Raw genomic sequence first — 54195 nt, 5'->3', positions numbered from 1 at the left:
GAAATAGGAAAATAATAGTAATAATAACGTAACAAAATAAGGTAACAATCTAATTAACAATAAAAAATTAACGCGTAAAAGTAAACAATTAATTATAGGGATAATGGAAGCACGCTGAGATGCCCAAGTGAGTAATCGCAATTCTTGAGGGTGGGCAGTACTAACCGAATTTTACTTTTCTAATTACATTTAGAATAATTACGTCACTCTAGTGATGAAAACCTTCCGAAAGTTTGTCTTACACATTTTTTCGGAAGCTATAAAAATTTCTGTAGTAACAATTGATTAATAAATTAAAAGAAAAGTAAAATTCAAAAATTTGTTTAGTACGGCCCAGCCTTAAGGCTTATGAGTATTGAATGCCATTCATTTTAATCGATTTGTGTCCAATTAGTTTTAATCAATCGTGTGACAAATAGATTCAGCAATTTGCAAATTAATTAACAAAAACGTGAAGAAAATATTTTCAATAATTTTATTTTTTGGATAACTTGAAAACTGCTCGCCCATTTTCGTTCTCGCACTCAAAAAATTAAAGGCACTATAGAATAGATGAGTACTGTTTTTGGCCACTTTAGGACCAGTTTTGAACACTTGAAAAATTTTAATTCAAATAATTTCTATAAGAAACCAGTACTTGTGGTCGAGTGCATAACACTAGTGTACATAGACTATTATTATCATTAATATATTAAGGAAAACAAAAAAAGAAACTAGAAAGTTAAAATGGTTTTTTAAGGGGATCGTCTTTTCCACTTATTTATTAAAAAAAAAATAAACAATGTGTATTTTACTACAACAATTAAAATTAATAAACTCAAAGAAGAACATAATTATAAACCTAACAAGAAATCAGTATTGGCCCAAAGCTGCTCCAATCAAGGAGACCAAATGGCCAAAACATATTATTAATTCTTTTTAATAAAAACATGTATGGCTAGTTTTTAACTAAATTTTGTTGCCTGTAATATATTAAAATATTGTCTATTCTATATTATTGAGAGAATAAGGAAAATTTTGTTCCGCCACATCGATATGATGGAATTAGTTAATGTTATTGGAATTGGTATCATTAGATAGGTCTTGACTTGAAACTGACTCAATTTCATAGATTTCTCGTAAATAGATTGCGAAGGGTTTTTTGCGTAAATACTCATACAAATATTCTTGAGTATACATAATAAAAATTTTTTCAATTCATGTTAAAAAATTCAATAATTTAGCATATAAACCTTAATCAATACTACAGAAACTATAACTTAATGAATCTCATAAATTTTTTCGTTACTATATGGAAAATTAATGTACTCACATTGATTAATCAGATTCAAATCTTAAGATTACAATTGTACGATTACTTCAGAAATCGTCTCATACAATCTTATTCATTTCCAAAATCTACTCAATTGTAAACTTTACATTTTTCGAAAACTTATAAATACTTATAATCACAATATTACAGCTTCTGTTTCTTATAGATTCTGATAATTTATATGAAAATTTTAAGAAAAAAATTTTTTTGATGCACCATCCATGAGAAAATAATTGTATCAGAATTTTTGAGATTTTTCGTGGACAAATACTGATCGTTTTCTCATAGCCAATTTTTTTTATGAGATTTTATAAGACCTTTTCCACAGGGCAGGGACGAGCTTAGAGATTTCTAAATGTTATATATTCAAACTACCTATTTAACGAGTACGTGCGAGAAGCATGTACAATAGTGACATCTACTTTTCTTTTGACTTAAATATAAAAGAGCGTCAAATTTAAAATTTTTAACTGACATGAAAACTATTTTGTTAATTAAACGTTTACAAAAAAAAAAAAAAAAAAAAAAATTACTTTCAATAAAAAAATAAAAAGTGTACAATCCTGCCCACTAAAAACTCCCCCTGATTGCAAAAAATATGGAAACATAAATAGGAACAGATGGCTAATAATGAGATATGGAATAGGAAAAGGAAAAAGATAGCCGGGAAACATAGTCCGAAAAAGTTTAGAGTAGTTTGTTAGAAATATGTAGAAAATATATTTATTAAGGACTTTAAATTGCTTGCAACGTAACCTAAAGACGGCAGGTATACGACCTAGCCATAAGCGACCGTACCAAAAATAAAACCCTATCCAATTGAAGTCAGCCGCATCATACCTACCTAGAAAATTCCCGTTCCACTAAAATATTCTACCATCTCAAAACCTCTACCAATGAAAAAATCTACCATGATATAATCACTACCAAAAAAAAACTACCAAGTTGCATTTATGAATAAACTTTACCGTTTAAAATCCCTACCATCAACTTTAGAATGTATATTTTACAGACATTAAATTTATTTTTAATTAATTGGGAATCTTTTAGGAAGATTTAGGAATATAATTTTATAATTCAGCACTAAGTAATTAAAGGGTAATTATTCAATATTGTTTGAGCGTTTAGTGCACATGTTAGAAAATATAATTAACACGACTTTTTCGTTAGTTAATAGGAAACTATTTGGGAAGAAAGTTATGAATTGTTTTGGTTTTAAAATCCCAAATGCTTATTATTCATTAATTAATTAATTAGTCCTAAATAATAGTCATATTTCTAAATCTTCCCAAATGATTCCCAATTAATTAAAAATAAATTTAATGTCTGTAAAATATACATTCTAAAGTTGATGGTAGGGATTTTAAACGGTAAAGTTTATTCGTAAATGCAACTTGGTAGTGTTTTTTTTCTAGCAGTGATTATATCATGATGGTAGATTTTTTCATTGGTGGAGATTTTGGGATAGTAGAATATTTCATTGGAGCGGGAATTTTCTAGGTAGGTATGATGGGACTGACTTCAATTGGATAGGGTTTTATTTTTGGTAGGGTCGCTTTTGGCTAGGTCGTATACCTGCCCCTAAAGACTATGTAATGTAAAATATGTAAAGGATAAAAACTGTAGAAAACGGAAGTTATACAGTTAAGATTGCAACAGTTAAAATTTTATTGGCTATAGGAAGAATAACTTGACGATACGGCTCCATAACTTTACGGCATCGTGTACATTCGGGTGCCAAAATTTGTGCCTAACGGAAGTTGCACAAAACGCACACTTGCATCAAAAGTAATAGCACTCACAGTTCTTCTTGTTACTGCCATCTTATCGTTGATACCTAGTAAAACTAAATATCTAGCTTTTCTACCACGTGTTTTTTTAAAAAAAATAATTAAGAAAAAGTTGTGTTGGTTTGAGTTGTGTCGAGTTTAAAAATGCCACTAAAAAAGATAGAACAAAACGTTCATAAAGAATATCACACATGGGAACTTAAAAATATAAGTGAAATATTCTCAAAAGTAGATCCGGACGAGTTCAAATTTCCAAATTTTCCTGTTCAGAAGACTTACAACTTTTCTACAGAAGTTCAAGGTCATGCCGTTGACTGGTACGTCACATTGAAATTTTTCAATAATGAATTGAGAGGTGGATTCTTGATATTGTTCGACGCTGTTAAAGAATTGGAACCTAAGAATCATGTAACCTGTAACTTCTACCTGGTCGACGCCGACAAAAATAAGTTTTTTCTTGGACGAAAAAACCGGAAATTTGACTCTACAGATTTATATGGACCTGAAATGAATTCAAGCAATTTCTATGGCTCCGATTTACCAAACACAATCGATAAATTATTGCCAAACGATATCATGACACTGGGCATCGAACTCATAACTTACTTGGATGATGATCCTATATTTCCTTTCGAGTGTATAGATTGTACCTATAAACTAGATCCCAATTTATCAGATGATTTCTTGGAGCTATATAAATTTCAAGATGATGGTGATGTTATGATTTGTGTGCAGGATATTAAATTTCCAGTATATAAAAAAGTACTAAAAGCACGGTGTTCTAAATTATATGAAATGGTTGATCATCATCAACAAATGTCTGATGGCAATGATAACCAAGTAGCTCTTACGGACATCAAGCCAGAGATATTTAAAAGAGTTTTAGAATATATCTACACTGGGAAAGTTGAGGACTTGGATGATCATGCAGAAAATTTGCTAGAAGCTGCTTCGAACTATAAATTAACAGGACTGAAAAATTTGTGTGAAGATTCCATCATCAACTACTATTATACCGAGGAAAATTCTGAACAAGTTAAATCATTGGCTGTTAATTGTGGTGCCATTAATTTAATGCGAAACGTTCTTGGCATAAAAGCAACCACTGGTGGCATAGCGGTGTATGAAAATTTTTATAGAAGTGGTATGATTTTTTTTTATTTAATTATACTGAAATTTATATTTTTTTAAATATTCGAAATTTTTAATTTCAATAATTAAATCACTTTTTGTTTTTTTTTTTTTAGGTATCCTAGAAAGAATGGAGATGCTAGCAAACTAGATGCCGTATGCAGACGATTTTAAAACTTTTAAATATGGCGGGCCCGTATTCATACAGCGCCGTAAATATATGGAGACGTATACATACGACGCCGTAAAATTACAGACGCATAGTATTAAAATAAAATAATCTTCCCTTTGGAGGGAATTTTACTCCACGGAAATTAATTAAATACACGGACATCCGCTCCGCATTCACTCCAGATTCAATTCGCGTTCACACCGAAATTTTTATACAGTGTACACTTTTTCATTAATTAAAATAAAGATTTTTTTGAACTAAGATAAAAAAAATTCAGTACCCAATCAGGGAACTAGTACCTGATGACAGGTATACGACCTAGCCATAAACGACCGTACCAAAAATAAAACCCTACCCAATTGAAGTCAGCCACATCATACCTACCTAGAAAATTCCCGCTCCAATAAAATATTCTACTATCCCAAAATCTCCACCAATGAAAAAATCTACCATGATATAATCACTACCAGAAAAAAACTCTACCAAGTTGCATTTATGAATAAACTTTACCGTTTAAAATCCCTACCATCAACTTTAGAATGTATATTTTACAGACATTAAATTTATTTTTAATTAATTGGGAATCATTTGGGAAGATTTAGGAACATGACTTTATTATTTAGGACTAATTAATCAATGAATAATTAGCATTTCGGATTTTAAAACCAAAACAATTCATAACTTTCTTCCCAAAGAGTTTCCTATTAACTAACGAAAAAGTCGTGTTAATTATATTTTCTAACATGTGCACTAAACGCTCAAACAATATTGAATAATTACCCTTTAATTAATTAGTGCTGAATTATAAAATTATATTCCTAAATCTTCCTAAATGATTCCCAATTAATTAAAAATAAATTTATTGTCTGTAAATATACGTTTTAAAGTTGATGGTAGTGATTTTCAAACGGTAGAGTTTATTCATAAATGCAACTTGGTAGAGTTTTTTTCTGGTAGTGATTATATCATGGTAGATTTTTTTATTGGTAGAGATTTTGAGATGGTAGAATATTTTATTGGAGCGGGAATTTTCTAGGTAGGTATGATGTGGCTGACTTCAATTGGGTAGGGTTTTATTTTTGGTACGGTCGTTTATGGCTAGGTCGTATACCTGCCGTACCCGATTACTGGTCGTCCCGCTCACCCAAATTTTGAAAAGTCTATCATATAAGGACATTATCATAAGGTTTTTTTATATATTTTACAAGAAGAAAAGATCTTATAATTGATATGTATATAATCTACAGACATTTCTTAATCCATTTTAATTTTTATAAAAGTATAATTTTCAATCCTTTTTTTTTATTTCAATTCATTTTCTCAAAAATTAGTTGGGGTCGTACCGATCAAAGTTATGGGGTCACAACGGTCAATTCATTAACTTGTTTTTTCGTCTGACAATTCGTGTGTTTGTTTAATAAAAATATTTACCAATAACTTATTTAATAAGCAATTAATCAATTAAAGTAAGCTTTTTTAAAATTTGAGCTAAAAATTTTTTTGTTCATCACGGGCATTTTCTTCTACAACATCGTAACATTTATGTTACAATATTGGTGAACAAATAAATAAATTATAGATGCCTCGTAAGCGAGTTCGGAAAACGGAAAAAAAAGTTAAATGTTGTTAATTATTAATTTTACATTTTTTTCTTTACTTCTTAAGTTTCAGTTGACTAAATAAAATTTTAATTTGATGAAATTCCAGCAATACGACTTTAGATTCTTAATTTTTGATTTGAAATTAACAGTGACCCGGATGTCAAACTTACAATTTTTTTAATTCATCAAATATTTCTATTTACTTTTATACTAGCATTTTTAATTATGTGTCTTTGGTTCTCTATATTACATAGAATAAGATAACGTCCGTTTTATGATCTAATAGGGATAATTCGAAAAATTCTGAAGGTTTATTTCTTAGGTGACCGGGGCAACCCCACGCTTCCCTATATTTACTAAATATATCAATACAAATACATGGAGTGATCGGGCTCTAGTTCCCTGATCGGGTACTAGATCTTTAAACTTGATGGTAATATAAAAAATTGAAGCCGGTTTTATACACGATTTTCTACAAGATATTTTAAGTTTTTTTTCACAAATATTTTTTATTATGATAAATTCATTATTTTTTTCAATAATTAACATCTTATATGTTTGACAGTAAATTAAATTATAAATATATTTAATCAGTTTAATTTGATGTGAGATTATTTAACTGAAACTAAAGAAAAAATATACTAATATAACAATTTAACATAAAAATGTAAACTTTTAATTTAAAATGATAAATCATTTATTTCATTTCAATACACATAATAAAAAAAAATTTTGCTGTGGTAAGTGCGGAAGTTAACTTTTAATATTTAATTAATACGTATTTATCAGATAATCGACTAAGTGCAATATATCGACCATAGTTTACCTATAAATATACATAGATAGAACATTTACATACATATTTATATTCTATAAAAAGATTATTTATATCTGATAAGAAGAAATAAATAATTAGCATAACCAGGTCGTTTGAGAATTTTTAATATTAGTGAAAAAAAAATCAATCTCTGCCTGGAAGAGTTGCATTTTTTATATATATATATATGTATATGTATATATATATGTTTATTTATTATCCTTTTTTGACTCCGTTATTGGGTGTCAACTTGAGGAATTCTTCATAAGCAGCGGCTATAATATCATCTTCATCTTCTTCTGCTGGATCAGCTTCATGACCTCCTCCTCGTTGCCTGAAAATTTAAACAAAAAAATATTTATTTTTCAAACAATTAGATTGAGTAATGCACATTAAACTTGGTGACCACAGATTTTTGAAACTGAAATTCCCTGACTTTTCCAGGTATTCCAGTCAAATAATTAAAAAATTCCTGACCATATGTAGGAATATTAAGTCATTAGAAATATTTATTTAATTCAAAATAAAATGGTATAAGTCAGTTCAATAAATAATCAATCATTGTCGTTAAATGAAACTTTATATTATTATTTGTCAATGTTCATAGATTTTTTTTATGTATTAAATGAATAATTTTATATTTTTTATTTTAAATCTATGATTTTATATAACTTACTCTACAATAAAATATAAATAAATTTTTCATTTTCGCTAGAATAAATTTCATAAATAAGAACGTTTTATATAATATTAATAAAATATTAATCAAGTACGCGAATAATAAATATAGTGAAACTTATTAGTTCAATACTTGTGTATACTTTAAATGTTTTTGGTTTTTTAACTTGTCAATATGCATGTTAATAACTTGAAGATCCTGACGATTGGTTTCTACTGAGACTTTTTTTTCTATCAGCTTTTTTAATTCTAACTGCTTCATTTTTTCGCTATTGGAATCAATTTCTACTAATTTTTTTTTTAAATGGTAATAAAATCGCATTCGCGCCGCGCCACTTTTTGAACAGTTTTGACAGAATAAAAAATTTATCGAATTTTTTCAGTCAAAAAAAAAAGAAAGTAAAAATTTTTCAGCTTTGTGACGAAATTCCCTGATTTTTCCCTGATCATTCCAGTATATTTATAATTCCCTGACACTACCAAGTTTTCCAGAATATGGCCACCATGTTAAAATAACAGGTAAGCTGTTTAAAAATAAATTATAAAAAAAACTTACCAAGGTTCTTCAATTCCATCATCCATATTTGCAAGGTCCTGACAAAATCGACGTTCTTCTGCTGACAAAACATTACCATCTGGACCATAAAGTACAGGTTCGTTGAGTTGTTGATATTGGAGCTGTTCTTGTAATTGCTGTTGTGTTGTTTGATTTATTTCAGAGGGTACAGGACCATGGGAAGATACCGTACGTCCCCAATTACCACTTCGTAATTCTTTTACACTATTTACCATACGTCCTATGTGTACGTCTACTCGTCCGTCAAGTACAAGTTCAGAAAGTTCTTTCATAACACGTTCAATCTCTTGTCGATTTGCAGTACTGTCTCTTTCCAAATATTGACCGGCTAACTGTAAATTAAATTGTTTATTCGTAAAAAGAGTCAGTTTTTACTATACATTTTCATTTTCTATGAAATAATAATTTACCTTCAACGACTGACAGATGAATTTTGCTGAATTAGGCCCAGGATTTTTTAAAGCAGTTGAAATAACTTCAATCAAGAGTTTGCCCAAAATAGAAGCAGGGTGAGGATCCATTTGAGCAACCAATTCCGCCAAGCTAAGCATAAGTCCGTGGCATTTTTTCTCATCTTCAGGTGAGTGCGCAGTCAACGCAGGCCATGATTCAGATAAAGTGTCTGCTTCTTCACGACAGCTGTAATTATTTATTATTTTTTTAAATTTGAATTTTGAGATTAAAAAGTGAGAATAAATCTAGTTTTTTAAATCTGGTAACGTACCGTTCAAATAATGCAGATCGGAAAATTGACGGGGAATCATCTGCGGGAGTATCCACGGCATCGAGATGAGAGCAGAGTCTAGCTCCACTGTACCGGAAGTTGGAATCACTAATACACTGTATAAATAATTAATTAAATACTTCGATAAAAAGAATACGTATATTAGACTGTACCAAATAAAATCAATATTTTCTTCTCCAACTCAATTAAAAAACACGCTCACTTAAATAAAATTTCCGATTTAAATAACATGGGAAATTTTTTTTTAAATTTGAAATTTTATAACTCAGCGGATCAAGGAATTGAAACAACCATTAGATTTTTTTGTAGAAAATTGAATACTATACAAAAGATCTCTTATAATTTTTTCAAAAATTACTTTTTTTTATAAAAATTTCGGTTTTCTTCCCAAATGATTAATTTGTAAAACTTGTAACTTTTAAATGTGGGATTTAAAAATCATTAAAAAACTTATTTTGGTAACAAACAAAAAAACTATAGTTTGGCTTAAAAAGTAAAAACAAAAAGAGAAAATTATCATAAATTTAAATGAAAGCTTAAATAACTTCTGTTAGATTTATCAAAAAATCATAATAGACTTTTTTTTCAGAGCAATTCTCTGCAAAAAAAAATCTAATGTTCGTTTCAATTCATTGATCGGTTAACGAGTTACAAAATTTTGAATTAAAAAAAAAATGTTTCCCATGTTATTTAAATTGAGTTGATAGACCCAACTTGGTACCTAATTTTTTTATGTTACATACAGCGTAATTTTTGTGTGGGACCGAAAAAAAAATATCGATTTTATTTAGCACAGTCTAATATTATAAATAAATATTGTAAATAATTACTTTTAAAATAATAGCTGACACAATCGCTTGGGTGTTAACTTGAGTTTTAAGATGAGGAGTGATGCTAGAAACAAGTGGAACGACTAGATTCTCAAATTGATCTGGATTTCTGGTTAATGTTTGCATTGCAGTATTGAGCTGACTCAAGACATTTGGTAAACTATTCTCAGCTCGGTTATTACCCATATTATGATTATCCTGTAACAGCATTAAAATATTAACGATTTATAATTGATTAATTAATATTGGCATGATAATTTCTGGGTAAAAAAAAAATTATATATAATATGCGATTCATATCTAATTATATATAAGTATATATAATAGTTTTTCATATATAATTATATATAATTGTATGTAATTGCATACAATTATCTTGGTGACATATATACAATTATAATACATTCTAAAAGACAAGGAGTCTATTGACTGGTGGGGTTGTGCGGGGGCGTAAGAAATAAAAATTTCTTCTAAATGAAAATTACCTCGGATACCGGAAAATAAAAGGTGTAAATTTTTTTTTTAAATTAACACGTGAGGATGTGAAGGTGCGTAAGTAATTAAAATCTTGACGTCTTTAATCAAAAGGCCTAGTCTTGAAATTTGAATTGAATGTTAGTTAAGATACAAAAAAATTAATGATACAATTAAAAATTTTTCATTGAAAATTTACTTCCGAATCAGTAGTGGTCTTTTTTTATAATTCGGCTGTTCTAGGGCTAGCCAGAGTATTTAAAATTATCTGTACCCTGTGGTTTCACCAGTCACAACTTTTTTTTACATAGAAAAGTGCAAGAGAATGAGTATATTTACGAATGCTTGAACGGTGAATGTTAAGATATCAATATCAATAATAAAAAAAAATAAGAAGTCATCCAACATTACGAAATGCCCGGCGAAGCGGCGGGTAACAGCTAATGTAATTATATGATTTATCACAAGAAGTGCATTAAATTTAAAAGCCTGAATTTAAAAATTTGCTATAAAATCCATGCGTTTTAAAAGACAAAGTGTCTCTTTAATCCTGAAAACTGTGTAAAATGTAAATACACGCAGACTTTTTGAGTAAAAATTACCCATCAAATTTGGTACTGTAAGTACATCAAGTCAGTAGCTAAATTTTTATGTTGATAGTAGAAATTGCACTTAATTTATATGCTATCGAGTAGTATATTTTATGTATATGGGAAAGATTTAGATATTTACCACATGTCCTCACAGTATCAAACTTTTTGGGTAATAACAATGAATGCTCAGGTTATTTAAGATCAGTGATTTATTTGATGTTTAAATTATATCAAAATCCGCAACGTTTCGTTGACAATCTCAACTTCATCAGGCGTCCATAAATTAATAACAAACCATCATTTACATGTCACATATACAGATATAAATATATATTCAAATCTATAAATTCTCAGATACATCAAAATTCTAATAAAATTAATTAACAACAATTAGATCAATTAATACCTTTTAACGAATTTATGTAAACATCAGTTCAAATAAAATTGCGCTTAATTAATTTTATTAGAATTTTGATGTATCTAAGAATTTGTAGATTTGTATTATATATTTATATCTATATATGTGACATATAAATGATAGTTCGTTATTCATTTATAGACGCCTGATGAAGTTGAGATTGTCAACGAAACGTTGCGGATTTTGATATAATTTAAACATCAAATAAATCAATGATCTTAAGCAACCTAAACATTCATTGTTATTTATTTGCTGAGATCTGAATATCATTATCTTTTTGGGTAATTTTTACTAAAAATTTCTCTGCCTATATAAGTAATTATATGTAATTCTAATTACATATAATTTTTTTTTACCGGGAAAATAAATTTTTTAAATTGACAAAAATCGTGAAAATATTTACATGATTTCTGTCATAGTTGTTGAAGCCACCATCATACTGCGAATATCCTTGCGAATGAGAATCAGCGTATTGTTGGTACTGCATTTGTTGAGTATGGTACGGATACTGTTGCTGATTACCATACTGATGATTCTGTGATTCGTGATGTCCATGTGGGTTTCTCGCTGCAGTCAAACGGTCTTGGACTGATGGTCGATGCCATGGTTGGTTTTGCTGCTAAAAAATTTATTATAAAATGTAACATTTAAAAAATTATTCAAATTTTTTCACTACAGTGACCTCGTTATAAGACTTAGTTTCTCTCTCAAACTATCGTGATACCTAGTTTATAAAAAAGACGAATGAGTCTTATAACGAAATCCGACTACTATTTTTGTATACATCTCCATACCATCCACAGATAATTTATAAAAATGATTATTTTAATGTTACTAATAAATATACTTGAGAAAATACTTAAGATTATATTAATATCTATAAAACCATCTTGTATATATACTTTTTGGAGCAGATAAACTAATACAGTAAGTTTAAATTCACATTATATAAATATACTGTCCATAATTAAAGGTTATAAGATTTGTATTCAATATTTTTATTTAAATGACTTTGACTCAGAAGTTATTTATTTTTTTTACTTAATTATTTTAAATGTTTATAATGACAATTAACTTTTTAAATAACAAAATATTTAAAAAAAGAGTTTTGATTTTTTTTTCCACGTGTTCAACATACGATCTTTGTTGGAATTACCACGACAACAATAAATTGAGTATTTAAATTTAAATAAGATAATAAAATTACTCACATTTCCCTGTGAAGTCATTAAACTTCTGGGTACGAATTCAGCGGCATCAGCAGATAAGTCCGAATTTTTGACGACGTCATTCATCGACACGTTGTTGAACATCTCGTTAATTTGTTGTACAGACGCTTTAATAAAACAAAATGCGAAAGTTTACAACAGCTGACACGAACAATAAAAATAAAAAAAAAGAAAAGAAATGAAAAAAAAAGGTTTTATAAAAAAATGAGTTATGTACATACTTGTTTGTTGAGCGACAATACCGTGTGGTCGGCGGAGGGGCTGGGGCGGAGGATGAGGTCCCCAAATACCGCGTCCTCTTCCACGGCCTGCACTTCGATGATCACCACCACTACCACCGCCACTACTACCGCCACCACTATTACCATCCCCACCGACACGATCCATTTTTATATTTTTTATATGGTTTTAAATAAATATGTGTGTGTTTTATTCAGTTTAATTTTTTTTTTCTTGTACTTTGTCTTCTATATGATGATAATTTATGTGTAATCAAAATTACTTAATGTCTAAGCACAAATGCCGACAAAAATACATTCCCGGTTCTCTGTCCGTAATCCGTTATGTCGGTTCAGTATCGTGTCGTTGATAACAAACCCCTGGATTTTAATTTTCTGAAATAAAATTTTTAATTTGATTTACTGAATATTTTTGAAAGGAAAAAAAAAATGTAATTTTGCATACGATCACCTAGAGCAGAAAATTTTAATTTTGTTTTTAATTCAAAAATATTTAATTTTAAACTGTTTTTAGGTATATCCAGAACGTTCTGAATAATTCTCCCCTCTTCCTTAAATACTTTTATAATCATGACAAATTACGTAGATAACTATAGTGACACCGGTTGGAAAATAAAATTGATGGTAAAATCGAATAAATTTAATGTGTTTTGAAGTTTTATTAGAGTAGTGATGTTATTTTAAGTATCTGGAGTATTTTTTAGTGATATATAAAATAAATTTCGTTACTAGTTAAAAAAAAAAAATGTTGGAAAATCTAAAAGTGCATACCTCAATCGCTAATTTTATTTTTAATCATTATTTTTATTTTATAATATTAATTTATTGTTTTTTTAATTATAAATTTTTATTCAACTTTTAAATTATTAATTTGAATTTTTTAGTTTTATTTTCATTGTTTTTAAAATATCCCGCCTTTTTGTCATAGATGTCGCTCTCTTTTCCTACTGTCTCCTGAGATTCTTCGTGTGTCGCCGACCTTTGAATTCGATCTGGTTTTGATGAATTTGATTTGGTTTGAAAATTGAAAAATTAAATTTATACTTGAATTTGACTAAAAAAAAAATTAAACAAGTGTGAATGTAGCAGACACCAGACAAATTTAAAATTATAAATAAATAGAGTAAATAATTTAAAAAATAAGATTTATAAAAAATGTACTTATCATTTTTTGCACATTTTTTTTTTAATTAAATTAAATTAATTATTTACTCTATATATTAATAATTTTAAATTTGTCTGATGTCTGTTACATTCAAACTCATAGAAAATTAAAATCAAAATTGAATAATAAAAATAATGATAAAAAAATGGAAGCTAAATTTTTTCATGATGTGCCAACTTCAAATTTTTATTAATTATAAATAAACCAAAAGGATTAGGATGATAATTTTCAAAAGGGTTCTTTAATTTTTAAATTCTGGAGAAATAAAGAATAAAATAGATCAATCGGTTGTCAATTTTTTAAGTTATTCTGTTCACCAACATCCGTACAAACTGACGAATGTTTTTTTTCAATCATTATTTTACAAAAAAGTGATTAAAAATTGTGTTCATTTTATTCATTAATAAATAAAGTAAATAATTAAGTTGCAGAAAAATGCGCGTTCAAAAAATTTTGAAATTAATAAGTGCTTTTTTTATAAATATTATTTCTTTAATTATTTCGTCTATTTATTTACAATTTTAAATTTGTCTGATGTCTGCTACATTCACATTAGTAGTAAGCGTTAGCTTCGCAATTGAGTTGTGCAATAAATTCGATGAACAATTAAATTTAAAAAACATTGAATAAATTTATTAATGTATTTTATATATTTTATAAATTCAATTATCAAATTTAACATTTTTAAAATTATAACTTCAATCTGATTGGTTAATATAAAAGCGCGCGCTTTTTAAATATGCAAAGAAGTATTTTTTTTATAAATTATTTAAATATAAATAAATAGATATACGTAAAAAATATATATATAATTAAATACATCTGTACAAAAAAAAAATAACATGTACATTAATATTTTTATACAAAATTATTATTAAAAAAATTAAAGTACAGGATGACGGGCCCAGTAAATGAACTATTTAAATTTCATATCCGAATATGTATGAAAAAACATTTAATTATAAGTTTTCAGAGACAATACTCGACAATTATTTGATTGACACTTTTTAAAACTGTAATTGTAATTTCTAGAATTTTTTCAGTACGATTAGATAAAAAATGTGAGTGTTTTTTTATTGACCAAGCGTTCATTCGCTAGCTTCGTCAATTCATGTTTGTACATGCGCAGGACTTTTAAGATTTGTAATATATATAAAGAGTGACATAAAAAATAGACAGTGACTTTCCGTATAAAATAAAGAGACGCACATTAATAACGTTTAGTTTAAAAACCAGCTCGCGGCAAAACGATATAATACAATTATTAGTACATACAATAATTTTCCGTATTAACTTTTTTAAAACTACAACGCAATGAGTCTCGTAAGACAAAATTTCCATGCAGAGTGCGAAGAGGCTCTTAACAAACAAATCAATATGGAATTATATGCAAGTTATGCATACTTATCAATGGTAAATATTTTAAATATTTATTTCTATACGTCTGACATTGTTTTAAATCTCTAGAAAAAAAAAATTATGTTTCTAATTATTTACCGAGTATTGATTAATTTTAAAGGCATTCTATTTTGATAAAAATGATGTGGCTTTGCAAGGGTTGCATCACTACTTCAAACAAGCATCTGACGAAGAACGTGAGCATGCCATGAAATTTATGACATATCAAAATAAAAGAGGAGGATCCATCGTTTTAACAGACATTAAGTCACCGGAAAAAATGAATTGGGGCAGCGCCAAAGATGCAATGACTGCAGCATTGGAGCTCGAAAAACAAGTCAATATGGTGCGCAATTAATTTCATTATTTATAATTTTGAATTCCATTTATTTTAACAGTTGGAAATTGTTTATAAAATTTATTTAGTTTATTTATTTTGATTAATTAAATTTCCCTCCTTTTTACTATATGCGTTGTTTGAATAAATGTAAATATTGTCATACGTCATCGACGTACGTTCGACGTTATCGAAGTTTCAAGGATAAGAAAATTAGTGTCGAGTTACTTTGGTGTTAATAAAAACAAAAAACATATGTAAAATTTAAATATGGAGTAAACAAAATTTATCGACGATTTTAAAGTAACATTCATCGTTTTTAAGAATTGATAATGAATATAGGTATATTACGAAACTCAATTAATGATCGATGATAAAAATTTAATTAATGATATTTTTAAATCAGATGACGATACGATAATATTAACGTGACTTAGAGCCTAGAAATATTATATTTATTAAATTAATTTTTTATATTTTTTTTTTTTTACTTAAATAATTTGTGACACAACTCGGGTCGTAGTCCAATTAAATTTTTTTTTTTTCTATTTGAAAAGAGTGAAGAGTATCCCTGATTAAAAACTCCGATTGAAACCAATGAATTCCTATTGAAAGTCTATCGGATTTCAATCGGAATTCAGCGGTTTCAATCGGTTTTTTATGAAGGATTAATTCGAGTCTTCGATTAATGAACCCGTCAATTTCAGGTCGATGTTTCATAAACGTAATCCGTATTTAAAGGGGCGGTAACTCTAATATGAAGCTAAGGTGATTAGTGCACTAATGTGTTGTAAGCTTTAATTTTTTTTTTTTTTTTAAATACTGAATCAGTATTTTTTTATTTGGATGGTAATTTATGTTATCTATACACATACGAATAATCATGATTTGCATTGAGGGCGTAGCTCAGTGGTAGAGCGCTCGCTTCACTAGCAGAAAGAGAAACAACACAATGTCATAATCTCAAAAATATATAATTAACGCTTATATGTATGATAGCTGAGGCGTCTACAAATTATCTTGACCTGTTATTTAATGATAAAGGCAGTAAAGAATGTTTTTAATTGAAAAACAAGAAAAAAACCTTAAAATTGCCTGACCCTGCGGGTCAGCCCTGAACTTTCCGCTATTTTCGAACTCTTGATATCTTTTGATGATCTGTTGAAAACTCGGTTTTCGAAAATCGGACCGAAACCAACAACTTGCCTTTTTTTTTTAATTTTAAATTTTACAGTCGAAATCCATTAACTCGGATTCCATTATCTCGGAACTTCCTCTCAACCTTTACTCCTACTACGAGCTACACTGTTTCCCACCCATTTTTATGTGTCTGTATATGTTTATATTTGCATCATACATGTGATGTAAGAGCGCATGCGCCATAGTTAACTATTTAAGGGAGAAAGGGCATCCGTTAACTAGGAAATTCTAAGAAATTTCCGTTCCTCCGTAAACTAACTGTCCGAATTAATGGAGTTCGACTGAATTCGTGGGAATTTAAAAAGCACTCGCTTCGCAAGTGAGAAGTCGCAGGTTCAAACACCGGCACCTCCATCTTTGTTAATAGAAATTTTATTTTATAAAAGTTGTGATCTAATCAAGTCAATATTACATGATTTAATTGTTGTAAGGTTACAGATTTACGTAAATTCTGAATTCCTGTCATTTTTAGATGGCGAAGAAGTAGGACTTTTATATTCGGAGAGAAAAAAAATTAAATAAACATGCGCGTATTCCATTCTTCTTTGAAAAAATAGAAATTTTTTTTAATTTCGTTGAATTTTTCTATTGAATACTTGAGCAAAACAACCGATATGGCCCTTCGTCATCTAAACAAATTCAATTAATAATAAAATAAGTTTTACATTGATCCATTAAATCAAAGTTCACTCCAAATTTTTCAAAATTGTATTTTCTAAACAATGATATTTGTTTTTTTATTTCATTTTAGAGCCTTCTTGAACTTCACAGTCTGGCGTCGACTCACAACGATCCAAATTTTGTGGACTTTTTGGAAAACGAATTTTTGCAAGAACAAGTTGATGCAATAAAAGAAATTGCCGATCATGTAACAAATCTTGAAAGAGTTGGCGAAGGTCTGGGAGTTTTTATGTTTGATAAATCATTAAAAGAATAACTTTTAGAAAATTATTAACATTTATAATTTAAAATTTTATTCTGTTGTTAGACATATTTTTTATTTTTAGGCGTTGCAAAATTTTTTAATACCATCAGCATTTGTCAAAATTACATATCTACATATTTTATGTAGCGAAAATTATTTTTAACAAGACAAATATTCTTGATACAAGAATTTACTTCATTGATGATCAATAAAATAAACTTTTGTTTCAAAAATTTGTTATCGTTATTCAAAAAAGTTATTCTATTTATGTAAAAATTAGTAATTTGTTTACTAATTGATTAAAATTATCACTCATGATAATTTTTTATTGAAGAGATTATAATAGTCCTTTTTCTGCTCAGTGGAGCTGATTAAGTAGCGAGATCTAACGATTAAAATCATTGAAAAAAAAAAAAATTGGTGCTTAAATCATATTATTCTTAAGCCTATACAATGTATACTACATAGAAAAAAGGATTTCTGGGCACAAAAAATTTTTAATCTATAGAGTAGAAAAAGATTCGTCAAAATCAACACATATCGTGTGTAAAACGAACGTTTTAAACTTATTTATATGTTATTTTAACATGTTGTGAGTGTTAAAAAAAAGTTACACACATCCCTTATTAAAAATACTCATTGAAAATTATTTAAATTCTTTTCAATCCGTACGGAGATTTTGAAAAATATTAAATGGAATTGAAATTTCGATCATTTGAATACTTTCTAATTCTTATAATGGAATTTAAAAGTATTGAAAAGAATTCAATCTTTCATAATTTTAGAAAAAGATTCAGAAAGATTCGAAATTGTGAATTCATTTAAATTTATTTCAATTCAATTCATAACTCGAAATATCGAACTATTTTAGTATTGAGAAAGTTTCAGAAAAATTACAAATTCTCAATTTCTTTCAATTCTTTTCAATCCTACACTCGATCCAAAATATCGAACTATTTTGGTATTGAGAAGGATTCAGAAAGATTGGAAAATGTGAATTCATTTTAATTGATGTCAATTCAATTCATAATTGGAAATATGGAACTATTTAAGTATTGAGGGAAATTCAAAAAGATTGAAAATATCAATTTATTCGAATCTTTTTCAATTCTTTGGAAGTTTAGAAATTCTTATATTATTTTTAGATTCGATATAGGGTAGAGGTACCATTTGTGGCCACTGCTCCATTTTTGGACATTCGATACTTTATTTTAATTAATGAAAAAGTATAAAATAAAATTGCCATTTTAATAATGGGTTAAAAGTATCTTTGAACACATTTTAAAAATTAATTTTGTCGTTGTGTCTTTTACAAATTATTTTATTAAAATTTTTCAAGTGTCCAAAACTGGCCCTAAAGTGGCCAAAAACGGTACCTCTACCCTAATTGAAAAGTATTAATTTTATGTCCAGATGAAAACCTTGTGGAATAGGATTTATCCAAAGGAATTCAATTCTCATCTTTTTCAATACTTTTCAATGAGTATTTTTAATCAAGGATATATGTTAAAAGTAAAAATTTTCTAAGAATTATTTTGTGATGGTTAACATTATTTTTAACATATTTTGTGTGTTGATTTGACAGTAACATATAAAAAGTCTTACTTTCGAATAAAATAACATTTTTGTGTGTTAAAAAACCATTCGATTGCGGCAGTTCAAACAATAAATACTGTGTTAAATTGACACACAAAAGTGTTAAAAATTCAACACTCAGAATTTTAACACCTGCTTTTTTTTACACTTTGACGATTCATTTTTTACTGTGTATACCCAAGAAAATTTTTAAATGAATTGGAAACTACATTTTTTTTTAAATGAAAAAAAAATTTTTCGCGCCAATCAATTTTTTTAAATCTTGACAAAATTTTTGTTTTTATTTCGTAATAAAAAATTTTTCTTCGGCCAAGAAATCCTTTTTTCCTGTGTATAAAATATGAAGCGATAAATTATATAACTTCACGCTTCGCAATAATATTATATATTAAAAATAATCGTCAATATATGAGATATAAGACTTAAAAGTCAATAATTAATTGTAATAAAAAAAAAGTCTGGAAAATGTTTGATTCTGTAGGTCGCCCTAAAATTTCCCACTGAAAATTCAATTATTTATGCGTCTTCAAGCTCGAAAAACGTTTTTATTTTGTTTATCAACAGAAACGAAAATACCAGTCACATTCTTTTGTCAATCCAACTAAAATAATATAGACTCCGATACAAATTTAAAAAAATAAATAAATAAAATTGTCTCGGTAAGGATTTAAAATTTTGCTCCCACTGCAATGTTTCCATTTCCATCATAATATTATGATTTGCGCATGAGTAGAATCTTTTAAAAAATATTATAAAATGGTGGGAGAAAAATTATAAGTTCAAATTTAAATGATCAATTGTCTTAGTGGACTACTTCATTTATTAGAAAAATTTTTAACCTCGTTGTCAATTTAAAATTTTAATGTGTTAATGTGATTAAAAAAAAAAAAAAGTCTTAACTAATAATGTCAATAATACAAAGAGTACTTTTTTCAAAATTAATAACAAATATTCCAAAACGTACTTATATTAAAAATAAAAATGAATTTAATGGAGAAATTTATTCATCAAAAAGTGCAAATGATTGTGATGGAGAAATTAAAAAATGGCCTACAGAAAAGAGGATTAAATTTAATTTTCATCCTGAAACAGAGACAGCATTTAATCAACAAATCAATACCGAATTCAAAGCATTTTACAATTATTTATCTATGGTATAAAATAAAAATAATAAATATCAAGATAATTAAATAGTTTTTATCTTTTATATACATGTAATATTTATTTTTCTGATATAAGGCGACATATTTTGGCCGAGCAGATGTAGCATTGCCAGGTTGTCAGTCTTATTTTACTCAAATGTATGTCGAGGAATATGAACATGCAATACAATTTTTAAATTATGTTAACATGCGTGGAGGGTCAGTTAATCTTTGCGGTATTACACCTCCATCTAATCAAAACTGGAACTGTCCGCTCTATGCGTTCAAAGTACTGACAAAAATTTGAATAATTAATCGCAGTACATTTATTAATTTAGTTATTTCTCACAATTAAATTAATTTATTTATTATTATTTATAACTTCAGGAAGCTTTGCAGTTAGAAGTCGATGTATCAAATAAACTAGCAGCTGCAAATGAAATTGCGGAAAAACATAAAGACCTCAATGCCAGTGATTTTATAATCAGTGGTTTTATGGAAAGTCAAATGAAAAGTATTAATGAGTTTGAAAAATTTACAACCATTCTTTCTGGTATTGGAGATAAAACTCTTTCAAGATTTATATTTGATAAAGATTTATTAGATAATTATGTACAACCACAATTTAATGTATTGAAAAATAATAATAAAGAAAAATAAATTTACGTATATAATTAAGTTATGATTTTATTAAAATAACATAATACTAATTTACGAGTATCACTTGCAGTAATAAATTTAAATTAACTCACTTTGTATTTGCTAATTACAAATTCAAAAAAATATTCGGTAGATGTTTACATATTTTCGATCGAGAATTTAATTAAAATTTTATCAATGTTAATTTGATAAATGTCTGTTCTTTCGTCAAAAGTTAATTTTTTTATTAAATATTAATTTTAGCCATTGAAATTTTTGTTTTTTGGTTCAACTGACTGCACTCTGATTAAAAACACTCCAATTGAAACTGATTGAAACTCAATCTAATTTAATCAGTCAATCGCAATTTGGGAGCGCTCTGATTAACTGATTGATTTTTAATCAGATTTAATCGGATAATAATCATTTGGTTTTTCGATTATTTTACGATTGAATGCGATTGAAATATTTTAATCGGATTCAAACGGAAAATAACAATTTTATTATCAATTATTTTTCCGATTGAAAATCAATCGGAAATTCTTGATTGAATTCGATTGAAAGTCATTTTTTAAATTTTATACCTCAGTAATGGGAGACTGTAAAAATAAGCCCAGGATACATTTTTGTAGGAAATTTAACGCTCTACGAAAAAAGTTCCATATTATTTTTTGATAAATTTGTCTGTTCAAAAGTTATTGAAGCTTGAAGTCAAATTTATAGTAAATTTCGAGATCTTTCCACTTTTCCAGCGAAACTATCAGACTTATTATAAAATGTCATAGAACATTTTTTGTAGACTATTTCATTTCTTACAAATTATCTCTGATAAAGTTTTTTGAAATTCTGCATTGTTTTCTAGTTATTTTCATTTGAATGTCAAGATCTTGAAATTGATCAGAGCACTACTATTTTAAGAGCTTAACATTAAAATGAAAATAACTAGAAAACAACGCGGAATTTTAAAAACCTTTATCAAAAATAATTTGTAGAAAATAAAATTGCCTACAAAAAAAATTCTATGACATTTTGTGATAAATCTGATAGTTTCGCCGGAAAAGTCAAAAGATCTCGAAATTTACTACAAATTTGACTTCAAGCTCCAATAACTTTTGAACAGATGAATTTATGAAAAAATGATAAGAGACTTTTTTTGTAGAGCATTTAATTTCCTACGACAACATATCCTGAACTTATATGTGCAATGAGCCATCGTCGGGGTATAAAATTCCAAACTTACAATTTTTTTTCCTTGTTATTTAAATGAGAAATAGAAAATCGCAATGTGCCACCTGTTAATATTAATATTAAGGGCTCTAATTTAAACAGTCATCTTATTTTACCTTCCTGCAAATATAGAAGCTAGTTGTGCGCTGAAAAAAAAAAGTTTCTCTAAAATGACACACCCTAATCTACATCAATATCCGTAGATCTCAAAAATGGAACAAATTAGATCTACGCAGATCTAATCGATTTTTTCACGGTTATTTATGACTATATTTGTTCATGTGTAATTATGTCTGCTTATGTGTAATCAGATAAGATCATTTTTATTTTTTATCTATTCTAAGTATTCCTACATGATTCTGGTCGATCATATGCGATCATATCTAATTATTTTTACTCGGGCTGACAAAAATTTAATTTAATTGATACTAATGAAATTAAAAAAGTACAAATTTGTTGTAAACTCACTTCAAAAAGTTTAAGGGAAGATTTTTAAATTTTCAAACCGGGTTTTTTTTTATCCGGGTTTAAATTAATATTACTAGTATATACATTAATATTATAAAGATTTACCAGCAATAACAATTTAAACCCAGATTAAAAATAAACCCGGTTTCAAAAATTGGCGCCAAAAAAAATTTGATTTATAGTTTTTCAAAATCGCATACTTGTAAATAAGCTTTAAGAATGTACAGTTTGTTGATGTTTATCAGAATTCCCGCCAAATCTTTAACCATAAAAATTTGTTTACGAGTTGAAATTATTTGTTTATTTATCAAATAATTATAAAATTAAAATAAATCACAATGGATAATTTTATGGATCTTCTAAAAGTGTATTATTCAAGATTATTTCCACTTGATGAATATTACAAATGGCTTAGCTACGGAGACGGTAATGTATATTATTATTTTAAATTTTTTGAATTTACATTTCAAAGGTTAAACCCATACTACTTAACAGTATTAATTAATTAACTAATTGAGTAATAAATTATTTTAGCGGATTTATTCAAACACAGAGAATTTTCATTTACCCTCGATGGAGATGTATACATAAGATACCAGGCGTTCCATGATCAAAATCATTTAGGAAAAGAATTGTTAAAAATGATTCCAGTTAAAATTGATATCGGCGCAGTCTTCAATATTTTGTAATTTTAAATATAAATTAAAATATATTAATATTATTTAATTAAACAAATTTATTAATAAATATATTGTTATTTTATTTATAGCCCAGGTAAAGCGAGAGGAACAAAAAAACTAGAAGCCATGGAAAGAGAACTTGTCTTCGATATAGATTTGACAGATTACGATGAAGTAAGAACCTGTTGCTCCGAAGCTAATATTTGTAATAAATGTTGGAAATATATGGCAGTTGCCTGTAAAATACTTGACGTTGCTCTGCGAGGTAATTATAATAATTATCTTTATCAATATTTTCAATTATAATTTATCAGCCTACCTAGATGTATCGGTTTCGGCCACTTGCAAATTTTAAATCCCAAGTAGCACACTTGGGTTAGTGTCATCTATAAGATAGAAGTTTTGAATGATAATGAAGTTATCAGACATCTGACAGTTTTTGGATTTTTTTTTAAATGATAAATAATTAAAAAAACAATATTTTGCAAAATTGCACCTCTAGTTTATTAAATTTTCTACATGTGTATATTTTTAGTTTTTTTTTTGTGTAATTTATTTGTTGAAAAAAAAAAATCCGAAAATTTGCAACTGTCTGCTAACTTTAGGATCGTAAGTTTTGAAGCTGTTTTTTTGACTGATCAATAAGGCAACAAAATGATGACAAAAAAATAAGAAATTTCTGTCACCGAAAAAAAAATCTGCTTAAACCCCAGTAGCACAGAGACAACTTTAAGATGTCAATTAAAAGGACAAGACAATATTTTTTTGTCTTAAAGCCAAGTTTTTTTATGCAAATAAAACATACGGATGCTCCCTGATTGAACAAAACGATTTGTGACCATTAAAAAACGATCAAAAATTGAATCATCATTAATCGTCATAATCGTCATGGTTTTTCTCATTTAATCGTCTCTAACCGTCAAAAGACGATTTATTATTTTACGATTGGAAACGATTAATGACAATTAAAATTTCAAATTGTCATAAATTGTTTGTAATCTTCATGCAGAAACAGAAATTGCAATATTACTTTACAATTAAAGACGATTTATGACGATTAAAAATTTGAAATTCTAAATATTAATTGGTCTTTATTTCTATTTTTTTGTATTAAATTTAGATGACTTTGGTTTCGAACATATCTTGTGGGTATTTTCTGGTCGACGAGGTATTCACGCCTGGATATGTGACTCAGTAGCACGTTCATTAGATTCAACGCAGAGAGGAGCTATCGCTGAATATTTCCAATTGATAGTAGGAAATGCTTTTGCTAAGAGAAAAGTTAATTTATATAAAATCCATCCATCAATTAGACGAGCACTGGAAATTATTGCTCCAATTTTTGTACCCATGTGCGTTGAAGAACAAAATATGTTGGGGCCTGAAAAAAATGTCAACAAGTTTTTGGATACTCTACCAGATGAAGAGACTAAGAAAGAAGTTAAAAACTTGTTTGATAGATATACAACTAGTTTGGACCGATGGAATGCTTTTTTGCAATACTTTGAACAAGTTAAAGGAGTAAGTTCAATTATTTGTTTACGTCATTAACGTGAATTTTATATAATTTAGTATGTTAATGACGTGGTAAGATATTTTTTTATTTTTGATGAGAAAGATGACTAAGAATCCCCAAAGAAATTTATAGAAGTACAGTAATCATTAACTAAATTCGCTATCCTGTTCCTCAGCCCATAGTACCCATAGCTTTTTGATGATAATTGTACTCAACGGTGTGCCGTCAACTGATCCCAACAATTTTATATCACAAGAGATCCCTACAAATTGATCCTGCCGACATTTGATTGAAAATGATGAAGATGAAGATTTCTGAGATGATGGTAATGAAAGTTATGAAAATCTTGATGAAACTGATGAATTAGAAGACCAGTTTTCAGTTGGATCTAGTCTGTGGGATCAATTCTCGGGGATTAGTTGTCACGGAACCGTACTCAACAATCTGTATGATCTTAAATCCGGTTTATTACAGTCAAGACCAAATTATTCCAGCATTTCTGGAAAGTCAATCTGGCCATTTATAGTTTTGTAGAAAGATATAAGATCAGCAACTTGTCTTCTGTAGGAGAATTTACTGATCTTAAATAGATCATACACTTCTTCGACTTCCATATTTAATCCCTTAGAGCACATATAGAGTTTAATATACTTGCAGAGATCTGTGTTTTTTCCACCTTGTCGACAAAAAATTGGTGTAAGATGACCAAATTACAGAGCAGTACTCTAGTATCGGACGGACCAGAGTTAAAAAAGTCGAATAAGCGTATGAGAGTCCCTGAATTCTCTTCCCGACCTCAGTACAAATCCGAGTACTTTGTATGCCTGTAGAGTTATTTTTCCCAAGTGACTAGAAAAACTCAACATCTTATCAATAAAATTTTTATTTCACTAAGTACTTTATTATTACGAGAAACCTGCAGTCACTATGTGACTGCTCAAATATCACTATTCAATTTATAAAATACGCAGAAAAAAAGAGTTTCTTGCCCCAAAAAAATTTTAATTTCTACCAAAAAATTTTATGCATTATCAATTAAATACAAAAATTGTCTTGGGGCGAGAAAAGATTTTTTTGGTCAAGAAATAATTCCTTGCATCAAGTAATTTTTTCTAGTTGTAAATAAATTTTTGTTTTCAAATTCATAATGCAAAAAATTTCTTGGGGTAAGTAAAAATTTTCTTTAGGCGAGTAAAGATTTTTTGTGTCAATGAATCCTTTTTTTTTCTGTGCATATTTTTTTGGCTTTGAAAAGCTTCCTAAAACCAAAAGGGAGTATAAAAATCTGTCATTTTGGAATAAGTAACGCGATATAAATAATATAGCTATATATTCAGTGACATTCAGTCATATTTAGTGACAGAATAATTAAAGTATTAATTTATTTAAAGAAAATAAATACGATTGTCTTTTTTCTTGCGTAATTTAAATGTAATTCGAATGATATAGATAAATCTATTTATCTCAATACTTGGCAATTAAAAAGAGTTTAAACTATGAAAAGGCACAAATTCAAGTCAATACCTTTCTAATGACACCAATTCCAATAACATTAACTAATTCTATCATATAGATATGGCGGGAAAAAAATTTTTCTTATTTTCTTAATAATATAGATAATAATATTAATAAAAAATTTTTTTTTACAGAAAAGTTCCAAGTGGAGACAATATAAAAATTTTATTGATGAAATAATGATTGAATATTGCTATCCCCGACTTGATATTAATGTAACTAAAGGTTTAAACCATTTATTAAAATCACCGTTTTGTGTTCATCCTAAAACTGGTAAAATATCTGTTCCATTTAATCCAAAAGCTGTTGATAAATTTGATCCAATGACAGTTCCAAATATAAATAAAGTTATTGAAGAAATTAATGCTTATGATGATTTGGACAAAACTGTTGAAGGTGATGCGGGTAATGTTAAAAGAATAAAAGACTACAAAAAAACTAGTTTAAATAAGTCATTGCATATATTTAATGAATTTTTACGAAAATTAGAGCACTCGAGAAATAGTAAAGATGATAATTTGTTTGAGGCGATGGAAATTTAAATTAACTACTAACTTATAGTTTATTATTTTTTTTTCTTTTATAATCTTTATTTAGTCATTTATTTTTTTTTCTTCGCGTACCCAAGTGGCACAAAAAAAATTGTTAACTGTTTGTTAAATTTAACAGAAAGTTAACTATTTTTTTTTTGTGCCACTTGGATATGATCGGAAAAATTTGAGAAATTTTTTTTTGAATGAGAGTTAATTTTTTTAATGTAAAATGTAATTTTTCATAAAATAATTTTATACTATTATTAAAAAGTTAATTTATATAAGTGTTAAATACAATTAAACTAGACTACAATTTGACGTCAATTTGATTTCAGTATAAAATAAAAATTTAAATACTAATTGCTAATTAATAATTTTAGTTTCTCATTGAAAATTTAAATTTATTGAATAGCGTATAATACTCGAAAGAGTTATTTTAATATTTTGTTTAAATCTACATACAAATATATAAAAATGATTGATAAAATTACTTTTGTTATGGAAAATAAACTATCAGACATTTCCACCTATAAATCATTCAATTTTTTCTATGGTGTAGTAACTACATTATTAAAAAAAATTGTATTGAAATTGATGACTAATTAAGTTAATTAAGATATCGACGTTCTAATTAACAAATTGTCTTACTCCATATTCTTTAGTAGGTGATTTTGTGCAGTTTTTAGATACTAATAGTCAGAAAAAATACTATTTGAATAACCTGGACAAAAATATTATACACATACTAAATATAGAATCGATTTTTAGATGAAAAAAATTTTTTTAATTACTTTTTTTTCGCATAAATGGAAGATTTTCTGAAATGGAGTTAGACAATTTGCTAATTATAACGTCGATATTAATTACTAGTTTTAAATTATAATTTTTATAACTAATTTGTAAAAAAATAAAAGTGATAAATACTTTTAAAAACGTCTGTGTGACAATTTTTAATTTTTTTAAAAGTGAAGAAAATTATTTGGGTGGATGTTTATTACACAGATCCCGATGACGCAGATGTATTGATGATCCAGATTCCCGATGAGACAGATTGACTTTTTTACTTACGACGAATTTTATATTTCCTACAAAAAGTCTATAGAAAATCGGGACTTGTCACAGTTTAAGAAAATTCATAGAAATTTTATAGAAAATTTGGAATTATCACCGTCTCAATTCATAGGAAAACTATAGAAAATAAGAACGTGTCATTGTCCAATAAAATCCATAGAAAATTGAGAATTCAAAATTTTCTTTTTGATTTAAGATCTATCAGAAATCTGGAGATCCGGGATCTGGTTCCATGACAACTGATCCCAGACAACTGATCCCCGACAAGTAATCATACGATAATTGATCCCACAGACAACTGATCCCACTGACAAATTCATAAAATAATTAATTACTATGACATGAGTAATTAAAATTCACTGTTGTAAATATGAAAAGTTGAATTATGTAAATTAGTTGTTGATCACTTGTCGTGGTATAAAATTGTTGGGATCAGTTGACGGCACACCCAAAATTACGTCTCGATGAGTTCTGAATGAGTTCCTATTTATGATTTGGACGTCTCATCAACATCTTAAAGAAATCTTTAAGAAGTTCTCAAGATGTCGAATGAGCCTCCTAGCGAACTCAGAAAGACGTCTTTAAAAAGAGTTCTCAAAGAGTTATTTTTTCTGACTTCACAAGTAAGACTTCAGTATGAATTTACCATGACGTCGTAAGGAGATCCTAATTTTGACTTCATAAAGAAGTCACAAAAAAGAATACATTTAGAAGTCACAAAACTGACGTCTTATTTATGGAGTCTTCAAGAACTTTTAATAAAGAGTTCTTAAAAATGACACCTTTAAGAAGTCATTATAAGACTTCTTGAGGACCCCTTCAAAAAGACATCGTAAAGCAGTCATTCCAACTTGAATGCTGTCTGGGTTGAGCTTTTAAATTTTAATATTTTCGCGCCATTACTATATTTAGCTAGATAACATTCCTATCGTATTTAAAAAACAGTTTTTTTCCATGTTCAATTCATGAATTTTTAATTCAAACATAATTCAAATTTTACTTGCATTTATTTTTTTACGACATGAAATATCCGATCAAAATTTAAACCAGGAAAATACGTTCCTATTGTAAATACCAACTTGGAATGAATTTAACGACAAAAACTATACTGCTATTAACTACATTATACACAAAAATAATGTAAATAATAACAAATAACACAGCAAAGACATGCCGGTTGTTAAAAATAATTGTAAATTGTATAAATTAAAGTATTAAAATGAACAACAAAACTACAGTATTATATTTAGTACTTAATATATTTTTTTCAATAATAATTGTACTGTTAAATAAATGGCTGTATTACAATATTGGTTTTCCAAACATAACTCTATCAATGATACATTTTATAGTAACGTTTATTGGATTGATAATATGTGAAAAATTAGATGTATTTTGTATAAAAGATGTCGCGATTAAAGAAATGTTATTTATTGCAATGACATTTTGTGGTTTTGTTGTATTGACAAATTTAAGTTTAGCGCACAATACAGTTGGAACTTATCAGATAGCTAAAATGTTGACAACACCATGTGTTATTATCATACAAATGTCATTTTATAATAAACACTTCAGTATTCCTGTTAAATTAACACTGATTCCAATTGTATTCGGAGTTATTATTAATTTTTATTATGACATAAAATTCAATATTTTAGGAACTATTTATGCGGCTCTTGGAGTACTTGTTACATCTCTATATCAAGTGGTAAATGTTATTACTTATTCAAATTTTTATTATTACATGGAAAAAAATTTTCCATAAGCACGAGATAAGATGAATCTGGTATCAAATTCTGCCGCAATATATCCCGTAAAAAAATTCGTTCGAAAAAGATTCAAAAAAAAATTTAATTTATTTAATTATCTTACAGTGGATTAATCAAAAACAAAAAGAATTACAAATGGATCCTATGCAACTTTTATATTATCAAGCACCTCTATCAGCTATAATGCTTTTATTTATTGTACCAATTGTTGAGCCTATTGGAAATACTTTAAGTCACAGTTGGTCTTTTTTTGATATCGTGAGTTTTATATTAAAAAAATAATTATTTTTTTCTTGATTCTGAAGTAAGAAGACAATTAAAAATTTTCGATTTTTTCGTTGCAACAAATCAATTGCTGAAAAAAAAAACTAAAAAAAAAATGTTTCGATCGTAAAGCACACTTTGATGCTTCGCATCATGAGTCGTGTAATATGCACATGTAGAAAGTTAAAAAAAAATAGAAATTCAATTTTTTCAAATATTTTGTTCTTATAATTTATCATTTTATTTATCATTTCAAAAAAATCCAAAAATTATTAGACATCGGCTAACTTCAGTATCATAATTTGTTGTTTTAATTCTTTTTCTTCCCTGATTAAAAATACTCATCGAAAAGAATTGAAAATTATTTAAATTCTTTTCAATCCATACGGAGATTTTGAAAAGTATTGAATGGAATTGAAATTTCGATAATTTGAATACTTTTTAATTCTTAAAATGGAATTCAAAAGTATTGAAAAGAATTCAATCTTACATCATTTCAATATCTTCCAATATGGAACTATTTTGGTATTGAGAAGGATTCAAAAAGATTCAAAAATGTCAATTCATTTTAATTCTTTTCAATCCTACACTCGATCCGAAATATCGATCCCATATGTGATCTTAAAATTCGAAACTTTTTTGGTATTGAAAAGTATTCAGAAAGATTAAAAATATGAATTCATTTGAATCTTTTTCAATTCCTTGGAAGTTTAGAAATTCTTATATTATTTTTGGATTCAATAGAATTGAAAAGTATTAATTTTATGTCCAGATGAAAACCTTGTGGTATAGAAAGTATTCAAAAGTATTCAATTCTCATCTTTTTTAATACTTTTCAATGAGTATTTTTAATCAGGGTTTATTTGAATAGTTATTAAATTAAAACAATTGACTTTTGTTTTAGATGATGGTATTTTTTTCTAGTATAGTTGCATTTTTTGTTAATCTTACGTCTTATTGGATTATTGGGAAGACATCACCATTAACGTATCCTTTTTTATATCATTAATTACACGAGTAATTAAGAAGAGATAATTAATATAAATAATATTTTTTCTTTAATTCATTGATATGAAATAATTTAGATACAACATGGTTGGTCATTGTAAATTTTGTTTATTATTGTTGGGTGGTTCTATTTTATTTAAAGAGTCTTTGGCGCTAAATCAAGCTATCGGAATAACATTGACGTTAGGAGGAATTATTTCTTATACTCATGTGAAGGCAAGTTTAAAAAAATTTATATAAAATTTTCGCGTAAAAAAAAAGTCGTTGACAAAAGGGTGAAAAAACGTTTACTGAAGTATTACTTCTACGTTTACTAAACGTTCATTAATTGCTCAAGTATTATTTAATGTTTAATATCTGATTAGTGAACGTAAGTATTCTGATGTTGATATTTTGATATATTTATATAGGAATATAATTTTATTTATAATGATAATAATTATAGTGAAATATCAGACGACTGACAATATTTTATTTTTATAAATAAATTACATATTTATTTGCACAGAATGGTCTTAAAATATTTTTCTTTGAGTTAATATTAAAATTGATTTTTTTTAAAAACAAAAATTGGCGGTTGTCTGCTGATCTCACTATCAATTAATTAATTTTAATTTACAGATGAAAGACAATCAATCAATAGCAGAGTCACAAATTGAAGAAGGGAAACCTTTTGTACATAAAATATAATCAAAATTAATTTAGTATTCAGGTGGTATTCTCATTCAATTGTCAGGACAGTCAATGAATTTTACGATTTTGGTTTTTTTAATTATCATGAATTTAACAGACAGTTAACAATTTTCAGTTTTTTTCAACATATCAATGACAAAAATTATAAAATATAAAATATAAAAATATGCACATGTAGAAAATTAAAAAAACCATAGGTGCAATTTTTTCAAATATTTTTTTTTTTATAATTTATCGTTTTAAAAAAAAATCCAAAAACTATTAGACGTCGGCTAACTTCAGTATCATTAACATATGATCCTGAAATTAACAGACAATTAACAATTTTTGGATTTTTTTTTTTAACAAATCAATGACGAAAAAATAAACTGAAAATATGCACATGTAGAAAATTCAAAAAACCACAAGTGCAATTTTTTCAAATATTTTTTTTTTATAATTTATCGTTTTAAAAAAAAATCCAAAAACTATTAGACGTCCGCTAACTTCAGTATCATTTTTTTTTTAATTAAAAGAACGATAGTAAAAATTCTCATTCTTTAAACCCATATATTTATTATACTTTTTTTTTTAAATATTTTTCGCGCCGTTTCATAAAAACACTGCCTTGAAAATCGTAAATGAAAATTCAAAGACACGCGATAAAATCTTGACTGATTTTTAAAAATATCATCGATTATTACAAGTCTATATCAAAATATAAATATATATATATAATACTTATATGTTATTTGTTTAATCGTTAGTCAATATTTCTCATTCCAGCCGGATAAGATCTTATTGTAACAACTGTAAATATCCAACATTTTGTTTGCACAAAAATGTAATAAATTTTTTTTTAATTGTACAAAACTTTTAAAAATATACATATATATTTAATAAAAAAAAAAATAAATTAATTGTATTATTTTTCTCTTATAATCCTCGTAAAATTTTTTTACTTTTATGATTCTATTTATAAATCGCGCCAGTAGAATTCCATTTAAATTTATATTTAAAGCGAACCATTGAAATAATTCATACAAATATATAATTAATATATTTATTTTAATTAATAGAACAAAAAACTCTTAATTAAATTTAAGATAATACATTGAGCGATAATTATTAACATTTTTTTTTTAATTATCGTTAATTAAATAGATTTAATTATTATCATTATAATTATTTAGTACAATAATTAATTCTGTAAAATATTAAAAAGGTCATGAAATTTTTAATTATATAATAATAATAATAATAATAATAATAATAATAATAATAACAAATTTTTGCAACAAAAAAAATAGGTCACTGTAAAACCCAATTTAAATAAAGAGTTTGTAAAACTACACTCGTTTTAAAACTCCAATTCCATTCTATCCTTCAGTACAGACTATAATCACTCTACATACACACATCAGCTTCAGTTACAAGTTTCATATATTATATATTTATACATACATATGTATATATCTACATAGACATATCATATATTCTGTTTTATCTTTCTCTCTATTATTTATTTTTATTTCAGTGCGCAATTCAACACGTATTTTATCGTTGACACAAAAGTTATTTTCAATTATTATTATCAGGATAAAAGTTAATGTATAAATTATCAAGCCTATTAAATAAAATATAGCATGACTTGTTATGCTGTTGTGACCGTTTTATATTTTAATTTAGTTTTTAAACCTGCGGTTAATGTGAGTGTGTTTACGATACAGATGTAATTCAAGAGGACGAAAAATATTTAATCAACAAGTAAAGCGAAAGTTTTAAAAGTATGGTTTTATTTACTAATTAATTTTGTTTTATATATATGTATATATATATTTTTTATACTATTCAGTGAAACCTTTTTAATTTAAATAAGTTAATTACTTTATAAATAAATTAATTTTAATGATCGTGAAATTGACAGTCAAAAATTTTCGAATTTTTTTTTCAACGAACTGCAAAAAAAAACTAAAAATATGCACATGTAGAAAATTTTAAAAACTAAAGGTGCAATTTTTAAAAATTATTTTTTTTTAAATTTATTGTTTAAAAAAAAAACAAATAATTATTAGATGGCTAACTTTAGTATCATCAATTTTACTGATACTTTTTTTTAAAAACGAAATGTTTGGTTTTGTTGAAATATTTTTACAGTAATTATTTTTATTTTAAATATTTAATTATTTGTTTGAAGTGTAATTAACAGTTATAAAGTTATTTAATATTCATTTAATGTAATTTAAAATATTTTATTTATAACTGTCACTCCAAAATCAAACAACATAACCTTTGCCAAACAATGCAACAGGTGTTAATTTATTTTGTTTGTTTATTTTTAAATAATATTTCATTAGTAATTATTTTTATTAATAATTTAATAATTATTTACTTGTAATTAGTTTACGATTTATGAGTATTAATGTAGATGACAGTTCGCGATTTTTTGAATTTTGGAGTAATTAAATAAAATGTAAGTATACAGAATAAAAGTAAAAAAATTCATATTTTCAAAATTAAAAAATTAGTACGCGCATTTTTTTAAATTTCATTATTTTAATAAATTTAATTACTTATTCAAAATTCATAAATATATGATACAGGAATTAGCTGACGTTTACTAATTTTTGAATTTTTTTTGAAACGATAAATTATAATAAAAAAATGTTTCAAAAAATTACACTTACAATTTTTTTAATTTTCTACATGTGCATGTTTTTAGTTTTTTTTTTTTTAATTAAGTGGGAAAAAAAATTTTCGAAAATTGTTGATTGTCTGCTTTCAGGAATGAGTGTAAATGTTGCAGACATCAGACAAATTTAAAATTATACATAAATAGAGTAAATAATAATAACGAGCAACCTGCAGTCACTATGTGACTGTTCCAATTATCACTACTAAATTTATAAAATACTCAGAAATAAGAATTTCTTGCCGCAAAAAATTTTAATTTGCACCAAGAAATTTTATACATTATGAATTAAATACAAAAATTGTCTTGGGGCGAGAAAAGATTTTTTTGGTCAAGAAATAATTTCTTGCACCAAGTAATTTTTTCTAGTTGTAAATAAATTTTTGTTTTCAATTCACAATGCAAAAAATTTCTTGGGGTAAGTAAAAATTTTCTTTAGGCGAGTAAAGATTTTTTGTGTCAATGAATCCTTTTTTTTTCTATGCACACTTTTTTGGCTTTGAGAAGCTTCCTAAAACCAAAAGGGAGTAGAAAAATCTGTCATTTTGGAATAAGTAACGCGATATAAATAAAATAGCTATATATTCAGTGACATTCAGTCATATTTAGTAACAGAATAATTAAAGTATTAATTTATTTAAAGAAAATAAATACGATCGTATTTTTTCTCGCGTAATTTAAATGTAATTCGAATGATATAGATAAATCTATTTATCTCAATACTCGCCCGTACAAAAATGGATTGATCACTGACTGATCAATCATCGATCACGGATTGATCAACAACTCATCGTTAATTGATCAATAATTGATCAGTCAGTAATCAACCACAGATCAATAAGAGATCACTTAAAGATCAATAACTGATCACTCTGAGGAGAATAATCTGATAGTGATCAATCAGAGATCAGTTAAAGATCACCCAGTGATCAATCAGCGACAATCTATAGATCACTTGGAGATATCATAAAAATTGTGATTTTCATTTAAACACTGGACGATTTTTATGCGATTTTCGAATGATCTATAGGTTGTCGCTGATTGATCACTGGATGAGCTCTAACTGATCTCTGATTGATCACTATCAGATTATTCTCCTCAGAGTGCTCAGTTATTGATCTTTAAGTGATCTCTCATTGATCTATGGTTGATTACTGACTGATCAATTATTGATCAATTAACGATGAGTTGTTGATCAATCCGTGATCGATGATTGATCAGTTAGTGGTCAGTCAGTGATCAATACATTTTTGTACGGGCGGCAATTAAAATAGTTTAAACTATGAAAAGGCACAAATTCAAGTCAAGGCCTATCTAATGATACCAATTTCAATAACATTGACTAATTCTATCATATAGATATCGCGGGAACAAAATTTTCCTTATTTTCTTAATAATATAGAATAGATAATCTTTATTTGCATGTATACTGTACAACTTCCGTTTACAGTTTTTTTCCTCGTTCTTAATTTGTTAACTTATTTACATTGGTTGGTATCATTCATACTTAATTTAGCACTCTTACAGTCATTCATACTTTATCACTGTAATTTGTTCCCTAGTTTTCGCAGGTGTATGTTACTATACTTATAATTACAATAGAGTAAATAATTAAAAAAATAATATTTATAAAAAATGGACTAAATAATTTTAAAATTTTTTAAATGCGCATTTTTTAAAAATTTTATTTTATCAATTATTTACTCTATTTATTAATAATTTTAAATTTATCTGATGTCTGCTATTCACACTCATACTTCAGGATCATATAAATATTTATAAAAAATTACAAATTTTTTTTGACAAATTTTAATGAATTTTTTTTTTTATTCCAGGTGTTTTAACTTCAAGTGTAGCCTAATTATTTATTCAATTAAATTTGTAAATAATCGATGATTAATAAAGTGTAAAGTAAGTTTAAAATATTTAAAAATGTCGCATTTGACGTCCGATAATGGCACGATGGTCAATATGATAAAACAAAAGTTCGAACAAAATTTGTGTAGTAAAAATACAAATAAAAATACAATTGAAAACAATAAGAAAAATATTAATAATGAGGATTGTGATAACGGTGATGATGATAATGATAACGACGATGATGATCAGAAAGAACAATTACGCAGGTCACTAAGTTCTTCGCCAGTTAAACTAAAAAAAAATTTAAAGTTAAATGTCACAAGACAATTATCAAATCCTGGTAAAAATATAAAAAGAACTCCAGCTTTTCGAGGTGATAAACTCACTAAGATAAGAAATTTAAATTCACCATCAAAAGAAAAAGTATTTTCTATCGTTAATAAAAATGTTAAAATATTTGAAGAAAAACCAGAGTACGGTAAACTGGGTAATGTTAAAAAAAAACCAATTCAAGTTGATGATGAAGACGGAATAAATGTAGATGTTGTTGATTGTGGTAATGATAAAAATAAATATGAATATAAAAGCATTGATAAAATATATCGTCCACCATTGACCAAAGAAAATAAAATAACTCGTGAAAATTCAGTTAAAACAACAGTGATATCGCGACAAAAAAATATATCACCTATTTATAGTTTAGATGATGATTTTGGTGAAACGTCAAAAGATTTAAATAAAAATAATGATTTTGTTTCATTTAAAAATTTAAAAATAAATCAATCAAATAAATTTGATAAATTTATAATGAATGGTGCTGAGTATACTAAAATAACAAAATCAAAGACTGCTAATGATAACAAAATAAAATCTAATGACGAATTAAACAAAGACAATGACAGCAGTACAATGATTGATATTCGCGAAGAATTATCTCGACGAAAATCAACAAAAGTTGAGAAAGATGAGTACAATAATAATTCATGTGAATCAACAGTTGCAGCAGGAGTTGTAGCATCGTCCAGAAAGTCTGACGATGAATCAAATGATGAATTAACTGATAGATTAAAAGCCGCATTAAAAGCTCCGCTGCCTTCCGGTCCACCGCCAAAAAAACCTCCAAGAACTTTCGCTCACTGCCCGAATATAAATCGAAGGTATGATTTAACTACTGGAGAAAGTGCTAAGTCTTCATGGACACGCAGTGATAGAGAATCTTCTGTTAAAAGTCTGGGTGCTGACGTAACCGGATCATCTAAAAGTTTTAGAAATTACGAAATAATTCGTGGCGATGATAATGATGAGGAATTTGATAATAATGATAATGATGATGTCGTTTCTGGGTCTTCACAAGACCGTACTAAAAAAGTAGAGAAAGAAACAGGATTTAAGTCTTTACACAATGTAGAAAATGTAAATAGTTCATTATCTTTATCCGTTAAAAATTGCTTAGCATTAGATGACATTAAAGAGCATTCTCCCACGGCATCAACTAGTTCCGTTAAATGTCGTACCGTTCGTGACTCTAAAAAGATGTTAGAAAAACTTGAAACTGTATTAATTCAACATCAAAAAGCCCTCGGTCCAAAAGTTATTGTGCCGAGAAAAGATAAATTTGATTTGGAAATAAAATTAAATAATAAAAATAAAAAAAAAAGTCAGAGTGATTCTGATAACGATATTGAAAATACGGATAAAAATAAATTTTTGAATAGATTGTCTCGTACATTAGATGATTCGAAAAAAATGAACAGTGATAAAAAAAATAGTGAATCTAAAACACGTAAGCACTCGACATTTGATTGCTTGCCGTATTTAAATTGTGCGAGTCCAATAATGTATGAGCAGCCAAATTTTACGACATATTTTACAGAATCATCATCGTCATTGAATGGATTTAAATCAAAATCTGATGATGTTTTAAATAACTCAATATCAAATAATATTTTATCAAGCAATAATGATTTTTATGATCAGCAATTTAGTCCAGCTGCTAAAAGACTTTCGACAGAATTGACGACATTCATTGATGGTAAGCGGCGACAAAATTTATCATCAAAAAATGAAGAACGTATTTATGCTGAGCCGTTTTCATTTGATAAAAAAAGTGGAACAGATATTATGGAATTGAGTAAATTATCACCACAAGAACGAAATTATTTGTCTCACAATTGGCACCATGGCGACAATGGATTCATAAGTAATCAAATGCTGCCGAATAATTCTGAAGAATCTTTATCCATTTTGTGTCGAGAGAAAAAAAAAGAACCCGAGTTACATTACATGGTACATACTCTACTTAATTATTAATTGCTTTTTATTTAGATGGAATTGTCAAAGAATTTTGCTACCGTTTGTGTTGTTTATTTAGTAGAGTCAAAAAGTTTTTATATTAAACTGATTCAAAAAAATCGGGTATTTTTTTTTCTCGGGACCTATTAAATAATTGCAGGGCGGCGAAATAAGATGCCTGTTAAAAGATGAGCTCTTAATATTAATATTTAGAAGTCGATCATGAGAATTTTCTATTTCCCATTTAATTAACATGGGAAAATAAATTTTAGTTCGGAGTTTTATAGGCAATGGTTCATTGTACAGATCTCAGAATGTGATTTCATATGGAATCAAACGTTGTAAAAAAAAGTCTCATCATTTTTTGATAAATTCATTTGTTCAAAAGTTATTGGAGCTGGAAGTAGAATTTATAGAAAATTTTGAGTTTTCTTTTATTTTTTCGGTGAAACTATCAGACTTATCAAAAAATGTCATAGAATCTTATTTGTAGAGAATTTTATTTTCTACAAATTACCTCTGATAAAGTTTTTCAAAATTCCGCATTGTTTTCTAGTTATTTCTATTTTAATGTCAAGATCTTGAAATCGATCAGAATACTTTTTTTTAAGAGCTTGACATTAAAATGGAAATAACTAGAAAACAATGCGGAATTTTAAAAAACTTTATCAGAGATGATTTGTAGGAAGTAAAATTGTCTACATAAAAGTTTCTATGAAATTTTGTGATAAGTCTGATAGTTTCGCCGAAAATAGAAAGATCTCGGAATTTACAACAAAATTGACTTCAAACTCCAATAACTTTTGAACAGATGAATTTATCAAAAAATTATAAGAGACTTTTTTTGTAGAGCGTCTCATTCCCGACAATAAATCCTGAGCTTATCTGTGCAATGAGCCATTGCCGAGGTATAAATTTCTAAACAGAATTATAATCGAAATAATATTGGGAATTTCATAACTAAACTGCTAGATTTTTTTTCAATTTTGTTTAATTGAATTTGTCAATTAATTTAAAAATTAATTTTTGTATTTAAAAAAGAAAAAATTTCTATTCCGGGTAAGGCCGGATATTTTTTTTATTTGACTATTTTTCAGCGAATAAATAAAACACAAGTTCACACGATCCCGTTAATTGCAAAGCAACCATGTAATCAAATTTTCCCACACTCGGTCAATAAATATATAAATACCAGATGATTGTAATAAATAATAACATTAAATATTATTTTTTTTATATATTATAAATTTAAATTATTATTAATACCAAGGCTATTAATTATCTGGTCTTATTTTAAAATTATTAATTAATAGATAAAATTTTTGAATAAAATGATAATATAGTTTTTAAAATACAATAATGAGAAAATTATATATCACATTGTTTAATATATATCTTAATGATATAAACTCCTCAGCAATTATCTTCGAATGTATTCTATTTTTAAATTATCACAATAATTATAATTGTTTTAGTTGACCCAAAAAAAATTCTTGAGATCTAAAGATAAATTGTAGCCATTGTATTGATCATAAATTTTTCCCATAGTATGCATCAATTTATTAAGTACTGTCCTAATTAAAATATATATATATATATAATTAATAATTATTTCTTATTGTTTCAGTGTACGCCAATAGAGCCATTACTATTGGAAAATAATAATAATAACACATCAAAGACTGATGAGTTTGAAAAATTAACACGAGATATTAATTTTCATACATTTATTAACAAATCAAATTCTTTGTCTCGATCATTTTTGGATGGACCTAGTCAAATTAAGGTATTACTTATTTTTTTGTTATTTTATATTAATAGAAAAATATATTTATTGATTAAGGAAATTCTCAGACAGTGTTCCCACTTTTTAAAAATATTCTTCATATTTTATTAATTAATTTTAAAAAAATTAAAGCATAAATTGAAAAAATGATACTGAAATTAACTACGATCCTGAAGCTAGCAGACAATTAAAAATTTTTGGATTTTTTTTTGAACAATTAAATTTGAAGAAAAAAAAGAACTAAAAATATGCACATGTAGAAAATTAAAAAAACCATAAGTGCAATTTTTCAAAATATTTTTTTATTCAAATTTATCATTTTTAGACAAAATCGAAAAATTATTAGACGTCGACTAAATTCAGTATCATAATTAACTGATGTCTAATAATTTTTGAATTTTTTTAAAAATGATAAATTTAAAACAAAAATATTTTAAAAAATTGCACCTATAGTTTTTTTAATTTTCTACATGTGCATTTTTTTTTTTTTTTAATTAAATTGAAAATTGTTAATTATCTGCTAACTTCAAGATTATGTCGAAAAAAGGACAACACAGTTACAATTTTGCCGAGATATAGATTTTTAAAAAAATTACAGTTATCAATTAGGAGTTAAACGAAATTTGTTAAATAAATTTTAGCTTACAAAATTTGAAAATTCGAATTATAAAATTGACATGAAGATTTTAGTGAAATTTATTTTCCAAATTTCGTTTAACTCCTAATTGATATCAACTGTAAAAAATATTTTTAGAAATCTATGTCTCGAGGAAATTGTAACTGCGTGGCCCTTTTTTTCAATTAATGCTTTAACTTTTTTTTTAATCATCAAAATTTTAATACATTATTGCAATTGAAAGTCATTGAATATTTTAAAAATGTGGGGGGAGACACTGTCTGAGAACGGCCTTAAGGAGAGAAAGGGGTCTGAGATACAAAAAAAAGAGGATATTTTTGTAATTTTTTTTTTTTTCAGAGTACCTTCTTTATTAAAATTTTCAAAATTTGTGACATTATTCAGCACCATTTCAAGAATGTTCTGCTAAATTTTCATTAAAAAATATTGAAAAATACGCGTGGTAGTGGGGAGAGCCAAGTCACCTCAAAAAAAAGTCTCCATGCGGTAGGCAGGATAACTCATGACTGCTTTATCTGAAATAAAAAAACCAAAAAGTTTTTTTTAGTACATAAGTTTATTTTAGATTTGGACGAAAGAATAAACAAAATATTAATTTTTGAATTTTTGGTAAAAGTGCAATCAAAAAACTCTGATTTTTGACAAAAATTATTCCTTTTGTTTAATTAAAAAATAAGTAGTTATTGAAAAAAAAAAATCCTTCGTTCAAATCTAAGATAAACTTATGTACTAAAGATTTCTTTTTGGTTTTTTGATTTCAAATGAGGCAGTCATGAGTTATCCTGCCTACGGCATAGAAACTTATTTTTTTGAGGTGACTCGGTTCTTTCCACTACCACTGGCTTATTTTTCAATATTTTTTTATCAAAATTTAGCAGAATATTCTTGAAATGATATTTAATAATGTCATAAATTTTAAGAATTTTAATAAAGAAGATACTCTAAAAAACAAAAATCACAAAAATATCCTTTTTTTTTGTATCTCAGACCCCATTCTCCCCTTAATTAATTAATCCAAAATAAATAAATTTTTTTTACTTAAAAATATATATATTTTTTTACAATAAAATATATCTAAGAATTCACTTCAATTAATTCCGTCGTTAGTAAATATAAAGAAGCTGCAAAAAATACCCAATGAGTCATATTTTATAAGAGTAATCTTAGATTTTAGTTGACGTTTAAATAAACTGCGCTATAGACTCTGATTTATATGAACTCATATATTTTTTTATTGATATTAAATATTTTAACACAAAAGTAAGACAATATATTTTCATATAACAAATTAAATGAATAGTATATATTTATATTTATTGGCGCGTACTTACTACCTTGTAGTCCTTATTGATACAATATATATATGTATACATATATCATAACAACGTATAAAACTTATTTGATGATGACGTACAGAAAATGTATAATGTATCAATTTATGATGATTCAACGTAACATCACTTAAAAAATCCAAAGATTTATAAGTATACTTGTGTTTAATAAAAAAAATAAATAAGTTGTGATCTAATATATATAATTTTTTAAATTTATATAAAAAAACAGGTGGAGCAATTATTGAATCAAGCATTCGGACAAAATACAATGGCTGGAACAGAGTTATCCACGGACTCAAACACTTCTTCAGACACAGATTCGATAGCCTCAACACCATCATCAGTAAATGATGAATTGTCGAGTTTCAATGATAAATTACGACTATTTAAATATCGTGAAAATAGTACTTGTAAGACAAGTAAAGAAGAATTACATCGTAGTCTTACTGAAAAAAGAAAACATTATGTTAGACATGTTTCTATAAAATATTCAGAAAAACACGAGACTAGCCTTCGAGATAGACGTGATAAATTGTTCGATGTCTGTTTACTTGTGGAACTTAATTTATGTACTAGAGAACCATACATTAAAGATAAATACCCAATTTATGTAAGTAATTATACTGGTAAAAATTTTTCTAAAAATTTAAAGCAAATTCTTTTAAATTATTAACAAATTTAAATCAGTTATAAATATAAATATAATTAATTAACTTATTTATATACTTTATTTTTACATAACTTTTGATTTCCAAGTCATAAATGTCACGAAATATTAAAATCACAATGAATTTTATTTTATTGCATTTAAATAATTTTTTTTTTATTGCTTATAAGTCAATTGATTTTAAATGAAATTAATGTTGAAGCTGACAGTTATTTAAAACACCTGAATTTTAATTAAAATTTTTTTTTTCATGGATAGTTTTTAAATATGATAAATTTCATAGCAAGACTTTAATAAACTCACAATTATTAAAAACTAGATAAGATTTGAAAAGAAATTCAGTGCTGTTTAAAAATTTTTTAAATTTAAATCCAACTCAATATTTTAATTCATTACATAGAACATATATTTTTCAAGTAGTCTTGTATTTTTTGTTAAAAATTGTGCTTTCATTTTTTTTAGTTGTGTGATCAAATTGATAGTCCTTTAAAATTAATGAATTTTATTAAATTTCTATGACAAAATCGAATAAAATTTTTAGCAGTCTAAATATAGAAGACGGGGAGGGGGAGGGGGCAAAATGGGATACCTTCAAAATTTTATAAATAAAGTTTGTTTTATAAACATTTCAAAATTATGTTTGTTAATATAATTGAGCATTATTTTGAATTTTTTTTTCGTTAAACTTTTTCAAAAATCGAGTGTCGAAAAATTTCAATGACTTGTTTTATGATATAAATTATTAAAAAAATTTTTTTCTTCCTTTGCATCCAATAATTATGTGAAAACTTATTTTTCTTTATATAAAATTACTTATAAGAAAATTTAATGAGTGTAAATGTAGCAGATATAAGACAATTTTTGAATTACATTTAAAAAAATTAAATAATTAAATTGATATGATAAAAAAAATGCATGCACTGATTTCAGAATTTTCTACAAGGCCATTTTTTAATTTTTTTATTTAAAAATTGTCTGATGTCCGCTAACTTTACTGTCATGAAAATTTAATTTAATCAAATTTATTTAATTTTCATAATTTTTTTTTTCACTTTTTTCGGGGGAATCCCATTTTACCCGCAAATAACGAATTTTTTTTTTTTTAACGGCAGCTGAAATTTTTTTCCTGAAAGTAAAAGACCCAGTACCCGATCAGAGAACTAGTACTCGATCACTTCATATATTTTTATATCTATATTTACTAAATTTTACTAAATATATCTGTACAAATACTTGTAATAATCGGGTACTAGTTCCATGATCAGGTACTGGGTCTCTCTTACCTCATATTTATTTTATTAATAATAAATATATTCAACAGGCAAAAGCACCAGCTTGGATTGAAAGTTTTTGTTTTCCCGATGCTCAAGATTGGCCTTCACCAGATTCCAATCAAAACCAATTTTACTCACTATTTTTGATGGATGAAAAAGGAAATTGTAGATACGGTTATTGCTGTAGAGTTAAACCAGAAGGTGGTCCAATTTTACCACTAGCTTATTGTATGATAACTAAATTTCGAGCTAGTGGATTTTATCACAAAGTACTTCTGGAACTCGAATCACGACATGGACTACCAGACAAAAAACGTAGAAAATTTATTGAAGATCTGTACAATAATCCGATGCCAAAACCTGGCAGTTGTCTCAAATTAACAACAGATAAAATTGAAATATTAACAATTAGTAACCACAATAATAATATAATTAATAATGACAATGAAATTCGTTCAACGACAAGTGAAGTAAATGATGAATTATCAAATGATGATGAGCAGATATCAGTTAAAGTAGAACCTAATTCACCGGAAAAAAAAATTTTACGTTCAGACGATCCTAGATTGGAAGAAAAAGATATGAGTCAATTATTTGACGCAGTAAGCAATAAAGTACTTATATTTTTATTCGGTACTTTACTATTGGAACGTCGTGTTGTACTTTTATGTGAAAAGTTAAGTAAATTGTCATCGTGTGTTGAGGCACTTCAGAGTTTACTTTATCCTTTTAGTTGGCCTCATACATTTATTCCTGTTTTACCGGATATACCAGAGCTGTCGGAAATTTTACAGGCACCATTGCCATTTGTCATTGGTATTTTAAAGTCGAAAAATTTACCCAATACTCAAGTTGACTCTGTACAAGATGGTATTGTTATTGATCTTGACACGTCGAAAGTTATTTGTGCGGTCGGTGATGAGTCGACTATTTTACCATCACGATTACAAAAAGGAATTAAATGCGCATTACAATTGGTATCGAGTAATGTCGGACCAGCTGATGGAATTAGAAATTATCTTGTCTCCGAAGCATTTCTTCGGGTATTTGTTGAGACATGCGCACATTTTGAAAATCATTTAGTCACACAGCAAGACGGGAAAATTATTTTCCAGGTAATTGTATACTTTATTTTTAATCACTATAAATTTATATAATTTAAGGGGTACCACTAGTGTAAAATTTTGAAAAAATTCATTGTTTTTATGATACTGAAGTTAGCCGACGTCTAATAATTTTTTGATTTTTTTTTAAACAATTAATTATAAAAAAAAAAATATTTAAAAAAATTGCACTTGTAGTTTTTAAAATTTTCTATATGTGCATATTTTTAGTTTTTTGTAATTGATTTGATGGGAAAAAAAATCAAAAAGTAACTAAGTGTCTGCTAACTTCAGGATCATTTGTTTTTTGCATACTTCGATAGAAAATTTTCGATATTTCACTTAGGTCGTATGTTATTTGCAATTAACTGAAAATTTTCTTAAATAATCTAAATTTTGTTGCTTAAAATTAATTATATTAAATTTTCAGTTAATTGCGAATAACTTACGACTTATGAGAAATATCGAAAATTTTCTCTGAGATAAGTTGTAGGAAATAAAATGCTCTACAAAAAATGTCCTCTAACATTTTCGGATAGAGTCGATGGTTGCGTCAAAAAATTTAAAAAATGTGAAAATTTATTGTCAATCTAACTTTAACTTCGAATTACTTTTGAAGAAATAAAAATATCGAAAAATTATAAGAGACCTTTTTTGTAGAGCATCAAATTTCCTATAAGATTATATCTTGAACATTCAAAAGTATTGGTCCCACCGAGAGCTACAAAATTCCAAAGCTTAAAAAATAAATTTTCCCATGTTATTTAAATGGGAAATAGAAAATTACGATGCGGCAGTTGTTAATATTAATATTAAGAGCTCAAACTTTCACAGTATTTTCTTGTTCGTCATTTCCAACAATATTTTCGATATAATGAAGAAAAAAAAAATTAGTCGATTTTTTTGAATCAGTCTAGTATTTATAGTTTCTGCTTAATTATAAATTTCAAATGACAATTTACGCTTACGCTAATAGTTGGCTTTAAATTAAATTGTTTCTGACTGGCTGCTGACACTGAAACTTTAAGTTTCAATGCAGGTAATCATGAAAAATGTGTGTAACTCAGGATGAAACACGATTTCAAACTGCGGGTGATGTTAGCCAACTTCACTCTAGTTCGAAATCGTCTTGTTTCATCTCTTGTCACACAATATACTATATTTTAATTTTTGAAGTGTCCAAAACTGGGCCTAAAAAGTCCAAAAACGGTACCTCTATCCTACTCACAGTTAACTTATTAATAATTGAATAAATAAATTGTTTATTTTAAAAGTCAACAGAATTAAAACTGTTTTTTTTTATGCTCTTACAGAAAGAATCATTTGTCAAAGCATCTCCCAGTAAGACTTACAGATATTTTCTCGAGTGGTTTATTGAAACCACGATGTTCAATGCATTTGTAACAGATTATATTGCACATGTTGAGGGTACAACAGTTAATGATCATTACAATATTAAATTATTTATCCAAAGAGTTGCGGAGTATCGAAAATCGAATGAATCAAATTCGCATTCGAAGAAATTTTCATCCAAGAAAAAAACTTTCGGTAAATAATTAATTACAAATTCATATTGACTTTGATATTATAATTAAAAAATCTTTTTTTTTGCAGGTGATCGTTTAAAAGATTTGACAAATTTTTATACATAGAAACAGAAGTGAGTCTTTTAAATTAAATTAGAATACGCAGTAGTTAAAAAAAACAAACAATTAAAATTAATATATATTTATATTTTTGAATCTCAATAATGGCTAAAAGTTGCTTTAATTAGTATAGATGTTGACAATAATATTGTAATTTCAGAGTAATGAGCTATGCCAGTTTTAAATAAGAACTACTGTATGTATAGTTACAGCTACTATTTTTTTTTTTTTTGTTATTGATATTTTAGTTATATCGCGTCAATAATTCCAAAAAGACATATTTTTATACACAGAAAGAAATGATTTCTTGTCCCAGAAAACTTTTGCACTATAAATTTAAAAATGATCCTGAAGTTGGCAGACAATTGGTAATTTTTTGATTTTTTTTCAACAGATCAATTACAAAAAAACAAAAACTAAAAATATGCACATGTAGAAAATTTAAAAAGCTATAGGTGCAATTTTTTTTTTTATTATTTATTGTTTTAAAAAAAATCTAAAAATTATGAGACGTCGGCTAACTTCAGTATCATATTGAAAACGAAAATTTTCTTGGGACGAGAAAAAGTTTTCTTGAGCCATGAAAAAATTTTTGGGAGAAAAAATTTATTCCACCACGAAATGTTTTCTATTCTTAAGAAAATTTTTGTTTTCATTCCATAATGCAAATTTTTTCTTGGCCCAAGAAATCCTTTTTTTCTGCATGCAGAGAATTTTACGGTATTTTTTGCATAAAAAATTTATAGAAAAATTACTATATAGTAAACTACTTTATAGTAAAATTTATTAGGATAAATCAACATATTTAGTATGCAGTTGGTATAAATTTTATCTGTTGCTTTGTCAAAATTACAATGCACCTTGTAAATTCTGTTCGATGTATTTTTAAAATTTCTACAGTATCGGTAATTTGTACAATAATTCCATACTGTCCTCATGTTACTATGACTAAATTATTTTTTCTATAAATTTTTTATGCAAAAAATACCATAAAATTTTCTGCGTGTATGATCCTGAAGTAAGACAACAAATCGATTACAAAAAAAAAAGAACTAAAAAAATGCACATGTAGAAAATTTAAAAAGCTACAGGTGCAATTTTTTCAAATATTTTTTTTTTTATAATTTATCGTTTTAAAAAAATTCAAAAATTATTAGACGTCGGAGAATATCAGGATCTTTTTTTTGTGCACGCGCTTTTGGGTTTAAAGTTTCCTAAGGCCAAAAAAGCATATAAAATTATGTCCCTTTGGAATTAGTGACGCGATATTTAACTAAGACCTGAATTGAATTTGTCAATTATTAGGGTATGAATCTCATATTTTATTTTATTTAAACAATAATTATTGAGCTATGAAAAGTATTACTACTTAATCTATAATTAATACAAATTTATCTCATATAAAATTTTTTATATTTATTCAAAAATTAATCATTACACTTTTAAAAAAACTAAAAAAAATTCTTATAAATTATATCCGTGTAAAAAAAATTACATTGATTATTTAATTATTTAAAGTCATTTTATACTTTAATATAATATTTTTTTACTTTATTAAAAAATTAATATATTTTTTAAAATTGAATTTAAAAAAAAGATGAAATTTAATTTCATAGAATCAGAATTCGTATTGAAGAATTAAATAAATATTTTAAAATATTTTTTTATCAAGAAATAAAAATAATAAATTTTAATTCTTTGGTAAAAATACGATAAATTTTTATGATGATCGCACAAATATTTATAAAAAATTTTATTAATTAATAATGATAATTATTATTATAAGCCATTAAAAATATGTAAGTTTTTATCGTTAGTACGAGTACGGAATAATAATTTCGAATTAGTTTGTTTGATTTTAATTCATTACCGTACTAATTAAGTGCCTGAATAAGTGCCTTGTAAGTAACCGGTGATTATTAACGCACACATCTTATTTGTATACAGCTTTTGTTGTTTTCGTTATAGAAAAAAAAACTTGTTAAATTTTGAACCAAATTTTTGTCCATGCGCAACGTACTTATAATAACATGTGGATATTATTACTGTTGCCATGATTTATACTGTGATTATTTATTGCATTAATTATAATTATGAAAATAATTTAAATTTATTAGACTGTTTACGTAATTAAGATATTATGTATTTTAATTATAATGATATTTCATTTCTTACATACAATAAACATTATTTTTAATATAACAATATATTTTTATTTAAATCCTAAAATAAGCTTGCATAAGTTTTTCAAAAACAAAAATGACTTAATAATTTACGAACAATTTACTAAAAATTTAAATGTTTTATTTTTCTTTAATAATTTATTTATGAGTGTGAATGTCGCAGACAAATGGATTGAAATAATGAAATTTAAAAAAATGCGCGTACTGATTTTTAGTAGATTTCATAAAAATCTAACTATTGTATTTGTCCTCATGATGGAATTTTCGAAAAATTTTGCTACCTCTAAACTCAGCTCGATGAGCTGAGTCAGGAAATACATTCAGTTCAAAAGTTTATATATGTATTTATATATATATATATATATATATATATATATATATATATATATATATATATATATATATATATATATATATATATATATATATATATAATATAACGTGCCGTTCTCTAACGATAGCGTCCGCAATTCTACACCGATCTTGATGAAACTCAGTATACTTATTCTATGGACGATTACCTTGGATGAGTTCGAAGATGAGCCAATTCGGCCAATAAGTTTAGAAGTTATGTTTAATTGAAATTTTGTAAAATTTTCAAAAAAAATTTATTTGCCGCTTTAACTGGATGTAACTTCTAAACGGAAAGAGATAGCTTATTTTCGTTTGTTCTATGTGAAAGCTCGTCCGATTGCCTACAATTTTGACTATACAGCTCATTGATTGGACCATTTTTTCTAGTAGATAAATGGTTTTGAACATTTACAAAATATTATAAAAACTAATTTTATGCAGGTTTTTACTTTGATTATAGCTACAATTTAGAACCGATCGTCTTGAAACTTAGTACACGTATTTTGTGGGTGACTAGCTTGTTCGAGTTTGAAAATTAGTTCAATCGGTCGATTAGTTTAGAAGTTATAGCATTTCAAAATTTTCAAAATGTCTAAAATTCATATTTTTACCTATTCTTCCTTCAATATCTTTTGAATGTGATAACTTATCGACTTTATATAAAATTCATCTGAAAGCTCTTCGAATAAGCTTTAATTTTCATGCCTATATATATGCCTAGACCACTGAAATTTCTTATTTTACCATTCATTTAATGAAATTTTGCTATTGCATTAGTTCTCCTACTTCTTAGTTCATTCATGGAGCTACTTAAATTCATATTATCGCAGTGTGACACTTATAAAATCCAAACATCTCAATTCAGTAGGTATATACCATTTCGTTTTATCGACAGGGTATAAATGATATGATATATCAATAACAAGATTAACATTAGTTATGATGATAATATTCTCTATATCTACTCGTCGTTTGATATTCTAATAGGCTTTTTATTTCAAATATTAGTACTAATTTCAAGTATGACACTTTGATGTATCACAATCAATTTTTAATCTTAGAATATTTTATTAGTAGATTCTATTGAAAGCAAATTATCGCCTTTGTCTTTATGGTAAAATTCTCGAGCATTAAAACCATAATCTATCATAATTTTTCGAATAAGGTCCGGAATACCATTGGTCCGATAGTTTGAATATATGCATACGTATCTTTAAATAACGTCAAATCAAAACATATAGTGCATTATCATCAAAAATTCTTCTGAAGCTCATTTAGATAGCTTCAATTTTTGGCATTATACTTATAATTATTTGATTTTTTTTGTTTTATCATCTCGAGAATTTTTACGAAAATGTAAAAAAAAATTTTATTTCATTATTAACTTTTATTTGAACCGTGAAAAAATTCAACAATGAGAAATCTACTTCCATTTCGGCTGCCGAATGGCCTTTTTAATTTATTGACATAAAGGGTGCATTCCGAAAAACGTTGAGAGCAGGGGTAGCTTAGCGCATTTCGGAATGCACTCTCATTAATTATTCTTATTACTTGCGCGGTGAATTTGAATATTTGAAAAATAAATTATTAGAAATTAGAGAAAACTAAAAATCGTACGTCAAAATAAAATGGCGGGAAAATATGATAGAAACATTTAAATTATTAGAAAAAAAAAAAAAAACCATCAAGTGTTTCGCTACAGCTGCTCGCCGCGCATTTACTTAAATTTTAATTATTTATTCAACAATTCAAAAAATTACCTATCATCATAAGCTACATTGACACTAATTGAAATTTATATTATTTTTAAATAAACATCAAATAATTTTTAAAAACTCATTCCAAAAACTTAAGAATTTTTCAATTAATGACATGTAATTTATTTAAAAATTAAACAAATTTTCAGACATCTGTTATTTCCAGTACTATATATATATATATATATATATATATATAGTACTATCAATATATATTATCATAATGATTTATTAACATTCAAATTTTCCAAAATAATGTTTCCTATTCGCTGTCAAGAATACTGCAGAAAAATGATACTGAAGTTAGTCGACGTTAAATAATTTTTGAATTTATTTTCGAAACAAACTATAAAAAAAAAAGTATTTGAAAAAATTGCACCGACTGTTTTTTGAATTTTTTACATGTGCATATTTGTAGTTTTTTTTTGTAATTGATTTCTTCAAAAACAAGTCCGAAAATTGTTGATTGTCTGTCACTTTCAGGATCATTGCAGAGATTATTTTATTGGTTTGGAGACATAATGTATGATTTCTAACCTTAAAAATATATATTAAAATTCAAAATAGAATATTAAAATTTACAATAGATATAAGTATATATAATTTATAATGTTTACATTAAAAAATACTTCAAGCTCAACGCTTTTGTGTGGACCGCTGACTCATGCTAAATCATTTTTATTTGAAGTAAGACAACTAAATAATAATTTTATAATTTAGGGTAAACTACCCGGCCCCCAAGTTTTTTTTTTATTTCATAATAAAAAATTCTGTTAGTAGATTTTATAAAATTATAATTACTGCGTTTTTCTTCTTGGAGCAGTTTTCAGAAAATTTATCATTTCTTCAATTAGTCGAGTTCGAATTTGCAATTGAATAAATTAAAAAAATCTAGAGAATTTAAAATTAATTTCGGTATGATAATTATAAAACTGAATTAATAGATTATAAAAACAATAGAATTTTCAGTTCAATACCAGTAGTCAGTCCCCTCCCCCCTCGACTTTTCATTAAAATAATAATTTAATGAACTTGCTACTGTTTGGTTTGATAATAAATATATTTAATCAGTAAAAAAATAAACAATTTTCTGTTATAAATTTATTAAATTAATAAAATATATAAGGGAGCTTGCAATTGAAGTAAAAAATAATTTCTCATTGAATAGGCTGCCATGCACTGGGCCGAAAATGGTAATCAAGTTTTTTACATCACAGCAAGTCCATTGAAATCTTTTCCAGCTCAATATCATGACCGTGAAGATGTACCTCCAGCAGTATATAATATGATTAAATTTATGTATGTATTTATTTTAATTATAAAATATAATTATCAGTGAATTTTTTTATTTCTTTTAAACTGTTATAAATTTGTGGAGAACGAGCTTTAAATCCCAAGTGAATGCGGAGCGGGTGACTGTCTATATATTTAATTCCCTCGGAGTGAGATTCACTTTGGAGAGGATTTTATTTTAATTGAAACTCTGAATAGAAGTAAATGCAGATTTAAAAAAAGTCTAGATCACTCCGCTGGAAAGACAAACTCCCTATTTACTCCGTATGCGAAGTGATTTTAAAAAAAAACTCCGGAACTCCGAGTGAATTGGGATTTTATTTAAATCCGTATTCACTCTTAATTGACCCCCGATTTTTTACAGTCTAATGAAAAAAAATTTATTGAGCCGACTAAGATTTGAGCGAAATATATCGTATATTTGGATATGGCCAAATATATATTTTATTGTAAGAAATATGTGATTTATTTTTAGTAAAAAAAATTACCCGATTGCTGGAAATGAATGTTATTTAGACCATGCGCTTTAAATGTATATCAAGTATCGCGGAATATCCCTTTTTTCGTCACAAATTTAATATCTTTACTACAAATATACCATTTGCTTACCACAAATAAATGATATATTTCAGTCAAATTACAAAATTATTCGAATCAAATGTCATATTTAGTTGTACCAAATATATTTATCAGTCATTAATAAAAAAAAAAAAAAAAAAAAAGCCGCAAATAAAGTAATTTATTTGGGACAAATGTTTATTTTCTTCAGTGTGGAAACAGTTATTTTAAAATATTTATTCCTTACAGATATCTTGAAAACTATGAAGCATTGGCAGAACAACTAGTAGAGTTGCATAGTTTTACGAAACTTCCATCGTTAATTTTGCTAGATCATCTCGATACTTACATCAGAGATGTGGTAAATAGTGAACTCAAAGACATGCATATCGCCAAGTTATGCGCTATTTTACATGATTCTGTAAATGCTTGTGCTAGAATTAAAAGATCTAAAGTATATTTATGTGCCTCAGTAAGCGGTAGCAGTATACAAAATACTCCTTATTCTCTGTACTTTGATAATATTTGGTATCTAAATGCTGATAAAAACGCTGATGAAATAGTAATCAAGTTAACCGAAGCTTCAATTAATCCCGAAGCTGAAGTAAAAGAACCAAAAACTTTTGAGTACAGAAAATTTCGAGATAAAACACTTATTCTTAACAAAGTACTAAATTTAAGTTAAATTTAAATTAATTGTTCATTGTAATTTTTTCTAATAAATTTAAAAACTGTAAGTTAATAAAATTTGTTTTATTTTTTAAACTGACTGTAAATTAATAGAAAATATTATTAGTCATAGAATAAATATTGATTAAAGTATCAGTACTTTTATTATAAGACGTCATCTAAAAATTACATTTTATTGTGCAATCGCAATGGATGTAAAAAAATTATTCTAATCGTGATAATTTTTTGATTAATTTTAATTTAAAAAATATTTAAACTTTTTGGTAATAAAACTTTTTTTTAAATATCAAAAAATCTAATGTTGGGTCATGAGATAAAAAAAAATATTTTGGACGAGG

General features: G+C 26.5%; 8 protein-coding genes across 11 annotated transcripts; 7 read left to right on the top strand and 1 right to left on the bottom strand.

Annotated features, from left to right (window-relative positions):
• The first annotated feature begins 3645 nt into the window (after positions 1-3645).
• LOC130672192 (speckle-type POZ protein-like) lies at positions 3646-4610 on the top strand. Its single transcript, XM_057476593.1, has 2 exons — positions 3646-4246; positions 4350-4610. The coding sequence occupies exons 1-2, from the start codon at positions 3679-3681 to the stop codon at positions 4382-4384; spliced, it is 603 nt and encodes a 200-aa protein (XP_057332576.1). The 5' UTR covers positions 3646-3678; the 3' UTR covers positions 4385-4610.
• A 1993-nt stretch (positions 4611-6603) lies between these two features.
• On the bottom strand, positions 6604-12960 carry LOC130670992 (polyadenylate-binding protein-interacting protein 1). 3 transcript variants are annotated; one of them, XM_057474647.1, is made up of 8 exons: positions 12589-12960; positions 12350-12474; positions 11542-11754; positions 9654-9851; positions 8803-8918; positions 8489-8717; positions 8058-8410; positions 6604-7157 (listed from the first exon to the last, which is right to left on the bottom strand). In XM_057474647.1, exons 1-8 carry the CDS (start codon positions 12752-12754, stop codon positions 7040-7042), a joined length of 1518 nt encoding a protein of 505 aa, XP_057330630.1. In that variant the 5' UTR covers positions 12755-12960; the 3' UTR covers positions 6604-7039. The 3 variants fall into 3 exon arrangements, with proteins under 3 accessions (XP_057330630.1, XP_057330629.1, XP_057330631.1); XM_057474646.1 differs by having other exon boundaries at positions 6606-7157; positions 11542-11757; positions 12589-12957; XM_057474648.1 differs by having other exon boundaries at positions 6606-7157; positions 11542-11757; positions 12350-12508; positions 12589-12685.
• A 1910-nt stretch (positions 12961-14870) lies between these two features.
• Positions 14871-17796, top strand: LOC130670995 (soma ferritin-like). Its single transcript, XM_057474650.1, has 3 exons — positions 14871-15184; positions 15291-15515; positions 17458-17796. The coding sequence occupies exons 1-3, from the start codon at positions 15086-15088 to the stop codon at positions 17641-17643; spliced, it is 510 nt and encodes a 169-aa protein (XP_057330633.1). The 5' UTR covers positions 14871-15085; the 3' UTR covers positions 17644-17796.
• A 1742-nt stretch (positions 17797-19538) lies between these two features.
• LOC130670994 (soma ferritin-like) lies at positions 19539-21043 on the top strand. The gene is made up of 3 exons (XM_057474649.1): positions 19539-20381; positions 20467-20658; positions 20757-21043. The coding sequence occupies exons 1-3, from the start codon at positions 20133-20135 to the stop codon at positions 21027-21029; spliced, it is 714 nt and encodes a 237-aa protein (XP_057330632.1). The 5' UTR covers positions 19539-20132; the 3' UTR covers positions 21030-21043.
• Positions 21044-22947: 1904 nt separating this feature from the next.
• LOC130671797 (DNA primase small subunit) lies at positions 22948-27266 on the top strand. Its single transcript, XM_057475876.1, has 5 exons — positions 22948-23129; positions 23238-23388; positions 23473-23648; positions 24504-24904; positions 26549-27266. The coding sequence occupies exons 1-5, from the start codon at positions 23042-23044 to the stop codon at positions 26954-26956; spliced, it is 1224 nt and encodes a 407-aa protein (XP_057331859.1). The 5' UTR covers positions 22948-23041; the 3' UTR covers positions 26957-27266.
• Positions 27267-29216: 1950 nt separating this feature from the next.
• Positions 29217-32609, top strand: LOC130670907 (solute carrier family 35 member E3-like). The gene is made up of 5 exons (XM_057474533.1): positions 29217-29726; positions 29893-30045; positions 30956-31038; positions 31137-31275; positions 31681-32609. The coding sequence occupies exons 1-5, from the start codon at positions 29238-29240 to the stop codon at positions 31747-31749; spliced, it is 933 nt and encodes a 310-aa protein (XP_057330516.1). The 5' UTR covers positions 29217-29237; the 3' UTR covers positions 31750-32609.
• Positions 32610-33246: 637 nt separating this feature from the next.
• LOC130671233 (variant-silencing SET domain-containing protein-like) lies at positions 33247-48499 on the top strand. Its single transcript, XM_057474999.1, has 7 exons — positions 33247-33518; positions 36259-38569; positions 40203-40361; positions 42562-42942; positions 44321-45388; positions 46690-46924; positions 46991-48499. The coding sequence occupies exons 2-7, from the start codon at positions 36356-36358 to the stop codon at positions 47026-47028; spliced, it is 4095 nt and encodes a 1364-aa protein (XP_057330982.1). The 5' UTR covers positions 33247-33518; positions 36259-36355; the 3' UTR covers positions 47029-48499.
• A 3150-nt stretch (positions 48500-51649) lies between these two features.
• Positions 51650-53866, top strand: LOC130671253 (uncharacterized). Of its 2 annotated transcripts, none has more exons than XM_057475031.1 (3): positions 51650-52003; positions 52485-52615; positions 53417-53866. In XM_057475031.1, exons 1-3 carry the CDS (start codon positions 51926-51928, stop codon positions 53850-53852), a joined length of 645 nt encoding a protein of 214 aa, XP_057331014.1. In that variant the 5' UTR covers positions 51650-51925; the 3' UTR covers positions 53853-53866. The 2 variants fall into 2 exon arrangements, with proteins under 2 accessions (XP_057331014.1, XP_057331015.1); XM_057475032.1 differs by having other exon boundaries at positions 51651-51839.
• Positions 53867-54195: the final 329 nt, after the last annotated feature.

This window comes from Microplitis mediator, chromosome 7 (assembly GCF_029852145.1).
Source record: "Microplitis mediator isolate UGA2020A chromosome 7, iyMicMedi2.1, whole genome shotgun sequence".
Classification (NCBI taxonomy): Eukaryota; Metazoa; Arthropoda; class Insecta; order Hymenoptera; family Braconidae; genus Microplitis; species Microplitis mediator.
Note: the sequence above shows the minus strand (reverse complement) of the source record. Positions and strands in the feature narration are given on the sequence as shown.

Coding starts and splice junctions, on each gene's coding strand:
- LOC130672192 (XM_057476593.1), top strand. CDS start 3,679: ATGACACTGGGCATCGAACTCATAACTTACTTGGATGATGATCCTATA. Junction 4,247..4,349: donor TGAAAATTTTTATAGAAGTG/GTATGATTTTTT, acceptor TTTTTTTTTTAG/GTATCCTAGAAAGAATGGAG.
- LOC130670992 (XM_057474646.1), bottom strand. CDS start 12,754: ATGGATCGTGTCGGTGGGGATGGTAATAGTGGTGGCGGTAGTAGTGGC. Junction 12,475..12,588: donor TATTGTCGCTCAACAAACAA/GTATGTACATAA, acceptor GTTTTATTAAAG/CGTCTGTACAACAAATTAAC. Junction 8,919..9,653: donor TGTCAGCTATTATTTTAAAA/GTAATTATTTAC, acceptor TTATTTATACAG/TGTATTAGTGATTCCAACTT.
- LOC130670995 (XM_057474650.1), top strand. CDS start 15,086: ATGAGTCTCGTAAGACAAAATTTCCATGCAGAGTGCGAAGAGGCTCTT. Junction 15,185..15,290: donor GTTATGCATACTTATCAATG/GTAAATATTTTA, acceptor TTAATTTTAAAG/GCATTCTATTTTGATAAAAA. Junction 15,516..17,457: donor TCGAAAAACAAGTCAATATG/GTGCGCAATTAA, acceptor ATTTCATTTTAG/AGCCTTCTTGAACTTCACAG.
- LOC130670994 (XM_057474649.1), top strand. CDS start 20,133: ATGTCAATAATACAAAGAGTACTTTTTTCAAAATTAATAACAAATATT. Junction 20,382..20,466: donor TTTACAATTATTTATCTATG/GTATAAAATAAA, acceptor TTCTGATATAAG/GCGACATATTTTGGCCGAGC. Junction 20,659..20,756: donor GTCCGCTCTATGCGTTCAAA/GTACTGACAAAA, acceptor TTATAACTTCAG/GAAGCTTTGCAGTTAGAAGT.
- LOC130671797 (XM_057475876.1), top strand. CDS start 23,042: ATGGATAATTTTATGGATCTTCTAAAAGTGTATTATTCAAGATTATTT. Junction 23,649..24,503: donor ACTTGACGTTGCTCTGCGAG/GTAATTATAATA, acceptor TATTAAATTTAG/ATGACTTTGGTTTCGAACAT. Junction 24,905..26,548: donor ACTTTGAACAAGTTAAAGGA/GTAAGTTCAATT, acceptor TTTTTTTTACAG/AAAAGTTCCAAGTGGAGACA.
- LOC130670907 (XM_057474533.1), top strand. CDS start 29,238: ATGAACAACAAAACTACAGTATTATATTTAGTACTTAATATATTTTTT. Junction 30,046..30,955: donor GTTGGTCTTTTTTTGATATC/GTGAGTTTTATA, acceptor CTTTTGTTTTAG/ATGATGGTATTTTTTTCTAG. Junction 31,276..31,680: donor TTTCTTATACTCATGTGAAG/GCAAGTTTAAAA, acceptor TTTAATTTACAG/ATGAAAGACAATCAATCAAT.
- LOC130671233 (XM_057474999.1), top strand. CDS start 36,356: ATGTCGCATTTGACGTCCGATAATGGCACGATGGTCAATATGATAAAA. Junction 38,570..40,202: donor AACCCGAGTTACATTACATG/GTACATACTCTA, acceptor TTATTGTTTCAG/TGTACGCCAATAGAGCCATT. Junction 46,925..46,990: donor ATCCAAGAAAAAAACTTTCG/GTAAATAATTAA, acceptor TTTTTTTTGCAG/GTGATCGTTTAAAAGATTTG.
- LOC130671253 (XM_057475031.1), top strand. CDS start 51,926: ATGTTTACATTAAAAAATACTTCAAGCTCAACGCTTTTGTGTGGACCG. Junction 52,004..52,484: donor CTAAATCATTTTTATTTGAA/GTAAGACAACTA, acceptor CTCATTGAATAG/GCTGCCATGCACTGGGCCGA. Junction 52,616..53,416: donor TATAATATGATTAAATTTAT/GTATGTATTTAT, acceptor TATTCCTTACAG/ATATCTTGAAAACTATGAAG.